Source organism: Haliotis rubra, unplaced genomic scaffold, assembly GCF_003918875.1.
Source record: "Haliotis rubra isolate DU_JTF1 unplaced genomic scaffold, ASM391887v1 Scf1095, whole genome shotgun sequence".
Taxonomy (NCBI): domain Eukaryota; kingdom Metazoa; phylum Mollusca; class Gastropoda; order Lepetellida; family Haliotidae; genus Haliotis; species Haliotis rubra.
The window spans coordinates 197,335-269,423 of record NW_025764998.1 but is presented as its reverse complement, the minus strand read 5'-3'; the positions used below and the strand labels follow the sequence as shown (position 1 = coordinate 269,423).

General features: G+C 40.4%; 1 long non-coding RNA gene across 1 annotated transcript; it reads right to left on the bottom strand.

Moving 5' to 3' along the window:
* Positions 1-46,522: 46,522 nt before the first annotated feature.
* LOC124283761 lies at positions 46,523-60,956 on the bottom strand. The gene is made up of 3 exons (XR_006900395.1): positions 60,862-60,956; positions 60,290-60,295; positions 46,523-46,534 (listed from the first exon to the last, which is right to left on the bottom strand). It is a non-coding gene; the product is annotated as an uncharacterized LOC124283761 (long non-coding RNA).
* Between the last annotated feature and the right edge of the window lie 11,133 nt (positions 60,957-72,089).

The window sequence follows — 72,089 nt, the reverse complement described above, 5'->3', positions numbered from 1 at the left end:
TCATCCTAGCAGGTTAGGTTGATTAGGTTGAAGAAATTCTGCCAAGGCGGACAGTAGCAGGGTCCCCGCGTCCGTCACGGTCGAGGGAGCAGGGGCTGACCTGTTTGCAGCTAGGTTTCGTAATTAGACTGTTAGCGGGAAACAATAATCGCTCTGGATCAGAGGCCCTTTAATGCTTTTCATAAACTAGAATCTCATAAACTATTTGTTTTTGGAATCATCTGTGATATGAACTTGTTTACTGATCTCTCTACAAATCATTCAACGTGATCTGAAGTGAATAGTGTATTAAACATTTAGTCACCTTTTATTGTAAATGACCAAATTAATTAGTTACACTATAATTTATTAAAGAAGGACTTCATTTGGGTTGTTTTTGCAGGGTGTTCCTCTTTTGCCAGTCGGGCAAGTTGTTTATTTAGGGATTAAGATGATCACCAGAACATGTTAATTAGCAAGAAAATGGTGGGGGGTGACTGAGGAGATGACCAAGCCAAGAAAGACACAAGTGGACTATCATTTGTATTTTTATGTTCAGCATACATAAATGACCCAGAAAACGAAAATACAGAGAACTTAACGATAGACTACAGAGAGAAAAAGACTATCTTCAAGCAGGAAGGAAGACCATGATAGAATATGGAGATGCCGTTTCTCATCTTGTTTGACTTTAAAGTCAATTGTGTATGAACCATAATTGTGGACATTGATGATGTATGATTGTGATTAGTACCTTATCAATTTCTTATATTAACGCAGTTACATAATGCTAAACATTGTGTACAGTTATGTATGTTAGGTGTCATGTATGATTGTGATAGTAATTTATCAATTTATGTATGCGAACATAAAAATACAAATGATAGTCCACTTGTGTCACTTGTGTAAATGGCCTGTGGTCTGTTCTCACTGTATCCTTGAGGGCGACAAAGAAATGGTCTCTGTAGCTTGTGATCAAGTCGTCCCTGGTGTTAATTGTTGCTCAACAAGAAGGATAGCAACATCTCCAATGTGTTGTATCACGCTTGCTAGTCATAACTCTAAACTTATATCCCTGATCGCTAAACTTCTACCACCTCGACCATTTGGAACAAACTGAACGTTCACCAAAGCATTTGCCATCATGGGATAAAGTGAAGACTTGCCATAACATGGCACCTAATATACCTTACAGTAAAACAGCATTGTTAGTTATTGCTGTTCTAGATACATGGAGATGTATGGGGAACATGGAGATGTATGGAGAACAGCCATGTAATAACTGAACCAAAATCATTCCCTCTACTAGTGAAGGCCGTGTGGGATTAGTTAAACAAACAAACCCAGTCGACCATGCCTTATAATCCCCTTACTCTTTAAATCCGCCCGTGTGTGGACAACATAAGCAATTATCTATTAACAAGTTCATGATATTTGGTGAATACATCAATTGCATAACACCATCTCTGACCATAAACCCAAACGGCCCATCCCTTGTGACAGGTGTTAACTAGAAGGTACCAATTAGAGAATGTATTCTACTACGATATGTCTATTATTCCCTGGCAAGGGTTCACTTTTATGACATGTAATAAACCCTGCCCAGTCAGTCAGTGAGCCCGGTAAACTTTTATTTAATCAATAATGTAACGTAGGTCTATGTAATTTGTGTTTATACAAACAGTGAAAAGGGAAACATTATTTGCGCTTCTGTGGATAACAGTAAAATAAACACTTAAAACAGTATTTTAGAAAATGCTAGCCATACTAGGGGGCAAATATGACAATCAATATCAAGTTTTGACACTTAGAACAAGAAGGATAAAGATGAGTGAAGTGAGTGATCGCATAGGGCGGCAAATAGAAAACACTTACTTTAAACTCTTCACGCGTCAGATGCAATTACATTAATATAAAGCACAAATGGATAATATCAAAATACGGCCTATTCCTGCAGTTCTCATGAATAAATATGTCACATGCAAGATGCATTATGTATATCAACAATTAGAACTCGAACAGAACAAAAGATGCGTGAAATATCTATACACTCATGGGGATCCTTGGGTTGAGGAGAAATTGAAAGAAGTGGTAGTAAAATCCTTCCTAAATTTCCAAGCCTTGGAAATATGATATTTCCAATTTTGGAAATTTTTGGAAACATGATGTTTCCAAATTGGAAATTGTTGGAAATCACCTTTTTTTTCTTGTGTTACATTTTCATACTTTCAGAGTGATTAAACAGTGTGAGCAAAAGCATGACCCATCCCAATTTTTTCACCGCACATGAAAAGAGTAAATTAGAATGCACTCCTTAAAAAATTGTGGTGGGTCACGGTTTTGCTCATATCAAAATGTTTTAAAAAGTACATTTTTCTGTTGTTTGAAATTGCCCCATACAACATCTCAAAAATAAACATTGTCGTAAAGTAATATCTCTGAAAGCTATCCGTCACATTTACACAACTATACCAGATTCATTATTTATTTGGAATGTTTAAGAGGAATAAAATGAACTTATCAAGCATGTTTATTAAAAATGTTCATTATCGTAAGGGACTCTCAAGGCTGATTACTTTGAGGTAAACAAGGGTAGTGTTTTGGAGACCCTGTTGATCCCTGCTCGAAAAGTAAGAAGACATCAGAAGATTTTTCACAATATGATCAGGCGGCATACTAAAGGTGAGAATCTTTGAAATTATGCTAGAATTTTATCATATTTGGTCTGTCATCTGTTTAGCAAACCCCTCTGTGTCAACTGGCACTGTCAAATAACACTGGCATTACACAGGATGTAACTGTGTATAAACATACACATTTTAACAAATATAATGTACCTTGGTGTTTTCTAGGGTATATCAGGCTACATTTAATATTGTTAGAATAAGAACATAGTATCAAGGTCCAGCAGATGATGAAAAGCAAGCAGACGCCAAGTGACACATTGTTGCAAGGTGTAATATATAAGCTTAAAGTGACAATTTGTAGCCTAGTGGTTACAGTAATGGCCTGTCAATGTTTTCTGTTATCAGACATGCAGGTTCAAATCCTGATGTTTTTTTTCCTTTTTCTTCAATAGTTTGGTCAGCCAATTTACAATGTTTAACTTAACTTGTACACATGAAATCCAAATTTTATTAAAATTTTTTTTTAAGGTTGGTACAAACTGTCCAGAGCTGTTAATTAGTGGTGTACTGATCAAACAAATAATTAGTTTATGGATATTTTGTGGGCTGCGAGTCAATTACCGATAATCAATTAAAGCGTTCACTATTTCTTCTTAAAAATATGTTTACAGAATAAATGACTATTGGTTTCAATTGTCATATTGAAACTGAAGACTGATTACCTTTGTTTTCATGTGCTCTAACAGTTGTTTTTATCTTATATCTTTAATTGATCAAAAGGTGGCCTCAACAATTGATTATGCTATTGGAGGTCAATTCCCTTCCTTATATAACTATACTAATGACATATTTAGCATTAGAAAAATTAGAACGCACCAATTTCTTGAACATAAAGATAATTCTTTTATGGTTTCAAATATTTGTTTTCAGATAAGAGAAATTTGCTTGGACTGATTTCAGGAGTGTAATTTCATAAAGATAACAACTTAACACTTGAGGTTGAAGGTAAGCATAATATGTGTGTTAAAAAATAATCAATATTATTTTTTTTCAATTTTCTAATATAATGTGACAGAATTTCAGAAATACTCATGCCTCAGTGGTGATTAAATCTGCATAAGCCTTCAAAGCCAGACTACTGACATTTGAAAATAAATAAGTAATGATACCCTTGAATAGATTTATAATATCAAAGTTTTTAAAACAGTATTCTCTTTTGATATAAAGTCATCTGTTTTTCAGTTGAGAGAAGATCTGGGTATGGCAGACACCAAGGCAGTATGCCTGTTTCCAGCAACTCTAGTGATACACGGTTGAATGCTGCAGTTTTTGACAGTGATTCAGAATCTGATTCAGAGATTGATGACCATGTTGATGAAGAGTAAAAGTGGATGTTTAATATATCTTTACAGTGAATGAGTTGTGAATAAGTACTTTTTGAAGATTTTTGAATACTGACTTTTAACACTAACTTGGTGTCAAAATCAAGCTGTGCCAAGAATGTAATTTCACCTGAAATGGGCCCCCTTTGAGGTCAAGACCTGATTTTTAGTGCAACATGATTAGTTATTGTAACAACATGTTGTGAATGAGATGTTTACTGTATATTTGCAAGAATGTTGTAAATACTGACTTTTAACACACACATGGTGTTAAATCAAGCTGTGCCTAGAATGTAATTTCACCTGAAATAGGCCCCTTTGAGGTTAAAACCTGTGACTTTTAGTGGGACATGATTGGTTATCATAAGTACTTGTTGTAAAATTGACCTACAGTTTATATTTGCAAAGAAAAATGTGAATAATGAGTTTTTTGTAATCAATTGGCAAGTAATTGAATTACTGTCCACAATGTTTTGCAACCCTAATTGGGCCCCTTGAAGTCAAAACCTTGTGATTGATGTTGACATGTTTCTTCATCATGAATACCTGTTGTGAAACTGATACTATTTGTATGTAAATAAACTGATAGTTGTATAGAAGTCATTATGGCACACTGATATTTCAGACTTCTTGTTATTTTTCATGGGAACTGATAAAACCCATTTTTGGCCCCCTTGAAATTTTGGCCTCAGATCATTAAAAAAAATAGTTTTTATGCAAAGCTATCTTGTCTCTAAACAAATAAACTGTTCTGCCAATTCTGTTTGTGGGCCAAAAACCACCCTTATCATACCTTGTCCTTTAAAATTTTATATGCTAAGGCACAGCGTACCTTCAAGCAACATAAACGTCAATCCTGGCGAAAATATGTATCAAAAATAAATTCACGAACGCCGATATCAAAGGTATGGAATATGATCCAGAAAATAAAAGGTAAGGGCTCTCAATCTAGCATTAAGCATCTTAAAGATGGAGACGAATTATTAACTAGTAAATCTGATATAGCAAATAAACTTGGAGAAACTTTGGCCAAACACTCTTCCTCATCGAATTATCTACCTCAATTCCATAAATATAAAAAAAAAAACAGGAAAAGAAACCTATTAATTTCAATTCAGATAATGGGAAAGATTACAATGAACTATTTTCTATTCATTAGCTTCGTACTGCTCTTGACCAGGCTCACGATACTGCTGCAGGGGCTGATAACACATATCATCAGCTTCTAAAGCACTTACCGGGATCATGTTTAGAGACCCTCTTAAACATTTTTGATAATATTTGGACATCTGGAAAATTTCCTGCTTCTTGGGGCGATGCTATTATTGTTCCCACACCTAAACCTGGACGTGACCATACTGATCCTTCGAATTATCGACCGATCTCACTAACTAGCTGTGTTTGCAAGACCATGGAACGCATGATAAATAATCGACTTTTTTGGTACTTGGAAACCAATAACCTTATAACGGATATCCAGTGGGGTTTCCGTAAAAATAGAAGTACTATCGATCATTTAGTGCGTTTAGAATCCTTTGTAAAACATGCCATTATTCAAAAACAACATGCAGTGTCTATCTTTTTCGATTTAGAAAATGCCTATGACACTACTTGGAAACATGGGATTTTACGAGATTTACACGATTTTGGATTGCGAGGTCGTTTGCCTCAATTCATATCCAAGTTTTTAACTGACAGGCAATTTCAAGTCCGGGTGGGTTCTACCCTGTCTGATCATTACAATCAGGATCAGGGTGTCCCACAAGGCAGTATTTTGTCTGTCACACTTTTTAGCATAAAGATAAATAGTTTGTCCAAGGTTTTAAATGATTCAATCGATGGGTCGCTGTTTGTTGATGATTTTAATATTTCTTGTCGTGGTAAAAATATGCATACTATTGAACGGCAACTGCAATTGTGTTTAAACAAAATAAAAAAATGGTGTCTTGAAAACGGCTTTAAATTTTCTAAGTCAAAAACTAATTGTATACACTTCTGTAGAAAATATAAGCCACATAAGGTCCCAGAACTAAATTTTAATGGCACTCCAGTCAAAGTTGTCAAAGAGACCAAGTTCTTGGGTCTACTTTTCGACTCCCATTTAACTTTTCTGCCGCATATTAAATCCCTTAAAAATAAATGCCTGATGGCACTCGATTTATTGAAAGTAGTTTCTAATTGAAAGTGGGAAGGGGATCAAACTACCCTCCTACACCTATATAGGTCACTAGTCCGCTCCAAACTTGATTATGGCTCCATCGTATATGGTGGAGTCTGCAGCAGCAACCTAAAACTATTAGATTCTATTCACCACCAAGGCCTAAGACTTTGTCTTGGGTCTTTTAGAACTTCTCCTGTTGACAGTCTCTGTGTTGAGGCCGATGAGGCATCACTTAGCCAACGTCGTATATAATTAACTTTACAGTATATAACAAAACTGTATTCCAATGAGTCAGACCCTGCATATAACTGTGTCTTTAATCCACTATATGAAGATCTGTATAACAAGAAACCTTCTCTTGTTCCGCCTCTTGGTATAAGGGTGAAACCTTTCCTTTCTGTTGCTGGCATTGAGCTAGAACATGTAGCTCCTTCTCGTCTTATTTCTTCTCCTCCTTGGCAATTGGTGAGGCCACAAGTTGACCTTACACTGACAACATTTAAAAAATCAGTAACAAGTGAATTACAATATAGACAAGAATTTAATCAATGAATAACTAAATATACTACATACAAATCCTTTTTACAGATGGGTCCAAGGATGGTGGTGCGGTTGCCTGTGCCACCGTCATTGGATCCAGAACAATCTCTTCTCGATTACCAAATAACAGCTCTATTTTTACAGCAGAAGCTAATGCCATATTAACAGCTCTTAAATATATTAATAAACACTGTAAATATAAACAATACATAATATTTTCCTATTCTCTTTCGTGTATTCAGGCTATTAACAATCTTTCTTATAAACATCCACTTTTATTAGAAATTATTGAATTGTATAATGAGCTTGCTACTGGCCAATGCGACATCGTCTTTTGTTGGTTACCCAGCCACGTTGCCATTTCTGGTAACATAATGGCTGATCTTGCTGCTAAGGCAGCACTCAACAAATCTGTGACACCACTTCTGATCCCATTCTCGGATTACAAAGCTGCTATAAGATCTTATATCCGTGATCTGATGCAAAAGAAGTGGGACACCCAAGTGGGTATCAATGAATTACATGCAATAAAACCCTATATCGGTTACACCTACTTGGGTTGTCAGTCCAGATTTGAAGATGTCATCATACGACGATGTCGTATTGGCTACACACGATATACTCATGAGTAGCTATTGAAAGGTGATGATCCTCCGTTTTGTATCCCTCGTGATGAAAGAATCACGGTCAAGCATGTCCTGCTTGACTGTGTTGAATATTCCATCACAAGGGATATCTATTTCAAATCACAAACTATGAAGGATCTTTTTAGAAATATAAGTTCTCATTTAATTATTGCATTTTTAAAAGAATCAAAGTTTTTAACTGATTTGTAAATAGATACATATTTTATTATTGGTAGTTTAGATTAGTAACTGAGATTGTTAGGGGCTGTACCCTCAAAGGGGGTTGAAGTAGTGTAAAATTATTGTCCTCCTGAGAGGGTACGTAAGTCCCAAAATGTTCAATTTAAACTTGCCAGGATTTTTAAACGTAGCATTCTTGTCATTTTAATTTTGACTAACATTTCTTACAATCGCCAGCAGCTGAAGGGATGGTGTAAATCCAACTAGGGTCCATGCAGGTAGCCAAGGTACTGTAAGTCCCCAAGGTCCCTGGTATGGTGATCAACCTTCTGGTGTTTGCGATCTATAGCTTGTTTTTATATTGTATTGTCCAAATAGTGCTATCAGGTTTAACTCTCCATACTAGTTTTAGTTGTAATTTTGATATTCTAGTTGTTTTACTGTCCTTTGTCGACAGGTTTTTATAACGTACATATATTCCATTTCATTGTCAAGTGTTCTCATTTCCCTTTTTATTGTATAAATTGTTTTCGTCACGATATGGCTGCGATATTACCGATGTGACGTTAAATATTAACTCACTCACTCACTCACAGAAGTGTTAAGAAGGGGGCACGCAGATAGATATAAGTAAGTTATGTAGCAGAATGTAAATATTGTGTATTTCAAGCCTAAGGTATATAATTTAGTTAAGCAATATAACAGCCCTTTAAATTAACACAGAACTCTAATAATCCCTAGGTGAAGTTATGTAAGCCTGTATGGGGTTCTATTTTTCTTCATACTCCTGGTGCAGCCACGGCTTGGCCAGTGATTGCATTGCTATTGTTTCTAGAGCATGTGACCAGGTCTAGGGTTTGTGTACTGAAACTTTTTCCTGGTAACTGCTACAAGTTCAACTTTGTCTGCTTTATCTCTGAGAGAGAGAGACAGAGAGATTTTCATCTGTATGACTAATCTGCAAGATAGGCTTATATTTATACTTAGATTGAGTAACCCTTGTGGTGTACAGAAAATATTAAATGTAATTATATGTTTACTATGTACTTGTTGCTGAAAACCAGTAATATGAGATGTTTATGTTTTGTTTCAAGGGTTTCATCACCTGATCCATCCAAAACAATAAATCCCTGAACCCTTTACAAGTATTCGTCTGTGTTCAATCTTGACGTAATACCGCTGTTACAGCTACATCAAATAAAACCAACAATTGGGTACACCTACTTGGGTTGTCAGTCCAGATTTGAAGAGGTCATTATGCGATGATGTCGCATTGGCCACAGCAGGTATACACATGATATTCATTGAACGGTGAGGATCCTCCGTTTTGTAGTCCCGCTAGTTGTTTTACTCTCCTTGGTTGACATATTTTCATAATTTATGATGAATCTATGACTTGCTTTAGTCACGATATGGCTGAAGTATTGCCAACGTGACTTAAAATATTAACTCACTCACGCACTCACTACAATATAAGTAGTACATAATGATACATGAATATAAGCACATGTTGATACACTTATCTATGCACACAATAATAGAAGCAAACACAGATAGAGGCATATACTCAAACACAAATGTATACAGGCCCTTACGGAGGGATAGTTGTAAAACCTCTCTCATGCTGGCATGCACTTGTAAAGTAATGCAGACATGCTCTTACGGAGACATATACTCTGAGCACATATTCCAACACTGTTGCACTTAGATACTCATACCTATGTACCCACTGACATGAAAGTTCAAATATCGAAGCTGGGCGATGGGGTCAGTGATGGCTGGGAATCTTATACCAATGATTTCCTGTGTAGGAAGGGAGGGAGGAGCCGTACCTGTACCTCTGACAACAGTCTTCAAGCACAGTCTCTAGTTCCAAAGTACCAAGCCGATTTTTGACGCTTAAAGGGTTCGACATCAAGCCATCCTTCCTTATTGATTTGACACGTGTTCACCATGGGCCAGTATTGGAAACTGCGGCAGGTAAATGCGGCCAAAGAAAAGCATTTGTGAGAACAGCTTGACATGGAGATATGGAAGAAAGATTTCTTGTCATTTAACACCATTACAAATCCTTTGTACATGGTTGCTCGTTTTCCATACTTTTTACAACCTTAAAATAGAAAGTAAAGTAATTAATGTAATCATTACCAAATATAACATCTAGAACGTCATTTCTAGCACAATATAAAATAGAACACCTCTGCCGTGATTAAGCAAGAAGGAACAAATCACCTTGGTGAATGAGTGAGGTGAGTTGGGTTTAGTTGCATTCACTCCGTGTCAGCTTGGGTATGATGCAGGTCGTATATCACTTTTATTTATCCAGAATAATTGCCCTGTTGCTAATAAACCCAGAAACTAAATGAAACTAATATAAACCCATGATCACAGCTCCTGAACCGCAACCCCTGTCCTCTCCATGGTGAGTGAATTGTGTTGGTGCGATGTTTGAACGGTACATCGTTTATATTACGGAGTGAAAAGAACACATTGCATTCGCTATCTAGTCAACTTAAACTCGACCAGTTTGCACCTGTGAAGAGCAGCCTCCTGGTCAGTGCTGGGTAACGCTAATAGCTCTTCAACCGTGTGGACCCGGGGCAGAATGTGTGCACAGCACCCAATTGCTGGTCGTAAGAGGCGATTGAACTGGGCTGGTCGCTCATGGGCCAGTCTAGTAAAAATTTGTTTTAAAATATTTCTGTTGGAGTATATCATCTGGGTATCCCCGGTGCTGCAAGTCGGAGATCCACTTGTTATTAGCACTGTGTTTATGATACTCCGTGGTGGGTGGGGAGATCGGAGGAGGAACCATTATACGCTAACCATGGATTACCAAAGTCCATTTGACATTGATCGTGATGATAATGAACACAGACCCACCACATCAATTGGCTACTGGCCACGCTTTATGAGTGAGTGAGTTTAGTTTTACGCCGCACTCAGCAACATTGCGCTCTAGAGTGATTGAGACTCGCAATTGAAATTGAACCATTTTCTGTGGTATCTAACGGTATTGCAGACGAAGTTAAAAACATAAGACGCCGGCGTTCATGTGCTCTACGCGTTGAGTGTAGTGAAAGGCAGCAAGCTACAAACTGAGTCGTTTCTTAACATATCTGTGTCGTTCTCAGCACCAGTTAAGGAATAGTGCGAGAGCATGATCACTTATTTGCTGTCATGACAGAAATTTATATTGTGTCAGAGATGAAGGATCAAGGTGTCACTAATGTAGTAGTAGTAGTAGTAGTAGAATGGGGATACTGCCACACAGGCAGTCTATAGGTTTATTGATGTCAGAATCCCGTCCCATCGTATGGTAAAAATTGGTGGATTGGTTGTGTGAACATCGTAGGATGCGTCCTTGTTTTGAAGTATTTTCTAAAAAAAATAATAAAAGAAATGTTTTCTTCAACAAAGGGAGGGATTCGAAAGCCAAAACTCAGTGTCCGAAGTCCAGCGTGTTCCCTTTACACCGGTAGACTGGATCTACTGTTGACAAAGCATTAAAGCTATAAATAGCTGATGAAAGCCGATTTTAAAATCATGGATTGCGGCTTCTAAAAAATAAGTAAGTGAGCGAGTTAGAATTTAACGTCACCTCGGCAATATTTCAGCCATATAGTGACGAGAAATGTTTTACATAAACAATAAATTAAAGTTGCTAAATAATCAGTCATCGAAGGACTGTAAAATAACTAGAGTATCACAGATGGAGTCTAAAACTAGCATGAACATGTAAAACTATTATATTTACGAAGACAATACAATATAAAAACGGGCCATAGATCGCCAACAACTGAAGGTAGATCACCATACTAGGAACCATGGGGACTTACAATACTTTCGCTACCTGCATGGACCCTAGCCGGATTTACACCACCCCCTCAGCTGTTGGCGATTGTAGGAAAATTTAGCCACAAATTAAAATGACAAGAATACTACGTTTAAAAACACAGGACGTGAAAATTTTACTTTGAAAGTTTTTGGGACTTACGTTTCCTTTCAGGAGGACAATAGTTTTACGCTACTTCAACCCCCTTTGAGGATACAGCCACTAACAATCTAAGCTGATAATCTACACTACCAATCATTAAAACACATCTATCTACAGAACATATTTCTCAAAATTCATTAATTAAATCAATTTCTTTTAAAAAAGCAAGAATTAAATGAAGATGAACAGAATTAAAAAGATCCTTCACAGTTTTAACATTGAAATATTTATCCCTTATGATGGAGAATTCAACACAGTCACGCAGGAGATGCTTGACTGTGACTCGCTCATCACAAGGGATACAAAACGGAGGGTCCTCACCTTTTAACAAATATTTGTGAGTGAACCTTGTATGGCCAATACGACATCGTCGCATGATGACCTCTTAAAATCTGGATTGACAACCCAAGTAGGTGTAACCAATATAGGGTTTTATTTCATGTAATTTATTAATACCTACTTGGGTGTCCCACTTCTTCTGCATCAGATCGCGGATGTAAGTTCTAATGCTAGCTTTGTAATCAGAGTATGGAATAAGAAGTGGTGTCACAGATTTGTTGAGTGCTGCCTTAGCAGCAAGATCGGCCATTGTATTCCCAGAAATGCCAACGTGGCTGGGTAACCAACAAAAGACGATGTCGTATTGGCCAATTGCAAGCTCATTATACAATTCAATGATTTCTATTAAAAGTGGATGTTTAGAAGGAAGATTTTTAATAGCCTGAAGGCAAGAAAGAGAGTCAGGAAAGATGATATATTGTTGATATTTAGGGTGTTTTTTAATATATTTTAAGGCTGTTAATATGGCGTTTGCTTCTGCTGTAACAATAGAGCTGTTATCTGGTAAACGAGAAGAGATTGTTCTGGATCCAATGACAGTAACACAAGCCACCGCGCCACCATCCTTGGATCCATCTGTAAATAAGGATTTATATGTATTATATTTACTTTTTTTATATTCTTGTTTATATTGTAATTCATTAGTTTCTGCTTTTTTAAATGCTGTTAATGTTAGGTCAACTTGTGGCCTAACCAACTGCCAAGGAGGAGAAGAAAGAAGACGGGAAGGAGCTATATTTTCCAGCTCAATGCCAGCAGCAGAAATGAATGGTTTAATTCTTAAACCAAGAGGTGGAACAAGAGAAGGCTTTTTGTTGTACAAATCCACATAAAGAGGATTAAAGACACAGTTGAATGCAGGGTTAGACTCGTTAGAATAAAGGTTTGTTATATACTGCAAGGATAATTTGATACGGCGTTGTGTAAGAGATGGTTCATCTGCCTCGACGTAGAGACTGTCAACAGGAGAAGTTCTAAAGGATCCAAGACAAAGTCTTAGACCTTGGTGATGGACAGAATCTAATAGTTTTAAGTTGCTTTTGCAGGCTTCACCAAATACGATGGAGCCATAATCAAGTTTCGAGCGGACCAATGATCGATATAGATGTAGGAGAGTGGTTTGATCCCCTCCCCACTTAGAATTTGAGACACCTTTCAACAAGTCAAGTGACTTCATGCATTTAGTTTTAAGGGATTTAATATGCGGCAAAAACGTTAAATGAGAATCAAACAATAAACACAAGAACTTGGCCTCCTTAACAACTTTGATGGGAGTGCCAATTAGAAACAGTTCTGGGTCTTTATGTGGTTTATATTTTCTACAAAAATGTATACAATTTGTTTTGGATTTAGAAAATTTAAAGCCATTATCAAGACACCATTTATTTATTTTATTTAAACACAGCTGCATTTGCCGTTCAATAGTATGCATATTCTTACCGCGACAAGAAATATTAAAATCATCAACAAAAGTGATCCATCAATTGAATCATTTAAAACCTTTGATAAACTGTTAATCTTGATACTAAACAATGTGACAGACAAAATACTGCCTTGAGGGACACCCTGATCCTGATTGTAATGATCAGACAGGGTTGAACCCACTCGGACTTGAAATTGCCTGTCATTTAAAAAGTTGGATATAAATTGAGGCAAACGGCCTCGTAATCCAAAGTCATGTAAATCTTTTGAAATCCCATGTTTCCATGTTGTGTCGTATGCTTTTTCTAAATCGAAAAAGATCGACACTGCATGTTGTTTATTAATTATGGCATTTTTCACAAAAGACTCTAAACGTACTAAATGATCGATGGTACTACGGTTTTTACGGAAACCACATTGTATATTAGTTATAAGGTTATTGGTTTCCAAGTACCAAACAAGTCGATTCTTGATCATACGTTCCATGGTTTTGCAAACGCAGCTAGTCAGTGAAATTGATCTATAATTAGAGGGATCAGTATGATCACGTCCAGGTTTAGGTATGGGAACAATAATAGCATCCCGCCACGACGAAGGAAAATTTCCAGATGTCCAAATGTCATCAAAAATATGTAAGAGCGTCTCTAAACATGATTCAGGTAAGTGCTTCAGGAGTTGATAATGTATGTTATCAGCCCCTGAAGCAGTATCATGATCCTGATCAAGAGCAGTATGTAGCTCATGTATCGAAAAGGTTTCATTGTAGTCTTCCCCATTATCTGAATTGAAATTAAGAGATTTCTTTTCTTGCTGTTTTTGATATTTTTGGAATTCAGGTACATAATTAGATGAAGAAGAATGTTTGGCCAACGTCTCACCAAGTTTATTTGCAATATCTGATTTATCAGTCAATAACTGATTCCCATCTGTCAGATGGTGAATGCTAGATTTACAGCCCTTACCCTTGATTTTCTGGATCATATTCCACACCTTTGATATAGGTGTGCGCGAATTGATTTTTGAGACATCGTTTCGCCAAGAGTGGCGTTTATTTTGCTTGAAAGTACGTCGTGCTTTAGCGTTTAAAATTCTAAATTTGTCTAAATTGTGGACCATAGGATGGCGACGGAAATAATGTTCAGCTTTCTTCCTTGCCTTCCTTGCCTGTTTGCATTCGTCGTTAAACCATGGTTTTCGTATGTGTGGAATTGCAGAGGACTTTGGGATACACTCGTCAGCTATGTTATTTAGTTCATCTGAAAAACTTTGTATGGCATCAGGAATATTAATAAAAAGTTCAGGCTTGAGTCTGTCAGCACAGAAAAATTCAAATAAAGGCCAGTTAGCCTTTTTAAAATTCCATCTTGATGATGGAGGAACGTCAGATGGATTCACAGGTTTTAGTATTGTTGGGAAATGGTCACTTCCACAAAGGTCGTCGTGGACTGACCATTCGAATTCGCTCAATAGGTTGGAGTCAGTAATAGATAAATCAAGAGCTGAATATGTTCCTGTGCCAGGATGTAAATAAGTATTGTCACCGTCATTATAAATGCATAAGTCATTATTTGAAATGAAATCCTCCAGTAATTTACCCTTGGCGTTTGTATTAGTTCCACCCCAGAGTGGGTTGTGGCCATTTAAATCGCCCATGATTAAACAGGGTTTAGGTAGTTGATCATAGAGAGCTTGCAGATCCGTAAGGTGAACAGTTGATGAAGGCGGAATATACAAAGAGCATTAAGTAAAAGCAACCTGTAATGTAAGTCGAACTGCAACGACTTGAAGATTTGTTTTAAGTGGAAGTAAGCTATGGATAATATTGTTCCTCACCAGGATTGATGATCCACCAGAAGCTCTATCACCTGGAGGAGAAAAACTGTGATATGCATTTGAATCATATGCTCATATACTCGGACTTCAATCTTCTGAAGACGACGAATCGTCAGATTTGTGTGTACGTTTTTTTAGTGGGGGTGCCATGGTTGAAATATATACGATTCACCCTCCTAGCTCCCCATCCACCATGGAGTGTCAACAAGGACGATGTCTCATGTCTGTGGATCTCCAACAGACGACACCAAGGATACTAGGAGGGTATACTCAAGCAGGAAAAATCTTGAAAAGATAAGTCCTACCGGATTGGCCCATGAGCCACCGCCTTCTGGCATAGGACTCTAGGCAAAGTAACAATTCAATAATTATGTTTTCAACAAAAGTTTATCGCCAAGACTATACGGTATATTTTGGAATAAATCAAAATTTGTGCAAAATATTTACCATGCACAGGGTTTGGCATGACCAGCCGATTGGTTGAACCGGGCCGATTCAACCACCCGTCTAGGTGAAGTCAGGGGCGAAGTGGTGTGTTGGGCAAGGAACATTGTTCCTGGAACCAGTGCCCTCAACCACCAGACTCCCTTCCTCCACCGACACAGGGGCGCAACCCACGGGAAACGGGTTGGTGGACCAAATATCCCCCCGGGTCCACAACGGGGGGTCGAAGGGCACTTAGCGTAACCCAGCACCCACCACGAGGAGGTGGCATAAAAGCATCTCTAAACATGATTCAGGTAAGTACTTCAGGAGTTGATAATGTATACCATCAGCTCCTGAAGCAGTATCATGAGCCTGGTCAAGAGCAGTATGAAGCTCATGTATCGAAAATGTTTCATTGTAATCTTCCCCATTATCTGAATTAAAATTAAGAGGTTTCTTTTCTTGCTGTTTTTGATATTTGTGGAATTCGGGTACATAATTAGATGAGGAAGAATGTTTAGCCAACGTCTCACCTAATTTATTAGCAATATCTGATTTAGTGGTCAATAAATGATTCCCATCTGTCAGATGGTGAATGCTAGATTTACAGCCCTTACCTTTGATTGTCTGGATCATATTCCATACTTTTGATATCGGCGTGCGCGAATTAATTTTTGATACATAGTTGTGCCAAGAGTGGCGTTTATTTTGCTTGAAAGTACGTCGTGCTTTGGAATTTAAAATTCTAAATTTGTCTAAATTGTGGACCATAGGATGGCAACGGAAATAATGTTCAGCTTTCGGGACACCTGCAGTTTACGGGTCCTCAGACCCGGAAGTAGAAATGCATTTGCTGCCTTCGGCAGTAAGTGACGCGCGCAGCGCGTCATATATATAGAGAAGCACGCGAGAGCGGGCTGATCTCCGTTAGGAGACATTTTAGAAGAAATTAGAGGTCATTTTCGTGTTCACTGGCAAAAGTTTAATTTAAAACATCGTCTGAAAGACGATAGTTTTAAACACGAATTTTAGTAATGCTCCAAAACATCAATCCAATCGTTAGTAATCAAGGGGAAATCCCGATGACGTTCCTTTTATTTGATTGGTCAATTGTGGACGCACGTGTCGAATGTTCCAAATAAGGTAGTGGGTTACTACGACTGCCACAACCTTAACGCGCACGGTTGGTGAGTTGTATTTTGCTTGTCGCTTGATTTCAATCTTGTTTATTTGACTTGCTTAGCTATGGCTGTAAGGAGAATGGTGTATGATGATTTGTATGAGCTGTGTAGAGATGAGAGAAAGTTGATGGATTGGTTGGAAGCGTTTGGTTTGATTGGAAATTTCAGTGTGAAGTGTGTGAAGTGTGACAGTGGGAGTATAGGAAAGCGAAAGGATTCGAGTCGGAGTGAGGGTTATGTGTGGCGTTGTTCAAATAAAATATGCAATCATAAAATTGTAGCAAGGCGTGATTCTTGGTTTTTTAAGTCTCATTTGTGCGTTAGTGAAATTATGAAATTGACATTTTATTGGGTTTATCAAGTGAGAGAGAATTTTGTGAGAGTGCAGTTGCGTCTGGGGTCTGACCACACTTTGGTTGATTGGTTTAATTATTGTAGAGATGTGTGTTTGTTTGTGATGGAAGAGGAGAATGAGATGATAGGTGGGCCAGGGATTGAAGTTGAGATTGATGAGAGTAAGTTTGGGAAGCGTAAGTTTCACCGAGGAAGGCGAGTGGATGGTGTGTGGGTGTTTGGGGGTATCGAGAAAGAAAGTAACCGGATGTTTTTGGAAGTTGTGGAGAAGCGTGATGCAGATACCCTTTTGAGTGTGCTGAGAAAGTGGGTGCGACCGGGAACGATAATTCATTCTGATTGTTGGAAGGCGTATGCTAGGCTGAATGAGATGGGATACGAGCATGTGACAGTGAATCATAGTAAGGAATTTGTGAATGCAGAGAATGGTGAGTGCACTAATAAAATTGAGAGTACGTGGAGAGCGGTGAAAGCGTCCGTTCCCAGGTATGGAACTACGAAAGGATTGTATGATAGTTATTTTGTGGAGTACATTGTGAGGAAGAAATATTTACGTTGTTCTGATGATCCTTTCGTTACATTTCTTACATTTATCCGCCGTGTATTTGACCCCAAAAAAACCCATCAATATTTTAAAATAGTTGAAACTGAAAATAAAGAAAATGAAAGCGCAGATGATGTATTTAATTCAAGTGCGGATTTGTTCTTGTGAGGTAAGTCAATTCAATTGAGGCGCAGATTTGTTCTTGTAATATAAGGTAAGTGAAGCGTTTCGATATTTGTTATGTTATTTGTTATCACGCTGTGCTACATCATGTTAACTTACCTGTTTTTGTTTATTGTATCGATTAGTATCCAAGGGTAATTGAATGGACCAAAACAGCGATGTTGTTATTCGCTGGAGCAAACAAAAAATGGCGTGAGCGTTAGTGCTCGCTTCGATGTAAATATGGCTTCTGCGCATGTCTGTAGCTAAACTTCCGGGGACCCGTAAAGTGCAGTCTACCCCAGCTTTCTTCCGTGCCTTCCTTGCCTGTTTGCAGTCATTATTAAACCATGGTTTTCGCACATGAGGAATTGCAGAGGACTTAGGGATACACTCGTCTGCTATCTTATGTAGTTCATCTGAAAAACATTGTATGGCATCAGGTATTTCATGAAAAAGTTCAGGTTTGAGTTTGGTAGCACTTTCGTATAAAGGCCAGTTTGACTTTTTAAAATTCCATTTTGATATTGGAGGAACATCAGAAGGGTTGGAAAATGATCACTGCCACACAGGTCATTGTGGACTGACCATTCAAACTGATTCAGCAGATCAGGGTCTGTCATGGACAGATCAAGGGAAGAATAAGTACCTGTACCAGGATGTAAATACGTGCTGGAAGTATCATTAAAGAGACATATGTCATTGTTGGAAAGAAATTCTTCCAGTACTTTTCCCTTATTACTGGTATGTGTACTTCCGCAAAGAGGGTTGTGCCCATTCAAATCACCCATGATGATACATGGCTTGGGAAGTTGATCATACAACTCCTGTAGATCAACATGCTGAAGAGATGAAGATGGAGGAACATAGATTGAACACAAAGTAAAAACAATGTGCAAAGTTATACGGACAGCAACAGCTTGGGGGTATTCAGACAAACAGGGCTATGAATAACACCTTGCTTCACCAGAATCGATGAACCTCCAGTTGCTCTAACACCCGGAGGTGAGAAGAAATTGTAAGTATTGTAGTGTCTGAAGTCAAGTTTCTCAGTAGTTGTTAAGTATGTCTCCTGTAAACAGAAAGCTGAAGGTTTAAAATCCTGTATCAGTAATTGTAAATCATTAAAATTATTCCGTAGTCGCCTGCAATTCCACTGAATGATATTATGTGAGCCATTCATGGGGGCTCAACTTGAGATCGGGATTGAGGTCTACTATCCTTCACAAACTGCGAAGGACTGACCTCCATGTCAAGAGGTTCAAATGAATTATGAACCTCAACAGCGTTTGGAAGTGAAGAAGGTTCCTCCAAGTGTTGGAGGGACCTGGCTTTTCTTCCCATTTTTTTCTTTTCTTTTCCGGATAAATGGTCTTTGCCCTGAATTGAATTGCTTTTGGTTTTAGTCACAGATGTAATTGCTGGTAAAGGCTGTAAGGGCATAACATCAGTTTGAGATGCTGATGTTGTTGAAGTTTTAGTGATAACTTGAGGATTTGGAGCAACTGTGTCCAGTGTAACTTGTTGGTCGACCCATGATAGTGTCGTTTGACAAGCTACAGATACTTTCACCGGAGCTGGAGTAGGCTGTTGAGATGATACAACGGCTGAAAAAGTTTTAGCTGACAAAGAAGACGATGATGATTGTGACATCAATAACTTTTAGCCTCATGATACAAAACGTTGTTTTTGCACTTAAGTTGGAGAATTTTGGATTCATGTTCGAAAGCCGGACACGATTTGGAGGAGGCCAGATGGTTTCAGTTGCAATTTGGACATTTTAAAGTGTCTGTAGTGCAAGTGGAACTCTCATGAGTATCACTGCAACGGGAGCATAGGATGGCGACGGAAATAATGTTCAGCTTTCTTCCGTACAGTGTCACGATTGCAGTTCTTAGCTCCGTGACCAAACTTTTGACACCTGTAACACCGGAGAGGGTTGGGAACGTAAACCTCAACTCCGATATTAAAATAACTGGCTTTAATATTTGTTGGCAGTTTTGGGAGGGAAAACGTGAACAGATAGGTGTTAGTCATAATAATATTGTCATTTTGCTTTTTAGTGAAACGTTTGACATCACTCACTCCTTGAGTCTTCATTTCAGCGAAGATGTCATTTTCACTCATGTCAGATAGACATCGAGCACGATCTCGTACAATTCCTTTACATGAGTTTAATGTTTTATGTGCTGAAACAGAAACCTCAACATTGGCAAATTGTTTGATAGATAAAAGGTTCAATGACTGCTGTTTTTGCAAACACTCCACCAACAAAGAGTCAGAACAGAGGCGAGTGACATTTTTCACTTCTCCACAATATCCATTGACAGCCTTTGAAATCGCAAAAGGACTGAGTTTAATTGAACTGTGATCTAAATCCTCGATTACAATGAATCGAGCCCAGGAATCTACAGTAATGTCATCATCATCATCATCAGACGAACTTGCGTCAAGATGTCGTCTTTTGGAACCAAAGTGTATTTGAGACGTAATGAAAAAAGATGGTTCGACAACCCTGCTCCCCACCCACCACAGAGTGTCAACAAGGACGGTGTCTAATTGCATCGGATCTCCAGCATGCATACACCAGGGATACAGGAATGTTATACTCCAGTGAGTGTGACACAAATAGCAATATTTGTATACCAAAGTAAATGCCAGGGAGGTTCTGCCCAATGAGTTGAGTTGAGTTGGGCTTTGCGTCACATCGGCATTATTCCAGCCATATAGTGACGAGAACAAGTTTGCATTAGTAAACATGGTAATTACATACTCGGAATGAGTTTTATTTCAAGGACATATATTGATTACATTGTCATTTAAAAGCAAAGAAAGTCATAGCATCAAATTTATAGTCAGGCAATTTGTTAGTCACGTTTCATAGTTACAATTTATGGTTGTTACATTTCGCAATTACAATTTGTGATACAGTTCAACTTCCCTCAGGTAGTTCACTATGAGATGAGCGCTCACGCGGGAGAACAGATCTTTTAGTTTTGTTGCACCATAATGTGAGTCCCTTGCAGACGACAAGTCCACGCATTCAAGCAGAATATGCTTGATGGTGAAAACCTCACCGCAAGAGACACACATGGGAGGTCCATCCCCATCCGCTTTCAGCAGATAGTCATGTGTAAATCGACTGTGGCCAATACGACATCGTCGTAAAATTACCTCATCACGTCTTGACTGACAAGGCACCTATGAAGGGCCACCTCCTCGTGGTGGGTGCTGGGTCACGCTAAGCGCCCTTCAACCCCCCGTTGTGGACCCGGGGGGATATTGGGTCCACCAACCCGTTTGCCGTGGGTTGTGCCCCTGTGTCGGTGGAGGACGGGAGGCTGGTGGTTGAGGGCATTGGTTCCTGGAACAGTGTTCCTTTGCCCAACACACCACTTCGCCCCTTACTTCACCTAGACGGGTGGTAGAACTGGCCCGGTTCTATCAATCGGCTGGTCACGCCAAGCCCTGTGTATAGACTATATCTATCTATGTCTTTGCACACATTTGATTTGGAATTGTTTTAATTTCGGGCTTACTTGTTTATCTAAAACGTTTGTGATTTTGAAATATGATGTTATGAACTTTGCCTAGAGTCTTATGCCCAGAAGGCGGTGGCTCATGGGCCAATCTGGTGGAATTATTAATCTTTTAATTCTTCTGCTTGAGTATATCATCCGGGTATCCTTGGTGCTGCAAGTTGGAAATCCACTTGTTTTTAGCATTGGCCTTTGTGATACTCCGTGGTGGGTTGGGATCTCGGATGATGAAATCTAACAAAATAACCATGGCTTATCAAACTCCAAACAAAAAAACCAAACGTCCTCTTGACAATGACCCTGTTGACAACGACCTTAGACTGCCCAAACCAACTGATTACTGGCCACGTTTTGTTGTAATTCAGACAAAAGATGATACACCATTAAAATTAAATCCTTTTGCTGTGTCGAAAGGTATCCAAGGCATTGCTGGCGATGTGAAGAACGTTAAAAAATTACGTTCTGGTGCGTTGTTAATTGAGTGTGGCAAGAGGCACCAATCAAACAACCTACTGAACACTGAAACTTTTGTCGGCATTCCTGTCACCGTCACGGCTCACAAGACCCTTAACACGAGCAAGGGAATCGTTAGAGATCGTGAGCAATTGCTGGCTGACATGTCGGAACTAGATATCGTTTCCGAAATGAAGGATCAGGGTGTACTCTACGTTAAACGCTTTTCTACACGTAAAAACGATACAACCATCAAAACCAATACTTATCTGTTTTCTTTTCTTTACCCATTGCTCCAAAATCTCTCAAGGCAGGTTATTGTAACCTCAATGTGGAGACGTACATTCCAAACCCTCTGAGGTGCTTTAAATGTCAGAAGTTTGGCCACGGCGTAAATACTTAGTACATTGTCTGTTGTGTGTGCTCACTGTGGTGAAAAGACACACACAACAGAAGATTGTAACAGTACTGTCAAAAGTGCATCAACTGCGCGGGAACCACCCAGCTTACTCTAAGGACTGTCCCGTATGGAAACAGCAAATGGCAATCAATCAAATAAAATTCACGCAAAACATTAGTTTTGCAGATGCCAAGAAACTAGTCCACGGCTCAGAACAGACAGACAGTTATGCTTCCATTGCCAGAACAACGGCTGAGGCAACATCTAGAGTAACTAAAGTATCTGCTAGTTGTCAGACAGATTTAACCTGGGTCAAAACAGAATCTCCTAAACCTGTCTCGCCTGCTACATCTACACAAACTGTAAACTCACTTCCCGGTACATCTCGTATCCAATCAGAGACATCCCCTGATCATGAACCATCTTCTCAGTTGTCCACAAAGTCTCAGCAAAGTCTCGTTAAAACCAAAACTAAAAAGCCAGATGTTTCCAAAAAAACTCAGTGGCAGAGCCCCAAAGGGGTCAGAAAATCAAATTCAATTATTCAACAAATATGGATCTCTTGAGGATATGGACGTGTCTGAAAACGTCCGTAGTAGGGCACATAGCTTGTCGCCCACCAAACAAGTGCGGGGGTAGATCCCCAATAAATCCCCCTAAAAGATAGGTTATCAGCATAATATCCTACAGTGGAATTGCAGAGGACTAAGGACTAATTTCAATGAATTGCAGCTTTTAGTCCAGGATTTAACACCATCAGCGTTCTGTCTGCAGGAGACCTATTTAAAACAGACAGATGATTTTGTCCTGCGTTCTTTCAATGCATATCATTGTTTTTCACCTCCGGGTGACAGGGCCACTGGCGGATCTTCCATCTTAGTCAAACAGAATGTTATCCATTGCCCAGTTTCACTAACTACTAATCTGCAGGCTGTTGCAGTACGAATTACTTTACATGTTGCGTTTACATTGTGTTCTGTATATATCTCTCCGTCTTCAACGTTTCACAAAACTGATCTTCAAGCTCTATATGACCAACTCCCGAAGCCCTGTATTATTATGGGAGATTTAAATGGGCACAACCCACTCTGGGGTAGTGTCAATACAAACGCTAAAGGTAAACTACTGGAGGAGTTTTGTTCAGACAATGATTTATGTATTTATAATGATGGTTCCAACACGTATTTACACCCTGGTACAGGAACCTATTCTGCTCTCGACTTATCAATCACGAATTCAGAATTATTAAATGAATTTGAATGGTCAGTCCATGATGACCTATGTGGAAGTGACCATTTTCCTACTATACTAAAACCTGTAAACCCAACTGATGTTACTCCATATTCGAGATGGAACTTTAAAAAAGCTAACTGGCCGTTGTATCAAGCTCTGTGTTGTAGCAGACTTAAACCCGAACTCTTTATAGAATGTACTGATCCTATAAAGGATTTCTCTGATGAACTAATTAATATTGCTGATGAGTGTATCCCCAAATCCTCTGCAATTTCACACATACGAAAACCATGGTTCAACAATGAGTGCAAACAGGCTAGGAAGGCACGGAAGAAAGCTGAGAATTATTTCCGTCGCCATCCTATGGTCCATAATTTGAATACATTTAAAATTTTAAATGCTAAGGCACGGCGTACCTTCAAGCAAAATAAACGTCAATCCTGGCGAAAGTATGTATCACAAATAAATTCACGAACGCCGATATCAAAAGTATGGAATATGATCCAGAAAATTAAAGGTAAGGGTTCTAAATCTAGCATTAAGCATCTTAAAGATGGAGAAGAATTATTAACTAGTCAATCTGATATTGCAAATAAACTTGGAGAAACTTTGGCCAAACACTCTTCCTCATCGAATTATTTACCCCAATTCCAAAATTATAAAAAACAACAGGAAAAGAAAACTATTAATTTCATTTCAGATAATGGGGAAGATTACAATGAACTATTTTCTATTCATGAGCTTCATACTGCTCTTGATCAGGCTCATGATACGGCTACAGGTGCTGATAACATACATTATCAGCTCCTGAAACACTTACCGGATTCATGCTTAGAAACCCTTTTAAACATTTTTGATGATATTTGGACTTCTGGACAATTTCCTTCTTCATGGCACGATGCTATTATTGTACCCATCCCTAAACCTGACGTGATCATACTGATCCTTCGAATTATCGACCAATCTCATTAACTAGCTGCGTTTGCAAGACCATGGAGCGCATGATAAATAATCGACTTGTGTGGTACTTGGAAACTAATAACCTTATAACAGACATTCAATGTGGTTTCCGTAAAACAGAAGTACTATCGATCATTTAGTGCGTTTAGAATCCTTTATTAAAAATGCCATTATTAAAAACAACATGCAGTGTCGATCTTTTCGATTTAGAAAAGCATATGACACCACATGGAAACATGGTATTTTAAGAGATTTACACGATTTTGGATTGAGAGGCCGTTTGCCTCTTTTTATATCACAGTTTTTAACGGACAGGCAATTTCAAGTTCGCGTGGGTTCTACCCTGTCTGATCATTACAATCAGGATCAGGGTGTCCCACAAGGCAGTATTTTATCTGTCACACTCTTTAGTATTAAAATAAATAGTCTGTCAAAGGTTTTAAGTGATTCAATCGATGGATCTCTTTTTGTGGATGATTTTAATATTTCTTGCCGTGGTAAAAACATGCGAACTATTGAGAGACAATTACAAATTTGTCTCAACAAAATTCATAAATGGTGTCTTGAAAACGGGTTTAAATTTTCGAAATCCAAAACCAACTGTCTACATTTTTGTAGGAAATACAAACCTCAAAAAGATCCTGAATTATCATTAAATGGCACACCCATCAAAGTTGTCAAGGAAGCTAAATTCCTTGGTCTCATCTTTGATTCGCATTTAACCTTTCTGCCACATATCAAAAATCTAAAAGCCAAATGCCTGAAGGCACTCGACTTGTTGAAAGTCGTTTCCAGTTCAAAGTGGGAGGGGACCAAACCACTCTCCCTTCATTTGTATAGATCACTGGTCCGATCGAAACTTGATTACGGCTCTATCGTATATGGTGGGGCCTGTAAAAGCAACCTCAAACTACTTGATTCTATCCATCACCAGGGTCTAAGACTTTGTCTTGGATCTTTCAGAACCTCTCCCATTGACAGTCTCTACGTTGAGGCCGATGAGCCATCTTTAAAACTTCGCCGTATCAAATTGTCCCTACAATATATCACAAAGTTATATTCTAATGAATCCAATCCTGCTCACACTTGCGTTTTTAATCCTCTTTATGAGGACTTGTATAATAAAAAAACCTTCACTTGTTCCACCTCTTGGGATAAGAATCCAACAATATATTTCTGCTGCTGGCATTGAGTTGGAGAATATATCTCCTTCCCGTCTTCTTTCTTCTCCTCCTTGGCAATTAGTGAGGCCACAAGTTGACCTAACACTGACAAAGTTTAAAAAATCCGAAACTAACGAATTACAGTATAAACAAGAATATAATCAATTAAAAAATAACTATAATACATACAAATCCTTATTTACAGATGGGTCCAAGGATGGTGGCGCAGTGGCTTGTGCCACTGTCATTGGGATCCAGAACAATATCTTCTAGAATACCTGATAACAGCTCTATATTTACAGCAGAAGCAAACGCCATCTTAACAGCTCTTAAATATATTGAAAGACATCCCAAACATAAACAATATATAATATTTTCTGACTCTCTTTCTTGCCTTCAGGCGATTAAAAATCTCTCTTGCAAACATCCACTTTTAATTGAAATAATCGAATTATATAATGAGCTTGCTACTGGCCAATGCGACATCGTCTTTTGTTGGTTACCCAGCCACGTTGGCATTTCTGGGAACACAATGGCTGATCTTGCTGCCAAGGCAGCACTCAACAAATCTGTGACACCACTTCTTATTCCATATTCTGATTATAAAGCTGGCATTAGAACTTACATCCGTGATCTGATGCAGAAGAAGTGGGACAACCAAGTAGGTATCAATAAATTACATGAAATAAAACCCTATATCGGTTATACCTACTTGGGTTGTCAGTCCAGATTTGAAGAGGTCATCATGCGACGATGTCGTATTGGCCACACTAGATACACTCATGCATACCTATTGAAAGGTGAGGATCCTCCGTTTTGTATCCCTTGTGATGAGAGAACCACGGTCAAGCATGTCCTGCTTGACTGTGTTGAATTCTCCATCATAAGGGGTAAATACTTCAATGTGAAAACAGTTAAGGATCTTTTAACACTGTTAATTTTCATTTAATTATTGGCTTTTAAAAGAAATTGATTTAATGAATGAATTTTGATTAATATGTTCTGTACATATATGTATTTTAATTATTGGTAGATTTGATTAGTAACTTAGATTGTGAGTGGCAGTGCCCTCAAAGGGGGTTGAAGTAGCGTAAAATTATTGTCCTCCTGAGAGGGTACGTAAGTCCCAAAACATTCAAAGTAAATTTAAACCTACTACTCTTTTAATCGTAGAATATATGTTCGTTTAATTTATGGCTAGATTATCTAACATTGCTAATAGCTGAGGGGATGGTGTAAATCCAGCTAGGGTCCATGCAGGAAGCCAATGTACTGTAAGTCCCCATGGTCCCTAGTATGGTGATCTACCTTCAGTTGTTGGCAATATATAGCTGGTTTTTACCTTGTATTGTCCTATAGTTAGACAGTTTTAGCTTTGATTGCTAGTTTTAAATTCGAATCTGTGATAATCTAGTTATTTTACTGTCCTTCGTTGACAGGTTTTTATAGTTTGCCATTGCTTATTATGCATAAAATTAATTGTTCTCGTCACGATATGGCTGAAATATTGCCGATGTGACGTTAAATTTTAACTCACTCACTCACTTGACTGACAACCCAAGTAGGTATAACCGATTGTTGGCTCCAATTCATGGGGTTTGTTTCTTCCTGCTTGAGTGTCCCACCTTTTTTGCATCAGGTCCCGAGTATAGCTTTTGATAGTGGGTTTGAAATCACTGTACGGGATTAGCAGTGGAGATAGGGGCTTGTCAAGAGCTGCTTTTGCTGCAGCATCGGCCTTGGTGTTACCTGCTATGCCGATGTGACCGGCAACCAGCAGAGGAAGTAGTATATACAATGGGGGTACTGGACCAAGTCCAACAAAAGCCTCTGCAAAGCCTTATTTCCCAAATAAGGCTTTTGTTCAGGCCCCCCATTCCCCCTACTATAAAAAAGTTTGAGACGCTAGCGGGATACGAACTCCACATGTACACCTCACAACCCGCACTACTCAACCGACAGTTTAATGTGAATCGCCTATGATCTCTTTGGTGTTCGTAATAAAGGCTTGCCAGGCTTTTTGTTCTCCCTGTTCTATGTACGTTTTTTTCTCGTCCTCGCTGATAGCAGACTTACGAGACTTGGATCGAATCTCTTGTTTCATTTTGTTATATTGTGTGAGTTCAGAGAGGATTGAACGAAACTCCTCCTCGGAGATCTTATTGTCAGTGAGTGCCGTGGAAATACGCTCACTTACTGTGTTCAGCTTTGCTTCAGCCAGAACCCTGATCTCGTCGTGTTTCAATGCCTTACGATGCAGTCTGCGGGATGCAAACTTAAGCACCAACCCTAACACCCCTGCCACCCCAGCTGTTATTTCAATGCCTAGCACTACGGGGGTAGCCACGATGGTAGCTAACAACCCAACACCTGCCGCCCCTAGCCCCATGCTGGTTGCCATAAGGGCAGTATCAGCCCCGTCTACGATATTGAAAGCTCTATGGTACTTTTTACATAGTGCTTTTCGCATGTCGCGGTCTTAGTCTAGTTGGCGTTTTACATCACATAACTGTCTCAAGCGGAACCCGTCTATGGTTTCCAGTGTCTTAGCGACTTCCTCCATGACTGGGTAAAAACCCATACTGTTCTTTTATATTTGGTGAAATATTTTTTAATTGAGCTTCAGTTAATAGCTTATCAATGTACTTGAGACCTACAAAGTTTAGATAACTGTTTAGGAAGATACGGGAAAAGTCAATAGGTGCCATCTGGTGCTAACATCTGACCCTCCTATTAAGGGGGTCATTAATCTCTGTTGGTAATCTAATCGTATGACGATGCAGCAACACAGTGATGAGTATAAACGACTGTGTCGATGTAGTGTCACCCCGGGTAAAAGTTGTATGCTTGATGATTCATGAATATTGAAATTAAGCGAGATGTCTATGATAAGTGTGGAGCCTGGTTCCATAGTCATGGTATCGGGGGAGTCGGCCCTTAGCTCTGACTCCACCATTGAAACTAACTTGTTGCCTTTCCCATGTACTCGAGAAACTGTCATTTTATCATAACTTGGAATGAAAGACTTGAGCATGAAGCCGTTGTTCCTTATTCCGGTGACATATCCACGTTCGTTTAAAGAGATGTAAGGTGCGGCGAGGGTCAAGTTGACAAACCATTCAGGTTCCTTTAAGTCTACCATATGCATCGGTCTATACAAGCCGTCATAGTACAGGACGTATGCGGCGTTGGGTAGGATGGGAAGATGGAACCCTTCTAAGTCTCCTATGTCGTTAAGCTCGATGTTGGGGTGACGCCAAGACATTGCTATAATACTATTATGATATAGTTTCCAACTGGTTTTCTGATAATAGTTCAGGGGTTAACTTCACCCCCATGAAGTGTATGTTGTCAGGTAAGAAGATCTTGGTTAGTGATATTGTGTTTTCCACGATCACGGTGACACCCTGCAGACTGGTTTTGGAGTCGACACCCACCCGCACGTAAACTGTGCAAACGTGATACTGGTGTCGTTTCACCCACCCGAGTTTGATCCCCTTCACGATTTCAACATCATCCTGCGATGGTTCCCCTAGGTAGACTTGGATGACCAGTGTTGAGTTCACCAGTAGACTCTCCAGGATGTTGACCACGCCTTCGAATTCAGACGCCAACTGCAACGTCACGTTTTGCATTCCCGGTTTACTCGATAGCATGTGGGCTGCCATACTGGCGACTGGGCTGATGATTACGCTACGTCTCTGAGTCGGGACGTAAGCCACTAGCAGGGTTCCGTTGTTCACGATTTTGTTTAGGTAGTTGTCTTTGTTATCCGTGAACACTTAGGGGGAGCAGAGACTAATATTGAGAAACCAGTCGTCTTTATCGGGTAACAACACCCACTTGTCATCTTCGGTGAAGACGAGCGTATATGGCTTGTTTCGGGCGACGGTAGTGCTCTCAACATCGTCTAAGTCGAACAGTTTGCCCCCGAACGATGGGTGTATTATCCATTTATCATCACCGGTGTTGACTAGGGTGTACCGAGTGTTGACGACCGCTCTTGAGGTATCTACTATATCACCTAGGGCTCCACCGGAGGGGACTTCAACGCGTTTGTAAATACTGTTTTTAAGCTGCAAGGCGTACAATTTACCATCTACTCTGGGAGCGTCGAAACCGCGTGTGTCCCCGAGGTCGGAGATCCCCACATTGATGCATTTTTTCAACCCGGGCCCTTGTGCGCTGGTCATTTTATGTGCAGCGTTATGCTGAGGTATCCTATATTCACGGGATTATGATTTATATCTAACACCGATATTATCAGCTCAGGGATGTTGCCCTGAGTTAACCTCTTATACTGCCGCGGTGAAAACGACTCGGTTCTACCGTCGTTGTATTTCTCCGTTTTAACCGGCACTGCTCTCAGTATAGTGGAAGGGTGACCCCCTTGAATGTTGTACGTTGTGCTCACCTGACTGAGATGAATGTACAGCTCTCGGTACGGTACTAGGTCGGTTAACTTCATGCCTGTGACGGTTGTTGTTGGTTTTATCTCGTCAGGCGACATACCGAGTGTCCTCGCCAATGGCCGGCCGAGCCTCAAGGAGTTTCTTCCGTTGTTGATTAACACCACTGTACCGTTTGAGTCGTTCATCTTGAGTTCGGCTCCAAGGGGCTTGAAGACCTCGTCGCTTAGCGAGCACACGCTGTAGTAGCCGTCAGTTATCTGACTGCGAGCTCCACTGACGAACAGCTTATTGTTGCTGGCGTTGCGTTAGGTGGGTGATATCGCAGAGTGCGACTTCGAGTTGACCTGACATATTATCGATCGCATGCGTCAGCTGAACGGCCTCACCGCTCGTTATTCCTGGAAGTGTTATGTACATGTTAGAGTATATATGCTCATTATATAATAGTTTTAAAATGTACTCACCTGGAGTGTTTTACCCTAAACTGGACGTAGATTTCTCACCCATGAAGATCGTAGTCGCTGATGGGATGCATTTCGACTCCCAGATTTTAGATGTGTTCATCCTGTATAAGCTTTCGGTGACTAACGTCAAGGCAGTCCACGCTTGGTTCAACAATCCGATGCAGTTCTGGCAGAATCAACTCAACTTCGCTGTGTGGTGCGCTACAACGGGTGTGGTGTGGCATTGACCGACACTCGGCGTGGACCGCTGAGTCAGTCTGTGTTCATGTTCCACGTGTACTACTAGGTCAGGCGTATCCTTAAAGAGATCAGCGCCCCGCTCCCACAGGACAACGCATGGAACGCAGTAAACAACCAGTACGATAGACGGGCCTACGAACGTATTTGCAACGAATTCGAACTAAACCCGAAGACGGATTGGCGTTTGCCGGGGCCGAACCACGGGTTGGGTATTCCATATGATGGGGGGCGACCCGTGAAAGAAGTCAGTGATGATTTACTGAAACGAGATGTACTACGCAAGGACTTTGCTTTGTCGAGTAATGAATGGAGGGATGACCGTATGAACTTTAAAGGTGGTGTTGCTTTCACCGTCCAGAAAGTGGAGCAGTCAACCGCAGACGGTTGGGAAAAGTTTATGTTGGACACGTCGAAAGGGTTTACTCGTGCCGGGGTTATCAGGTTCAACGACTCGATTCGAACGTACGTGTGGGCGCTGCTGGGTGCGCAGATGCAAACGCGTTCCAACATCCTCGGTAAGGGGACTGCTTACGACGCTCAGAAACAGTTCATTGTTAACATTGAGGATGCTATCAATTCTCCAGTTGATCTCCCGAGTGCCATCAAACGCTACCAAGACGTGTTTGAATACGCCAGGTCGAAAGTCGACTACGTGTTCGATGTAGGACTGTACATGGCCCCGAGTGATAACTGAGAGTAAAAAAAGTAGTGGGTTACAACTACGAAATAGTCATAGCCATGGCGGACCAAAAGTTGGGTGTCAACCCCGATGTTAACACCCCCCATGTCCCACCACCCACGACCGGTGAAACGGGTACCACCCACGACCGGGTGAAACGGGTATAGTGGCAGCCACCCCGGTTAACCTAGGGTTCAACCAGACACCCGATGGCTGCCCACAGGTGTGGGGTCACAGCGCCACGAGTCATACTCAGGATGCTGGGCAGGGCTTCGGCGGCCTTACCAGCCAGTTTAGCCAGGGCCTCCCCTAGGGATTTCAGGCGTTTTTTTTATCCAGTTACCACCACTTGGTGGTGTGCCACTGCCGCCAGCAGTGCCCCCTGTCAGTGACACGACCAGGGTTGATATGATGAAGCCCAATGCAGTCAGAATGCTGGCGATGGTGATCCCTTGCTCCCGGAACAGGATTCGGATCCTGTCACCTAACGTGGTGTCCTGGCAGAGGACTCGATCAACGGTTTCCCGCACACGGCTGATCTGAGATCGAAGCTGTTCTCGGAAGGAGGATGCCGTTTCAAGCCGGGTCTTCCTTTCCTCTTCCAAATTACGTATTCGTTCCTCGATGGTGACTTTCAGAGACTCGTCCTCAGTTTCACCGAGTTTGGCCTTTTCATGGGCGATGTGGTCGTCTATCGCGTCCAGTTTGGCCGTGTTGTTCACGAGATGTCCGCGAATGGTTTGCATGGCCTTGTCCAGCACCCGTAGTTCCCGAACGGTAAATTCGAACCCGGGTAAGGGTTTGTTATGGTAGGTGGCCAACAGCTTTTCAATGTTATCAGTCATGTCTTGATCCGATGTGGCGCCCCTGACGTCTGGCAGATCTTGAACGGCCTCCTGGGGAAGGGCTTTAGGACGTGCGCCACTGTAATCTATGAAACCTAGTTCATCGCGGATAAAGTCACCCCCATGCCAACTGCCGAGTGCTGATAAGGCAAGCGGTTCTCTCGTGCGCTTATTCATGAGATCGATCTCAGGGTGACCCCTCAGTCGCAGCATGCCATTGCCATCGACAAAAAACTTGGAATAGTCTCGCCCCCACGGCTCTATGTAATTTTTTATCCCCTTTTAAACCATCGTAAAACCCGTTGACGGCCTGCTTCACGAGTTCGTTGCCTTGCGAGAATGAGGCTTCATCCCCCTCGAATGCCTGGGCACTATCATCCCACATATCATCCATAGGTATGTATTCAGCCATTATTTAGTATTAAAACTAATATATTTCATTTATATAACAATGTATGGTAGAAAACTAGATCCTTTTCGAAGAGCAAGAGAGCCTCTAGGCGTCTGAGCCGTGCGCCAGTCGGTGACCATCACCAACAATCCCAGCAAGATAGACCAAAACCAAACGCTGCTGGTTAGATTCCCAAACCTTGGCGAGAATGACCTCATTGTACCAGGCACGGTTCGACTGGCGTTCAACCTCACGTTGACCTCCACCAACGACAAACGCGAGCTAGTGCGGAACGTAGGTCGAGCCATCATCAAGAAAACCACCATCAAGATCAGCGGTAACGAGGTGCTGAGCATCGACGACAGCGACGTGTTTCACTGCTACGGGGACCTCTGGAAAAGCAAGGGAGAACGCGTCAATGACGTGTACCAAGGTATCAGCAAATCGACTTCGCGTGGGATATGGCTTCACGCAAGACCAGTTAGACAAGATCACGGACGGCGAAAAGGCCATCGCCCAAGCGTACGGGAACAGGTTCTGCGTGCCGCTCGACTTCGAGTTGCTCACGGAACACGCGTATGCCGAACGGCGATGAAGCCAGTTACGCCATAGACAACATCTCTGTGGAGTTCGACATGGTCACTAGCCCGGAGCTGGCCAGGCAGGTTCGAAGCCAGTACTCTGGGAAGGTGGCCATCCTGTACGATTGCATACTGAGGCATAGATCAGTCGTGTGGGATAAGAGCGACACTGTGTGGAATATCAACCTGAACGTGCCGGCGCGATCGATGAAAGGTATCCTGGTCGTCCCCGCGGGAATATTACGAGCCGTTCCGGAGGGACAGCGAGAAGTTTTTCAACCCCGAGATTGAAAAGGTGGAAGTGACCATCGAGGGCGTGCCCAACCAGCTGTTCAGTCATGGTATGAGGGCATACCAGCCGTGGGATGAGATAAATAAGCTACCGGCCATCAAACAACACCCATACATAACCAAAGACCTGGACCTATCCTCCGTGAAGATCGGCGAGTACCTGACCACCAAGTACGCGCTGTGGTTGGACATGCGATCCACGGATGATGATAAACTGTACGGTAGCGGCCGCCGCATCGACAACGGCAGCGAGGGGATAACAATCCAGATTACCAAGAAAGCTCCACCCGCGGGCAAGTTGAAATTATATCTGTACGTGATTATGGACGCGCAACTTAATATAGAGAATGGGAGATTCGTGCAAGCAATCTACTGATGGCGGCAAGCCATTTATTGATTTGCCCCGCGACCCGCACTGCGCCATAGTGTGTGGGCAGACTGGTTGTGGGAAGACCGTTTTTGTGCTGGATATGTTGGAGGGTTACTACAAGGATGTGTTTGACAACATTGTTATCATGTGCCCTACTCTGAGCATGAATAGAACGTACACGGAAAGACCTTGGTTGATGACGGACCCGGACGTACACAGAGTCGACCCGGGAACACGTCTGCACGACTGGTTGAAAGCTCTTCACGGGAAATTTAAAGGGGAGTCGATGCTGTTCATACTGGACGACTGCAGCGCTAATCGCGAGATAACAAAAAAGAGAGACATGCTATCGTACCTGGCCTTCTCCGGCCGGCACGCCAAATCACAGCGTCTGGGTGCTAACGCAGAAGTTCAACACGGTGTTGAAAGACCTCAGGGAGCAGACGCGATGGGTGGCCTTATTCCACTGCAAGGACAGGGATTCGTTCGAGGAGTGTTTGAGAGAGAACGATGTGATGAGCAAACATGATAGGGAACGTGTGAAGAAACAGCTCGCTGAAACTAAACATGCTAAGCTTGTGCTCAAGACCGACCAACCAGTGGCCTATAGGGTGTTTTAGCTTAGCAAAGCTTAGTAAATGCTTAGCGTTTAGCACTTATCAGTTATAGTTATAGTTATGGTTGTTTTTGAAGTGTTCTTCGTGTGCAACTTAACCTTCATTTCTCTGTGTTTCGCCTATACCGTATATTATATTGTTAAAACTAAAACTTACTTATCACATTATAAGATGGAGTGTGATGAACTGCTCGAACAACTGTTGGTGCCAGTGGGTGATGATAAGAGTGATGATAAGCGAGAGAAACTGGTCGCGTTGGCTGTTGGTGGCAAAGCCAAACATTACTTTGGGGAATACACTCCCGATAAAATTCACAAAATGTCAGCCGAAGAAATCGATAAGCTGCACGCTAGATACGAGTCTAGACTCGGGGCAGAAATGACGAAAACTATAGGATCCGCTATCACCCAGATATACACTGGTATTGCGTCATACTTTCTTCCCATCCCCCCGGAGCGCCGACTTTACTTGTGGGAAGACCTTGAGAAAGACCCTTTTATTGAACATGCCTTGAGCTCTATCAGCTGCGAGCTGTACCACAAATATGGTATGTTGTTAGCCCCGGTGACAGCGGCGATTATCACGGCAAAGCATTGTCAATTTGAGAGGAAAAATAATGCCGTGGCTATCTCATGGTTATATACACGACACAGGGATCCCGGGGAGTCCCCGCAATTAGAGGTCAACCCACATATCATGTTATAATTTAATATTTTATATCATATACATAATGTCTGAGGGGAAAACGTTTGTCAACGATGCATACCACGCCACCGTGGTCTCCAGTCTAGCCGTAGGGTACGCTCGGTTGACCAAAATGGTGCTTAAACAACCAACTATCAAGCTAGATTTCAACCTGCAGGATATGGGTATGCTCATAATGAACCTTGGTATGGCGATGGCCACAAAGGACATCGTAGTAAAACAAGGGATACTACCTGAAAATATTATGAAGTAAATATAGGATGGCTACGATTGCCATGATGGTCGGTGGGGCGTTAGTAAATGCCTTAGCATTTTCCGGGAGTATTTTCCTCTTCTCGAAACTACGAGAGTCACATTCGGCTGAGATACAGGCAGAGAGGAAGCGACACGACCTTGCTATTGAAAAATTACAATCGGCACAATCCGAGTACGCTAAAAAACGTGTTCAGAGGATCGATTACATTAACGAACAACTCAGGTGTGAGAGCCATGCCGTTAAAACATTCCAAGATGTTGACGACGCAGCGAGAGAATACTACCTACTAACAGGTAAACAGCTGGAACCCCTACATAAGCCCACACTCGCTCAGTACTACACACCATCCAAGGGGCAAATGGACCGTGAACTGGTCTTCATCGCGGTGGGTATAGCAGCGACTGCGTTGGTTGCAAAACAATTAGACTAAATACTCATATAAGTATGCTAAAGATGAGACCTGCTCCGTACAGATGCCAATACATACTTATGGGGAAGAAAGAAGCCTGTGGTAGGAGATGCAGGACTGAGGGGTACTGTTGTTTCCACATGGGAAGTCCTAACTACACGTGTTCTGTGTGTGGCATAGGGGTTAAAGGGCACTACTGCCTATGCAAAGCTCACGGGGCGAACGTAGTCAGACATCATCTCATCTACGAGAATAAAAAGGCCTACATAAAAGAACGTAGGCGCCTTCTCAGGATAAGTCCCCAATTAGAGACTGTGAACACCTAGGTATAACTATGTTTGTGGAAACTGAGCCCAGGGAAAGTTGCCTGAGAAGCTGGCAGATGTATGTGGGGGAAAGTATAGATATCAGTGTTCTCAAACCCATGATTGTTAGCGAACTATATAAGGGGTGTTCGTTTACAATCATGGTAAAAGTAGGGTTTGATGTGCCGTGGGCTGGGCACACTTGGAATTACTTTGATGGGGGGCGAGTAGATGTGCATGGGGAGATAGATATACTTGTTGACAACTCGTTGCAAGTAATACAAAACACCCTACTATGCTGCACATATTCCGGGTGGGTCGAGGGATGAAAATCGATAAGGTTCATCTAGATATTTACTAATTTTTTACCTTTACGGTGGTCCAATTAGAGATTGATATTCTTAGGTGTGTACGCAACTATGACTACTATTCGCGAGCTCAAGCAGATCGCGAACCAGAGGGGGGTGATTGGTTACTCTAGAATGAGGAAGCCAGCCTTGTTGAGATTACTAGGTTTAGAAGCCCCTCCCACGGTAAAACGGTTAAAAGCCCAAGCAAAACAGCTTGGATTCACGGGTTATTCAAACCTGTGGAGAGCCGGGTTAGTCGCATTGTTATCACATGACCCCGTAGCAAAACCTCCTACTGTAAAACGATTAAAAGCCGAAGTACGCAATTTGGGTTTAGGCGGATATTCCCGTATGAGGAAACCACAGCTTGTAGAACTATTACGGCAGAATAGAGCTATTGACCTACAGTTCATACCCACTGAGCACGCTGTAGGCAACTATTTGAGAGGCTGGCGCATGCATGTTGATAGGAACATAGACATTACAGATATCAAGCCTCTGATAGCTGATAAAGTAAACCAGGAACTAAACAATCTGGGAAGTATCAAGTTTCAGATCACAGTGAAAATGTCACTCGATAAGAACGTGGGGGCTGGGGTCACTGAGTACGTTCAGCCTTACTTCCGAGGTAGGCAAGAAGACGTCACGCATACAGAGACCATAGACGCATCAATCGATACCAGTTTTCAGCAGATACGAGAATACCTAGAACGCTACACACACTTGGGGTCTGGGTGGGCTGTAGATAAAATCGATAATGTCTATCTAGACATAGCTAACTACGTGCCGTTCAGAGGCGGGTCATACCTAGACTTGCCCCCCTACTATAAGAAAAAACATGCCATGGTCAACGTCAAGAATAGAGGAGATGATTGCCTGAGGGTAGCTACCAGGTCAGCCTTGTTTCCAGCTGACACTCATTCGGACAGGTTTTCTAGCTATCCCCAAGACGATGGGCTCAACTGGGATGGTATAGATGAACCCACCCCCATATCTCAGTAGAAAAACAGAATAATATAGCTTTAAACGTCTTTGGGCACGAAGGTAACACAACAATAGTGCACAGGGTCAGTCCGTTGGGGGACCCCCACGCCGCGTTATCAATATATTCATGATCCAGCGAGGTGACAAGTACCACTACGCGTGGATAAAACACTTTAGGGCCAGAGGGCCAAAGGAGTTATGGACCTCGATGGGGACCTCTGAGGGAGAGGTGGCCTTTGGTTTTGTGTTTGGCGGTTGTTCGAGTTGCTTTAGTCTCTCTAGCCTCTTTTTTTCCCTTTTTCTGCGCGCAGTTTCTGTCTCTAGTTTTGGCATTTCCTCTGGTGTTTGTGATTCAGAGGTTTTGACTTTTGGCGTTGGAGATGGAGTTGCTGAGATGGGCTCAGTTGTGTTGAGTTCAGTTGGCTGAGAAGACATGATCCATGTCAGGTCGGTCTGACATGAGATGGTTGCAGTAGTGATAGTAGGACGGGAGACAGTAGAAGAGTAGGTGATGGTTGAAGGGGCTTCAGTTAAACTTGCAACCCTCTTCTTTGCTTCGTGAAAGGAGATAGTTTCTTTGTGCTTGATCTTTAGTATCTCGGATTCGCGTTTCCACACTGGACAGAACTTGGAAGAGGCCATATGGTTACCACCGCAGTTTGTGCACTTCACTTCCTTAGTACAGTCGTTGCCCTCATGCTTGTCACCACAGCGGTAACAAACAGCAGAGGAACGACAGGACTTGGATCCATGTCCAAACTTTTGGCAGTTGTAGCACCAGAGTGGATTGGGGACATAAACCTCCACAGTTTTACGGCTGTGACGGATTGCTGAGAGAGTTCCTTGACAATTTGTTCTTCAGTCATGTCAGACAGGCACCGAGCTCTGTCCCGTACAATGCCTCTACACGAATAAAGGGTTTTGTGTGCTGAGACAGCGACCTTGATATTGACAAATTCTTTCATTTTGAGGAGATTCAAGGATTGGTGTTTCCGGGTACATTCTATCAGGAGAGAGCCAGATCGGAGCTTTGTAACATTGGCAACCTCTCCGCAGATACCAGCGATACCTTTGGAGATTGCAAAAGGATTCAATTGCAAAGGCTGCTTGTCACAAGCCTCAATGATCAGGAAGCGTGACCAGTAGTCAGGTCGGAGGGGCGTACTCTCGTCAGACGAGGAATTGTCAGTATCCATGTGTCTTCGTTTTGAACCGGGGTATTGGGAAGCCATGTCGTGAGTAATGTGATTCAGCATCCCCTCTCCCCACCCACCGTTGAGTGTCCACAAGGACGATCTTATATTGCAGCGGATCTCCAAGCTGCAAAGACCAGGGATAAGGGGGTGTTATACTCCAGCGAATTTGACATGAAATGCTGTAGCTGCCTACCAGATTAAAGGTCAGGATGGTTCTGTCCATGACAATCAATTGGAGACGTACAGAAATCGGAGGTCAGCATCACCAGATTGGCCCATGAGCCACCGCCTTCTGTGCATGGGTCTGCGGGCATACTGAATTTGGAGGTCAAAATCACCAGATTGGCCCATGAGCCACCGCCTTCTGGCATAGGACTCTAGGCAAATATAAACAAGTACCACATAATTTTAAATGACAACATTCAATATAAACATTATAGAAATGTAAAGAAATTTAAATTGGAATGTTTCCATGCGCAGGGCATGACGTGACCAGCCGATTGATAGAACCGGGCCAGTTCTACCACCCGTCTAGGTGAAGTAAGGGGCGAAGTGGTGTGTTGGGCAAAAGGAACACGGTTCAAGGCTCCCAGTGCCCTCAACCACCAGACTCCCGTCCTCCACCGACACAGGAGCGCAACCCACGGCAAACGGGTTGGTGGACCAAATATACCCCCGGGTCCACAACGGAGGGTCGAAGAGCGCTTAGCGTTACCCAGCACCCACCACGAGGAGGTGGCTCTTCACGGGTGCCGCTTCTAAAAAAAAAGATTTTAGCGTCCATTGATGTATTTATCTTGTTCAGCGTTGTTAAAACTCCCTGGGAGCATCGTGTTTGTAGTTTATTAGACCTTTATTCGAGGTAAAAAGCCTCCCTAGTATAGACGGAGCTCAGCTTAGGCATGCAATTCAATAATGGATTGTGGTTTCTAAAAAATAATTCAGTGTCCATTGACCCGTTTATCGTGTTCAGCGTGTTTAAAACTCTTTTGGAGCATCGTGTTTGTATTATATTGGAGGTTAAAAAGCCACCAAACTGTGAAGTGGAAGTGGAATTTGCGATAAACTGGTTCCAGACTTCCTTTGCACTTATAAAACTGGTTCTAGACTCTCTTTGCGCTACTATAGACGGAGCCCAGCTTAGGAGGATGATGCAATCTCAAGATAGACCAATTAAACCGAGCACTTGGTTATCAGTTCTAGTTGAAGTCCGATCTCGCTGATTTGACGCAAACGAAATCCGTCTACGGTTTCGAGCATTTAAGCCACTTCGTCCATGGCTTGATACAATCCCATCTTGAGGGAGTGAGTGAATGAATGAGTGAGTGAGTGAGTTATTATTTAACGTCACATCGGCAATATTTCAGCCATATCGTGACGAGAATATATGTAACATTGAAATGGAAGATATGTGTATTATAAAAACCTGTCGTCGAAAGACAGTAAAACAAGTAGAATATCACAATTACAACTAAAACTAGTGTGGAAAGTTAAAACTGATAGCACTATTTGGACAATACAATATAAAAACAGGCTATAGATCGCCAACAACTGAAGGTAGATCACCATACCAGGGACCGTGGGGACTTACAGTACCTTGGCTACCTGCATGGACCCTAGTTGGATTTACACCATCCCTTCAGCTGCTGGCGATTGTAAGAAATGTTAGCCAAAATTAAAATGACAAGAAGACAAAGTCATCAATATCCCCCGCGAGGGCAAAATACTCTTCATGATTATGTCTACGAGTTATGATTATGTCAAATATTTAGGTGTGTATATAGAAAAGTGGAAGGAGAGTATTGAAAGGTTTTGAAAGTTCTGCTCCAGAAAGGAGCACTATCACCAATTTCAGTCTATGTCAAACATGTTGCCATGGAAATGACAAAAATATTTTATTCAGAATTTCAAAACTACCATAAGGCACCAGTACACCACCAGATCTATCTATGTGCCAAGTTTGGTGAAGAAATTTTGAACGGTTTTAAAGTTCTGCTCCGGAAAAGAGCACTACCACCAATTTCAGTCAAAGTCGAACTTGTTGCCATGGAAATGCCAAAAATATTTTATTCAGACTTCTAAAACTACCAAAAAGGAACCAGTACATCACCAGATCTATCTATGTGCCAAGTTTGGTGAAGAAATTTTGAACGGTTTTAAAGTTCTGCTCCGGAAAAGAGCACTACCACCAATTTCAGTCAAAGTCGAACTTGTTGCCATGGAAAAGCCAAAAATATTTTATTCAGAATTCCAAAACTACTAAAAGGCACCAGTACACCACCAGATTTATCTATGTGCCAAGTTTGGTGAAGAAATAGTGAACGGACGGACGCACGCACGGACGGAGTCCATTTTAATACCCTCCGCAAAACGCGTTGCGGGGGATAACAAGCTATAGATCGCCAACACCAGAAGGTAGATCACCATACCAAGGACCGTGGGGACTTACAGTACCTTGGCTCCCTGCATGGACCCTAGTTGGATTTACACCATCCCTTCAGCTGCTGGCGATTGTAAGAAATGTTAGCCAAAATTAAAATGACAAGAATGCTACGTTTAAAAATCCTGGCAAGTTTAAATTGACTTTGAAAGTTTTGGGACCTACGTACCCTCTCAGGAGGACAATACTTTTACGCTACGTCAACCCCCTTTGAGGTGACAGCCACTAACAATCTCAGTTACTAATAGAAACTACCAACAGTAAAATATTTAGCTATTTACAGATCAGTCAACAAATCTAATTCTTTTAAAAATTCAGCTATTAAATGATAATTAACATTATAAAAAAGATCCTTCAATGTTTTGACATTAAAATACTTATCCCTTGTGATGGAATATTCCACAAAAATAGAATTTGTACTTTACTAAGAAAGTGTAATCCCAAAAATAACATATGTTACATTTGACCTCTTTCTAAATGGCATTGTGTAATCATAGCTTTCGGTCGTGGGAACCGTGCCAATTAACACCTATCAGAGGGGTACACAAAGCCCAGCAGTCTAGACTACCAGTTGTCCGACTTCCATTTTTGTGGAAGTCGCGGTAGCTGAATAGGTTAGGCGGCTGACTTTGTGTGCTGGTGATTAGGTACCTGACTCTGAGGGTGTGAGTTCGAATCCAGGATGGGGCTCAACTCAAAAAAAGTACTAGAATTTGTTCTTTACTAAGAAAGTGTAATCCCAAATATAACATATGTTACATTTGACCTCTTTCCAAATGGCATTGTGTAATCATTTGATGGGTGTGCCATTTAGAGATAGTTCAGGGTCCTTATGCGGTTTGTATTTACGGCAGAAATGTATACAATTAGTTTTGGATTTAGAAAATTTAAAGCCGTTTTCCAGACACCATTTATTTATCTTGTTTAAACACAACTGCAGTTGTCGTTCAATAGTATGCATATATTTACCACGACAAGAAATATTAAAATCATCAACAAAAAGTGATCCATCGATTGAATCATTTAAAACCTTGGATAAACTGTTGATCTTAATACTAAACAATGTGACAGACAAAATACTGCCTTGTGGGACACCCTGATCCTGATTGTAATGATCAGACAGGGTAGATCCCATGCGGACTTGAAATTGTCTGTCAGTTAAAAAGTTCGCTATAAATTGAGGCAAACGGCCTTGCAATCCGAAGCCATGCAAATCTTTTAAAATGCCATATTTCCACGTAGTGTCATATGCTTTTCCAAGATCAAAAAAGATAGACACAGCGTGTTGTTTATTAATTAGAGCTTTTTAACAAATGATTCCAAACGCACTAGGTGATCGACAGTACTTCTGTTTTTACGGAAACCACATTGTATATTTGTTATTTGTTTCCAAGTACCAAACAAGTCGATTATTTATCATGCGTTCCATTGTCTTGCAAACACAGCTAGTTAGTGAAATTGGCCTATAATTGGAAGGATCAGTATGATCACGTCCAGGTTTAGGGATGGGAACAATAATAGCATCGTGCCACCACGACGGAAATTGTCCAAATGTCCAAATGACATCAAAAATAGATAAGAGCGTCTCTAAACATGATTCAGGTAAGTGTTTCAGGAGTTGATAATGTATACCATCAGCTCCTGAAGCAGTATCGTGAGCTTGGTCAAGAGCAGTATGAAGCTCATGTATCGAAAAGGTTTCATTGTAGTCTTCCCCATTGTCTGAATTGAAATTAATAGATTTCTTTTCCTGCTGCCTTTCATATTTCTGGAATTCAGGTACATAGTTAGATGAGGAAGAATGTTTGGCCAAAGTTTATTTGCTATGTCAGATTTATCAGTTAATAATTCATCTCCATTTTTGAGATGCTTAATGCTAGATTTAGAGCCCTTACCTTTTATTTTCTGAATCATGTTCCACACCTTTGATATCGGCGTGCGCGAATTGCTGTTGAGACATAGTTTCGCCAAGATTGGCGTTTATTTTGTTTAAAAGTACGCCGTGCTTTGGCGTTTAAAATTCTAAATTTATTTAAATTGTGGACTATAGGATGGCAACGGAAATAATGTTCAGCTTTCTTCCGTGCCTCGCCACCTTGTTTGCATTCAGCGTTAAACCATTGTTTACGTACATGAGGAACTGCAGAGGATTTGGGGATACACTTGTCAGCTATGTGTCTGAGCTCATCTGAAATAAACATTTGATGGCATCAGGAAGATCATGAAACAGTTCAGGTTGGAGTTTGTCAGCACAGAAAGTTTCATATAAAGGCCAGTTAGCCTTCTTAAAATTCCTCAGATGGAGGAACATCAGATGGATTCACGGGTTTTAGTATTGTTGGGAAATGGTCACTTCCACACAGGTCGTCGTGGACTGACCACTCAAATTCACTCAATAAGTCTGAATCTGTAATTGATAAATCAAGGGCTGAATAAGTTCCTGTGCCAGGATGTAAATATGTGTTAGAACCGTCATTATATATGCATAAATCATTATCTATACAAAAGACTTCTAATAGTTTACCTTTAGCATTAGTAGTTGTACCACCCCAGAGCGGGTTGTGGCCATTTAACTCTCCCATAATGATACAAGGTTTCGGGAGTTGGTCATATAAATTTTGAAGGTCAGTCTTCTGAAGAGTTGAAGACGGTGAGATGTACAAAGAGCATAATGTGAACGCAACATGTAACGTCAGTCGTACGGCAACCGCCTGGAGACCAGTATTAAGTTTAACAGGGCTATGGATAATATTCTGTTTGATAAGGATCGAAGATCCTCCATTGGCCCGATCACCCGGAGGTGAAAAAGAATGGTATGCATTGAAATGGCGTAGGTCAAATGTATCCGTCTGTTTTAAATATGTCTCCTGAAGACAAATGGCTGATGGTGTGAAGTCCTGGACTAATAGCTGCAAATCACTGAAATTATTCCTTAGCCCTCTGCAGTTCCACTGTACAATATTATTAGAAGACATTATCTTTTGGGGGGATTTATTGGGGATCTACCCCGCACTTGTTTGGAAGGCGACAAGCTTTGTGCCCTAGAATGGACGTTTTCAGATACGTCCATGGCCTCAAGAGATCCATATTTGTTGTATAATTGAATTTTAATTTGCGACCCTTTTGGGGCTCTGTCACTTAGCTTTTTAGATAAATCTGGCTTGTTACTTTTGGGTTTAGTGATATCTTGTTGGGACTTTGTTGACGACGTCTCTGACTGGATTCGAGATGTACCAGGAGGTGAGTTTCCAGTTTGTGTAGATGTAGCAGGCGAGAAAGGTTTAGGAGATTCTGTATTTACCCAAGTTAAGTTTGTCTGACAACTTGCAGACACTTTAGTTACTCTAGATGGTACCTCAGCCGTTGGTCTAGCAATAGAAATATAACTTTCTGTTTGTTCTGAGCTGTGGACTAGTTTCTTGGCATCTGCAAAACTAATGTTTTGTGTGAATTTTATTTTATTAATTGCCATTTGTTCTTTCCATACGGGACAGTCCTTAGAGTAAGATGGGTGATTCCCTGCGCAGTTGGTGCATTTTATGACATTACTGACACAGTCTTCAGTTGTGTGTGTCTTTTCACTACAGTGAGCACACACAACTGACAATGTGCAAGTATTTACGCCGTGGCCAAACTTTTGACACTTGAAGCACCTAAGAGGGTTTGGAATATATGTCTCAACATTGAGGTTACAATAACCTGCCTTCAGTGATTTTGGAGCATTTGGTAGAGAAAAGGAAAACAGATATGTGTTGGTTTTAATGGTTGTATCATTTTTATGTGTTGAGAAACGTTTGACATACAGTACACCCTGATCCTCCATCTCGGAGACGATATCAAGTTCCGACATGTCAGCCAGCAATCTATCGCGGTCTCGCACAATTCCCTTGCTTGTGTTAAGTGTTTTGTGGGCCGTGACGGTAACACCGGAATGCCAACAAAAGTGTCAGTGTTCAAACAGGTTGGTAGACTGCTGTTTTTTGCTGCACTCAATCAACAGCGCACCAGAACGTAATCTTTTAATGTTCTTTACCTTGCCAGCAATGCCTTGAATACCCTTAGACACAGCAAAAGGGTTTAACTTTAATGGTGTGCTATCTTTGGTGTCAATGACAACAAAACGGGACCAGTAATCAATTTGTTTCGATAGTCTGAGGTCGTTGTCATCAGGATCAGTTTCAAGAGGAGGTTTGATTTTTTTGTTTGGGTTTTATAAGCCATGGTAAGTGTTTAGATTTCATCATCCGAGCTCCCCACCCACCACGGAGTATCACAAAGGACAATGCTAAAAAAAAGCTGGTCTCCGACTAGCAGCACCAAGGATACTCGGATGATATACTCAAGCAGAAAAACCAAAAAGTAATTTTTCCACCAGATTGGCCCATTAGACCACCGCCTTCTGGCACCAGCATCTAGGCAAATTTTCACAATTTGAAAATCCATACATCACATAGTAGATATACAAAAACAAAACATGTCAATATTGTTTCCAAATAAAACCAAGCTAAATAATATTAGAGCAATGAAATTTAGTGCTCAGGGCTCGGCATGGCCAGCCGATTGGTTGAACCGGGCCCATTCAACCACCCGACTAGGTGAAGTCAGGGCCGAATTGGTGTGTTGGGCAAAGGAACACTGTTCCTGGAACCAGTGCCCTCAACCACCAGAATCCCTTCCTCCACCGACACAGGGGCGCAACCCACGGCAAACGGGTTGGTGGACCAAATATACCCCCGGGTCCACAAAGGGGGGTCGAAGAGCGCTTAGCGTTACCCAGCACTCACCACGAGGAGGTGGCTCTTCACGGGTGCCTATTTTCTACCAGATTGGCCCATGAGCCATCATCGCCTTCTGGCACCAGCATCTAGGCAAATTTCTACTTTTCAGACGTTTCAAAAAGCAATGTACAACAATAAACAAGCACAATAAGTTTAACAATATGTATAAAAAAACAAGCCAAAAAGTGAGTGAGCAATGAACATAGAGTGCTCAGGGCTCAGCATGACCAGCCGATTGGTTGAACCGGGCCCATTCAACCACCCATGATAAAAAATCGACTTGTGTGGTTCTTGGAAACTAATAACCTTATAACAGACATTCAATGTGGTTTCCGTAAAAACAGAAGTACCATTGATCATTTAGAGCGTTTAGAATCCTTTGTAAAAATGCCATTATTCAAAAACAACATGCAGTGTCGATCTTTTTCGATTTAGAAAAAGCATATCACACTACATGGAAACATGGTATTTTAAGAGATTTACACGATTTTGGATTGAGACGCCGTTTGCCTCAATTTATATCCAAAGTTTTGACGGACAGGCAATTTCAAGTTCGCATGGGTTCTACCCTGTCTGATCATTACAATCAGGATCACAAGGCAGTATTTTGTCTGTCACGCTCTTTAGTATTAAAATAAATAGTCTTTTAAAGGTTTTAAGTGATTCAATCCCTTATCGTGGATGATTTTAATATTTCTTGCCGTGGTAAAAACATGCGAACTATTGAGAGACAATTACAAATTGGTCTCAACAAAATTCATAGATGGTTTCTGGAAAACGGGTTTAAATTTTCGAAATCCAAAACCAATTGTCTACATTTTTGTGGGAAATACAAACCCCATAAAGATCCTGAATTATCATTAAATGGCACACCCATCAAACTTGTCAAGGAAGTTAATTTCCTTGGTCTCATCTTTGACTCGCATTTAACCTTTCTGCCACATATCAAACATCTAAAAGCCAAATGCCTGAAGGCACTCGACTTCTTGAAAGTCATTTCAAATTCAAAGTGGGGAGGGGACCAACCACCCTCCTTCATTTGTATAGATCACTGGTCCGATCTAAACTTGATTACGCCTCTATCGTATATGGTGGGGCCTGTAAAAGCAACCTCAAACTACTTGATTCTATCCATCACCAGGGTCTAAGACTTTGTCTTGGGTCTTTCAGAACCTCTCCCATTGATAGTCTCTACATTGAGGCTGATGCGCCATCTTTAAAACTTCGCCGTATCAAATTGTCTTTACAATATATCACAAAGTTATATTCTAATGAATCCAATCCTGCCCACAACTGCGTTTTTAATCCTCTTTATGAGGATTTGTATAACAAACACTTCACTTGTTCCACCTCTTGGGATAAGAATCCAACAATATATTTCTGCTGCTGGCATTGAGTTGGAGAATATATCTCCTTCCCGTCTTCTTTCTTCTCCTCCTTGGCAAATAGTGAGGCCACAAGTTGATCTAACACTGACAAAGTTTAAACAATCAGAAACTAACGAATTACAATATAGACAAGAATATAATCAATTAAAAGTAAACATAATACATACAAGTCCTTATTTACAGATGGACCCAAGGATAGTGGCGCATAGGCTTGTACCACTGTCGTTGGACCCAGAACAATATCTTCTCGATTACCGGATAATAGCTCTATTTTCAAAGCAGAAGCTAACGCCATATTAACAACTCTTCAATATATTTATAAACACCGTAAATATAAACAATACATAATCTTTTCCGATTCTCTTTCGTGACGTTAGGCTATTAAAAATCTTTCTTATAAACATCCACTTTTATTAGAAATTATTGAATTGTATAATGAGCTTGCTACTGGTCAATGCGACATTGTCTTTTGTTTGTTACCCAGCCATGTTGGCATTTCTTGGAACACAGTGGCTGATCTGGCTGCCAAGGCAGCACTCAACAAATCTGCGACACCACTTCTTATCCCATACTCTGATTACAAAGCTAGCATTAGAACCTACATCCGTGATCTGATGCGAAAGAAGTGGGACACCCAAGTAGGTATTAACAAATTACATGAAATAAAACCCTTTATTGGTTACACCTACTTTGGTTGTCAGTCCAGATTTGAAGAGGTCATCATGCGACTGTGTCGCAGTGGCCATACAGGCTTCCTGCAGGCTTCTTGCAGGCTTCCTGCAAGTATTTGTAAGTCCCCATGGTCTCTAGTATGGTGATCTACCTTCAGCTGTTGGCGATATATAGCCTATTTTTACATTGTGTTGTCACCTATAGTTACAAAATTTGAGATTTAATTACTAGTTTTACATGTCTAACTGTGATATTCTAGTTGTTTTACTGTCCTTCGTCGGCAGGTTTTTATGATATAGATATATTTCGTTTCAATATCGTCACGATATGGCTAAAATATTGCCGATGTGACGTAAAATATTGACTCACTCACTCACTCACATTCAAGCATCTCCTGCTTGACTGTGTTGAATTCTCCATCATAATGGATAAATATTTCAATGTTAAAACTGTTAAAGATGTTTCTAATACTGTTCATCTTCATTTAATTCTTGCTTTTTTAAAAGAAATTGATTTAATTAATGAATTTTGATAAATATGTTCTGTAGAGAGATTGGTAGTTTGATTAGTAACTTAGATTGATAGAGGCTGTACCCTCAAGAGGGGTTGAAGTATCGTAAAATTATTGTCCCCCTGAGAGGGTACGCAAGTCCCAAAACTTTGAAAGTCAATGTAAACTTACCAGGATTTTTAAAATTAGTATTCTTGTTATTTTAATTTTGGCTAACATTTCTTATAATCGCCAACGGCTGAAGGGATGGTGTAAATCCAACTAGGGTCCATGCAGGTAGCAAATGTACTGTAAGTCCCCATGGTCCCTAGTATGGTGATCCACATTCAGTTGTTGGCGATCTATAGCCAGTTTTTATATTGTATTGTCCAAATAGTGCTATTAGTTTTAAAATTTCCATACTAGTTTTTGTTGTAATTGTGATATTCTAGTTGTTTTAGTGTCCTTTGCAGACAGGTTTTTATAATATACATATAATCCATTTCGATGTCACGTATGTTCTCGTAACGATATGGCTGAAATATTGCCGATGTGACGTTAAATAAGAACTCACTCACTCTTGACTGAATTACTGCAGATTTGACAAAAGTTTTAAACTCACTTACTCACTTAATCGGAGAATATGTGTTCCATGCCTAAAATTGTGAAAATCGCGAACATCCGAAGGTATGGCATAAGGCCTGTAAGTCCCCATGGTCTCTAAAATCTTGAGAATACCTACAGTTGTTGGCGACTTATAGTTCCTTTTCATATTATATTGTAGCGTAGAGAACTATTGGGTTATGGTTACATAGTTTTGAATAAAGGCTTGTGACTGGACCGGCATGTTTATCACTTGTTTCTACAGTAAGTGAGTGAGTTAAAATGTAAAGTCATACCGGCAGTATTTTAGCCAAATCGTGACTTAGAAAGTTGTAAATCTCTAAATGAATAAAAACAAAGTTGGAAAATATACTTTCCTGTCTGCAAAGGACAATAAAACGACTAGATTATTACAGAAATATATTTAAAACTAGTCATTAAAAGATTACTTAATGCCATTTAGAAAGTGGTCAAATGCAACATGTTATATTTGGGATTACATGTAATTAGAAACTGAATCTGTGAGTGGCTGTACCTTTGAAGGGGGTTGACGTGGCGTAAAAATATTGTCCTCCTGAGAGGGTACGTAAGTCCCAAAACATTCAAGTAAATTTAAGTCTACTAGGCTTTTAGCCGTAGTACTTTTGTCTTTTTAATGTATGGCTAAATCTCAGCATAAACGCCAATGGCTGAAGGGATGGTGTAAATCCAGCTAGGGTCCATGCAGGTAGGAAAAGTAATGTAAGTCCCCATGGTCCCTACTATGGCGATCTACCTTCAGTTGTTGGCGATCAATAGCCCATTTTTACATTGTATTGTCCAAAAATAATTTTCTACTTTTAAAGCTAGCTAGTTTTAACTCATTTTGTGATAACCTAGTAATTTTACCGTCCTTCGTTGATAGGGTTTTATATATTATTATGAATTTAGAACTGGTCACGATATGGCTGAAATATTGCCGATGTGACTTTAAATCTTAACTCACTCACTCACTATATTTGGGATTACACTTTCTCACTTAAAAGTACAGATTCTAGTACTTTTTGGGTTGAGTCGGGATTCGAACCCACACCCTCTGAGTCAGGCACCAAATCGCCAGCACACAAAGTCAGCCACCGCGACTTCCACTTGTGGGACTCATCCCCAAAAAGTACTAGAATTTGTACTTTACTAAGATAGAGAATTCCCAAATATAACATATGCTGTAGTAATCAAATCTAAAATATTGTAACTATAAATGACAAGACAATACAAAAAACAGGCTCTATATTGCCAACAACTGAAGGTAGATCAGTTTCTACAATAAACTCGAAGATGACCCAAGCACAGTCTGGTTCATGGGTAAATTAGACAGTGGTGTTTGTCATTATTCTTGAAGGCCTTACCATTATTAAAACTGTGCAGTATTGACAAAGAAATATTGCGTCATAACTTGAAGAGACGTCAACCTTGTGATAAAGAGATGTTCTTTTATATCAGTGTTGACTTACCTCTAACACAGGTGTTGTCAGCAGGATTGAAACTTAATCCCATGGGACACTTGCATCTTCCCTCGAAGCATTGAAAGTTGCTGGATGGACAGTCCTGGTTCCTCTTGCAGCCTTTGTTTAGTATGTTTGCATGTTTACCTGTGATCATTCAAGATTGCATTCTGCATACATGTGTATACATATCAAGAAGTATAGAATGGTGACGATCTGGCATTGCGTAACGCCGAATTAAATATATTCTGCCAAATCAAGACGATCGTTTGCTCTGTCAAGTTGGTGACTGAAAGCATGACTGAGTGAGTGAGTTAAGATTTTTAGTCATGTCGGCAGTATTTCAGCCATATCGTGACCATAAAAAGGTTATACATTGACACGTTTTATTGACAGTAAAACAACTAGACTATCAGAGAAAGTGAAAGCATGAGACACAATGCCATGACAGACTATCTTCATCAAAGTCATGGGCTAAACACCCGACCATGGGTTGTAACCAGTGATTAAAACCGTTATCACTACAAATCGAATAGTTAGGCAACATATAGTCGTTACACTTACATCTACTCTGCCATGACACTGCTAATTGTCAAACACGTGTCTTAACTCATTTTTATCCTACCTGGTGAGTCAGTTGATGCCTTGAATGCCTTCGTGAGGTCATCGTAATCTGTGTATACAAATTGAACGAAATGTAAAATGTATCGTGTCTTCGAGGTTCCAAGTTGTCCCAGTATAATATTTCCAGGAAGCTAACGAATCAATGTTCACTGAATGAAACACATATTTATTGTTATTCTGTCACAATCAGATTTGATTGCTGGAACAAAACACATGAGATTGGACATATAAGTCAAGTTGAAAGGTTAAAGCTCTGTCCCAAGTATCTCAGTACAAATGATGATTTTCCTGCAAATAGGAAATGGCATGTTGACAGTGTCAGGTTTGTTTGTTTTTCTTTAGAATATGTGAGAGTGATCACTTGTTAACAAGCTGTCATTTATACCCCCAAGCTTTCTTCAGTTAATTCGTTTTATATAAAATAGGTTACCATGGACACAGATTACACTGCCTTGATGTGTTTCCAGACATCGGGTGTTGGAATCGCAGGTCTTCAGTGAGCAAGCACCTGTTGAAGGCTATAAAAGGGCCATGCGGTAGTAAAAGCAATATACTGTATATTATTATGGGATCTTTTATTTGGAACATAACGATACAATATTTACCTTAACAATTTCAGCGATGCAACCGTGTACTTTGCACGAGACTGGTTATTCTCTGACTTTCAAATGAATATGATTATCCCGAAGACAACTTTTCGTTGTCTTTCTTTAAATATACGAAAATAAGATTTCCTCATAGCAAGCTTTGAAAACAACATTTTGAAACAAAGGCAGCAAACTTACCATGTCTTTTCCCTTTTGAAAAGTTATGTAACCCTTCAACTGTCGTTTTGCGGCTCCTTTGAGGAGCTGGTACGCCAGAGTCATGATGTCATAAGCAACACTCTCACAGTGACTGCTTTTCATACACTTGAGCTGGCACAACTGGAAACCAATTTTGTGGTTCACTGTTTGGGTGTGGGAAACACATACCATGAACAGAGGCACAAGGAGTTGTCGATGCATCCTCTGAGGTAAGCGTGGGTTGTCGATAAAAGGACAGAGACCTGTGAACACTTCTGCAAATAATGTCAACATTCACATGTGCCTGCTATATTTAGTCACTTGCTGTGCAAGATAGTGACATGATATAACTTTAAACCACGAAGAGGTCACATGATCGTGTCTTTGAAATGAGGAAATAGACATGATTTATTTAAACTTTAAATTTTCTGATTGCTTGCCTTTAAACATTATGTAACATTATTGTGATAATGAGCAATTATAAAGGCTGGTGATGAATACTTCAATCATGAAAAAATTACTGATAATGTAGATGGTTCACATTTATTTGTACAGAAATATATTTAAGTAAAATATTGAAATGTAATGTAGCTTTGTTGACAATAAATATATCCTTGAAATGGATAATATGCGTAAAACGAATCTCAATGTGTTCAATAAATATGGTCATTTACATTTTGATTGTGCTATCAGCAATAAGTATTACTGTTTGTGGGATCTTAAGTGTTTTCGGGAAACTATTATTGTTTGTGAGACGTTGATCAAGGATGTGTGTGTGTGAAAGGGCGATATACATTAAAAGTTGATTAATTGATGGTATTCTGTATCCGGGGAAATGTTGATTATTACCTGTTTATTGGACCAGACCACAGTATTATTGCTATCAGCTGACATTAATATGTTGTACATATGACGAGGCAAAGTATTGCAGTATTGCATTGAACCCATGATTACACAGAAGACATACTAATAAGAGATTTCTAAGGTTTAAAGTGTTGAGTGAGTGAGTTATAGTGAGTATTTCAGCCATATCACGACTATGAGTTAGTGAGTTAAAATCCAACGTCACCTCGGAAGCACTTCAGTCATATAGTGAGCGAGTGACGGAGTTAAAATTTAACGTCAACTCGGCAATATTTTAGTCATATAGTGATGAGAAAGTTTTTGCATACACAATAAGGGGACTTACAGTGCTTTTGCTACCTGCATGGACTATAGTTGGATTTATATAATCCCATCAGCCGTTGGCAATTGTAGGCAAGTTTACCTGTGATTTTAAAAAGACAAAAATACTTTGTTATGAAATGGTGCCCTTGAAGAGAAACTTCCCCGTGGTGGGTGCTGGTTAACGCTAATAGCTCTTCATCCCGTGTGTACCCGGGGGCATATAGGTCCACAGCACCCCATTGCCGGTCGTAAGACCGAATTGGGCAACCTGTTTGCCGTTTGTTGCGCTCCTGTGTCGGTGGAGGACGGTATTCTAGTGGTGGAGGGCAAAAGGAGCTTTGAATCGTGTTCCTTAGACCCAACACAACACTTGGGCCCTGACTTCACCTAGACGGGTGGTAGAATTGGCCCGTCACGCCATGCCCTGTGCATGGACAACATTCTTATGCAATTATTGTACATTTCTGACACTGAATGTTTATATTTAAACTTATATTATACATGTTTGCCTTGAGTCATATGTCAGAAAGCGGTGGCTTATGGGCCAGACTGGTGATAATGACCTATACATTTCTTGTCTTGGGCCGGACCAGTTGGGCATGAAATTGATAGACAAATGCAGCTCTATATGAGTCGTTTTCTCTGGAGTATAACACCCCTGTATCCCTGGTGTCGGCATCTTGGATGTCCAGTGCTGTTTGACACTGTCCTTGTTGACAGTCCATGGTGGGTTGATGGCAGGGGTGCTGAATCAATTATTCCTACCATGGATCCTAAACATTCTGGTTCATATCGTTATGAAAAGAAGAGACGTCAAGATGAAATTGAGCAATCTAGTATAAATATCTGTCACAATGCTGGGCTAGATTCTTCACATGCCAATAAAGCTCAATCCATTTGTCATCAGTAAATCTATGTCTGGAATTTGTGTGGAAGTTACGAATGTAACCCGTCTTCGTGGTGGCTACTTTCTGATCGAGTGTATACGGAGACAGCAATCTCTGAATCCTTTGTCAATCAAAACATTTACAAATATCGAGGTTGCTGTGTCTGTGCACAGAACTTTAAATTCATGTCGGAGCTCGATGTCTTTCTGAAATGACTGAAGAGGAAATTGCTACAGAGTTAAAAGAACAGTTGTGAGTTGGGTTGGGCTTTGCGTCACACCGGCGATATTTCAGCCATATAGTGACGAGAACAAGTCAGCATTCATGAACATTTCAAGTGCAGGGTGTTAATAAGTTTTAGTTTAAAAACACATATATTCATTACATTCTTATTTATAAGCAGAAGATGTCAAAGCACCAAATACAAAAAGCAAGCTATTCGTTATTGACATTACATAGTTAAATGTATGATACACGTCAACTTCCCTCAGGTAGTTAACAATGAGATGCCCGCTCACATGGGAAAACAGATCTTTCAAATTTCTCGCATCGTAATGTGAATCCCTTGCAGTCGAAAAGTCCACACAGTCAAGCAGAATATGCGTGATTATGAATACTTCATCGCCAGAGTTTTCTGGGTTAAAAACAAGACGATGACAACTTGATACCTTAATATTTATACCATCCAACCACTTCCATTTAGGAGCCACTTAACCAAATCTTATCACATGAGCGTAATTTACCGCCGTTACGGAAGACCGCAGCTTTACATTTAGCAATATTGTTTGTTAATTTCCATTTATCACAATATTCTGGTAATAAATTTAACCTTTTCTGCAAACCAACAACACTTATATCCACAACTGCAATGTTGTCAGCAAACAGAAGAATGAACATTATCCAAGAATGCCAAAGTCATACCATTGTGTCCCTCACAAGAAATATGCTCGACAAGATCATTGATGAAAAGAGAAAACAGCATCGGGGACATCTGACAGCCCTGTGGAGTAACCACCAGGATGAGTAAACATGACTGTACACTTTGATAGATGTTTCTAATAATTCTAATTTTCCTTTAACACCTGTTTTGCTTGACTGTATAGATTTTTCCACCACAAGGGATAACTATTTCAATTTCAGAATATTGAAGGATACTGTTTTCTAATGTTAATTATCATTTAATTATTGCATTTAAAAAACAATAGAATTACTAGAAAATTTTGATGAATGGTTTGTAAATAGATAAATATTATATTATTGGTAGTTTAGATTAGTAACTGAGATTGTTAGTGGCTGTATCCTCAAAGGGGTTGAAGTATTGTAAAATTATTGTTCTCCGGAGAGGGTACGTAAGTCCCAAAACATTCCAACTAAACTTAAACCTACTACTATTTTAATTGTAGTATATCTGTTATTTAAATTTATGGCTAGATTATGTGAAATTGCTAATAGCTGAAGAGATGATGTAAATCCAGCTAGGGTCTATGAAAATGTACTGTAAATCCCTGTGGATCCTAGTATGGTGATCTACCTTCAGTTGTTGGCAATCTATAGCCTGTGTTTAAATTGCATTGGTATCCCCAGCCGCGCGTTTAACGCGAAACAGGGGATATAGTATCAGGCTCCGTCCGTTCGTCCATCCATCTGTGCGTACGTACGTACAAATTGGAATATCTTAATAACGTTGATTAGATTCTTTTCATATTTAGTACCTAGGTTCATCGCAGTATCCAAAAGGTCCCAGTCAGGTTTATTGACCTTGACTTTCATTTCAATTTCACAAGGGGATATCTGAAGAACCAATAACTGGATTTTTTACATATTCAACACCAAGATTCATCTTGGGAAGTCGCAGGGCCCAGTCAGTTTTGGTGACCTTCACATAGTTTCCAAGGTCATAGCGACACTTTGAAGATTTCAGCATGTTAAGCTTGTCAGCGAGATATCCCAAGAACCATTCTCGGGATTTTCTTCATATTTAACACCAAGATTCATCTGGGGAAGGCGCAAGGCCCAGTCGATTTTGGTGACTTTCATGTATTCTTCATGGTCAAAGGACACATTGAATATTTCAGTTTCTTAACCAACGTATTCACCTTGTCAGCGAGACATCTCACAAACGATTTTATTTTCTTCATAATTGACACCAAGCTTCATCTTGGGAAGGTGCAGGTTGCCTTGTCATGTTTTTGTTGATATGTAGCTTCATCTTGAACTACAACCTTTACTTTCATTACTTTTTAAGTTTGATTTGATAAATTGTGGCCGGGGGTCACTTTAGTGGCATTGCATGTTCTCTTTGAAAATGCCGTTTAATGACAACATGCTAATTTTACTTTAATATCTGATACACTGGTACGTTTACTACTCTTCGTCAACAGGCTTTGCATTTCTAATTTTATTATTCTATAATACAATAATAATTTGTTCTCGTCACGATATGCCTGAAATATTGCCGATGTGACGATAAATATTAACTCACTCACTTCTTTAATACCACCATTTATATGGTGTTGAATATGACATGCCTATTGGAATAAACAACAGTATTACTGTTATCAGTTGTCAATTATTGTGTTATCTATTGGCTTGGATCGACTTGTTCCGAGAATTGTCTTTCAATGTCCTCACAAAGGAACAAACCCCGATACGTAGGCGTTTGGGGATATTATAAATCTCTCACTTCAAGTTTCTTGAGGTGTTTGATATTGGTGCCTTGTCTCATTGGTTAGCGAAATTTCCACAGTGCATTAACAACATCCATATATTTACATAACGAGCAATTTATCATCGTATTATGGGCGAGTTCATTGAAGGCAATTTTAAAGAACATCTTCCTCGTGGAGCGCTTGGTCAACAATCGATTAATCTGGTACTTGGAGGCCAATAACCCCCTTAGTTACCTCCAATGTGGTTTCAGAAAGAACCGAAGTACCATTGACCAACGTGACCAATGATACAACGTGGAAACATGGTATCTTAAACGATTAACATGAATTTGGATTGAGGGGCAGATTACCTCAGTTCATATCCCAGTTTCTAAACAACAGACAATTTCAAGTACGAGTAGGTTCCACATTGTCTGATTATTTCCACCAAGATCAGGGCGTCCCCCAAGGCAGCATCCTGTCTGTCACACTTTATAGCATCAAAATTAATAGCCTCACTAACGTTTTGAACAGTTGTGTTGATGGGTCCCTTTTCGTGGATGATTTCAATAATTTATGTCGTGGCAAGAATATGCATGCAATAGAAAGGCAGCTACAACTCTGCCTTAACAAAATCCAAAAATGGGCCAATGAAAATGGCTTTAAGATTTCAAAATCCAAAAGAAATGTATTCATTTTTGCCCTAAATACAAACCACACAAGGATCCAGACCTATCCTTAGATGGTACGCCTATCAAGGTTGTAGAAGAGGCCATATTCCTGGGGCTCATATTCGACAGTCTCTTGACATTCTAGCCACACATAAAATATATGAAAACCAAGTGCTTGAAGGCCCTTGACTTGCTTAAAGTCATTTCAAATACAGAGTGGGAGGGGATAAGACTACCCTCCTTCACCTGTACAGATCATTAGTTCGCTCTAAACTAGATTAAGGCTCCATTGTCTATTGCGGAGCATGCAAAGGCAATTTAGAACAATTAGATTCTATCCACCACCAAGGCCTGAGGCTCTGTTTTGGAGCATTTAGGACCCCTCCGGTACACAGTCTATACGTAGAGGCTAACGAACCTCCCCTTGAACAACACCGCATTAAACTTTCACTGCAGTAGATCACTAAGTTACGTTCAAATGAGTCCAATCCATCATACAGTTGTGGTTTCAATGACAATGTAATGAATATATGCTTTTGAAATAAAACGCATTCCGAGCATGTACTTACAAAGCTTATTAACGCAAACCTGTTTTCGTCACTATATGGCTGGAATAATGCCGATGTGACGTAAAACCCAACTTAACTCAACTTTCAACCCTCTCTATGAAAACCTGTATCCGAATCTACCAAGCCTGGTTCCAACCACACATATCAGCAGCTAACATAGATCTCAATATCATAGCACCTAACCGGCTTCTGTCTTCCCCACCCTGGCAGATGGTGAAACCACAAGTGGATCTTCCCTCACTAAACTCAAAAAAGTCCGAAACAAATCCTTTGGTGTTCCAACAGGAATACAACCAGTTACGTTCAAAGTATAACATCCATAGATCCATTTTCACAGACGGATCCAAGGATGATGGTCACGTTGCCAGTGTTACAGTCATTGGATCCAAGACTGTCTCCTCTAGAATTCCCGACAATTCACTGCTGTGACCTATATCAAACAACAGAACCATTCCAAAAACTTCATGTTTTTTACAGATTCACTGTCTTGCCTTTAAGCACTTCAAAATGTTACTTCAAGTCACCCAAGTCAATGGTTCATCCTGGACATTTTAGAACTTTACAACGATCTTTCTACTGGCCAATGTGACATCGTCCTCTGCTGGTTGCCGGGTCACGTCGGCATAGCAGGTAACATAAAGGCCGATGCTGCAGCTAAAGCCGCTCTTTACAAGCCCCTATCTCCACTGCTGATCCCGTACAGTGACTTCAAACCCACTATCAAAAGTTATACTCGGGACCTTATGCAAAAAAGGTGGGGCACCCAAGTTGGACGAAATAAACTTCATGAATTGAAGCCAACAATCGGTTATACCTACTTGGGTTGTCAGCCAAGACGTGATGAGATTATTTTACGACGATGTCGTATTGGCCACAGTCGGTTTACTTATGACTATCTGCTGAAAACGGATTGGGATGAACCTCCCATGTGTGTCTCTTGCGATGAAGTGTTCACCATCAACCATATTCTGCTTGACTGTGTGGACTTTTCGACTGCAAGGGATACACAATATGATGCGAGAAATCTGAAAGATCTGTTTCCCCGCGTGAGCGGTCATCTGATTGTTAACTACCTGAGGGAAGTTGACCTGTATCATAAATTGTAACTTTGTAAAGAGGATAACAAATTGCTTGCTTTTGTATTTGGTGCTATGACATTTTCTGTTTTGAAATAGAAATGTAATGCATATATATGTTTTTAACATATAACTCTTTTGGACCTTGGCCTGAATGGAAACTTGATCTCGTCACTATATGGCTGGAATAATACCGATGTGACGTAAAGCCCAACTCAACTCAACTCTTCGTCTTGGTGAGTGCTTGGTAACGCTAATGGCTCTTCCCCTGTCTGTACCCGGATAAAATTTTCCAGACTCCACCAAAAAAGGTTGTTTAAGAAACTATCATCATTGAAAACGCAAAAGTTGTTATCTGTCGCGGCGGGGTGAATCCACAGAAACGGAACAGCCACTATCTCGTCGTGCACGGGATACACATGCTGATTTTTCTTTGACGTGAAACTGTTGATGATTAAAGCGTACGATTTTTTCCGTGCTGAAGCCGAAAGGGGCAAACCATTTTATGCCTTTAATAAATTCCGTAAGCGGGCAGCAACAGCTTTAGGAGTATCAGCAAGGGTACTGACAAATGTTCTGGAACACAAACATTGTGAGGGTGATGCGAAGCAGGTAGGGGTCATGTCAAAATCACACAAATTAAAACATTTGGACAACTTTCAAAAGAACCTTTTAAGGCAATCTATCAACAAGCTCTATTCTGAAAACAAATACATGTCACTGAAAATTTTAAAAAAGCATTTGAAGCAAGAACACAACCTAAGAGTATCAAAGTACACACTCTGGCGACTCTTACACTCTTTCGGGTATCGTTATAAGAAAATTTTGGGGGAGAATAAGTCAGTACTCTGTGAACGCCCTGATATCGTTTGCATGAGAAATAATTTTCTCAGGGTTATAAAGAAGAAGCGCAAGGAAGGGTTCGAGCCAGTGGGTCAATGCCTCGCACACTGCCAGCAGTCAGTGGGTACCCGATGGGGGTGATAAGGGGTCACGTAGAAAGCTGCCTCTAGGGAAAGGAGAGAGACTAATCATTCTCCATGCTGGTTGCTCCAGCAAAGGCTTTCTCCCAGGCTGCAACTTGGTATTCAGGGCAAAGTCCACAGATAACAGAGACTACCATTCCGAGATGAATGGTGCGGTTTTCCTCGATTGGGTTAAAAACAAGTTGGTACCAGCTCTACCAGAGAAGTCTTTTATCGTTATGGACAATGCCCCATACCACAGCGTGCAGGACCCCGACAGTAAAGCCCCGACATCGAACAGTCGAAAAGGTGATATGATATCATGGCTTGACAAATTTCAGATCGCACGGCCTTCAAAGGCAACGAAGCCTCAGCTATATGAGATCATAAAAACCCACAAAGGTGAACCTTTCAACAAAGTTGACAGTTACATAAACAGTAAGGGTCACGATATTCTGCGACTTCCACCCTATCACTGTAACAAAATCACGACTGAAATGATATGGGGTATTGTCAAAGACTGAAACAAACACAACTTTTAGATTACGTGACGTAGAGGTTTTGGTTAAGTCCCTCAACAAAATCACGAGAAACTTGGCAAAACTGTGTCAACAAGGTAGCTAACGTCATTGAACAAGGTTACTGGTCTCGGGATGGCTTACAACAGGCAACTGTGGCACCACTTGTCATCCCTTTAAGTCGTTACTATGACACTACGACGGACGAGGAACCGACAGGTCTCCCGGAATAGATTTTGAGATGTCCCCCGCCATGACTGGCTGTTCCGTTTCTGCGGTTTCACCCCGCCGCGACAGATAACAACTTTTGCGTTTTCAATGATGATAGTTTTTTAAACAACTTTTTTGGGTGGAGTCCGGAAAATTTTCAAATATAAGAAAGCTGTTGGGTATTAGTAAATGATAAACGTGTACTATTTATATTTATGTGGCAATTTTGTACAATGATAAAATTTGCAATTCATCGGTCCGTTTCTGACTCAAACGGACTGTAACTCACTAACTAAAACTAATATCACTATTTTGGCAATAGATAATATAAAAGCAGGCTATAGATCTCCAACAGCTGAAGGTAGATCACCATACTAGGGACCATGGAGACTTATAGTACTTTTGCTACCTGCATGGACCCCTAGTTGGATTTACACAACCCCTTCAGCCATTGGCGATATAGACATCACATAAAAATGTCATTAATACCACGATTAAAAAGGTTGACAGATAAAAATGTACTTTGAAATTATTGGGACTCACGTACCCTCTCGGGAGGACAATAATTGTCAACACTTTAACCCCGTTTGAGGATATAGCCACTACAATCTCAGTTACTAGTTTAATCTACCAATTTTAAAATAGTGAGGAGTTAAGTCTACCAAATATTCCAGCTATATGGCGGCGGTCTGTAAATAATCGAGTCTGGACCAGACAATCCAGTGATCAACAGCATGAGCATCGATATGCGCAATGGGGAACCGATGACATGTGTCAACCAAGTCAGCGAGCCTGACCAACCGATCCCGTTAGTCGCCTTTTACGACAAGCATAGTCGCCTCAATTTTAAAATAACATTGATTTATTTACAAAAGATGAGATTAAGCCATTTAGCTTTCCATAAACGTTTATGGGTGTGCCATTTAATGGGGTTTTTATTGGGTTTGTATTTTCTGCAGAAGTGTTTACAATTGGTTTTGGATTTAGAAACTTTAAACCCGTTCTCAAGGCACCATCTATGAATACTGTTGAGGCAGATTTGTAACTGTCTCTCAATGGTTCGCATATTTTTAGCACAATAACTATTGAAATCATCCACGAAAAGGGATCCATGTATTGAATCAGTTAAAACCCTAGAAATGATAAATATTGTAATACTAAATAATGTGACAGACACAATTCCGCCTTGTGGAACACCCTGATCCTGACTATAATGACCAGACAGGGTGGACTGACTGACTGACTGACTGAGTTTAGTTTTACGCCGCTTTTGGCAATATTCCAGCAATACCACGGCGGGGGACACCAGAAATGGGCTTCACACATTGTGCCCATGTGGGGAATCGAACCCGGGTCTTCGACGTGACGAGCCAACGCTTTAACCACTAGGCTACCCCACCGGCACAGACAGGGTGGACCCCACTAGGACTTGAAATTGTCTGTCTGTAAAAAACTGTGATATGAAAAGAGGTAAACGACCTCTCAAACCAATATCATGTAAATCTTTTAACATGCTGTGTTTCCAAGTAGTATTATAGGCTTTCTTTAGATCAAGAAAAATTGATATTGCATGTTGCTTAGATACAATAGCAAGGGATTTTAATGTAAATAGGTTATTGATTTCCAGATTCCAAATGAATCAGTTAATTACCATTCGCTCCATGGTTTCACATACACAGTTAGCGAGAGACATGGTCTGTAATTTGATGGATCTGTATAATTCCGGCCAGGTTTGGGTATAGTGAGTACGCTAGCCTTACGCCATGAAGGGGAAACATTTCCAGACATCCATATTTGGTCAGATATATCTAGAGTTATCGCCAGACATGGTGTAGGCAAGTGAGTGAGTGAGTGAGTTAAAATTTATCATCACATCGGCAGTATTTCAGCCATTTTGTGACGAGAACAATTAATTGTTATACATAGTAATTATGGTAAATTATAAAAACCTGTCAACGAAGGACAATAAAATGCCTACATTATCACAGATATGAATTTAAGACTGGTAATTAAATCTAAAACCAGTTTAACTAGAGATGACAAGACAATATAAAAACAGGCTATAGATTGCCAACGACTGAAGGTAGATGACCATACTAGGGACCATGGAGACTTACAGAACATTTGCTTCCTGCATGGACCCTAGCTGGATTTACACCATACCTTCAGCTATTAGCAATGTTAGAGAATCTAGCCACAAATTAAAAGAACATATATTCTACGATTAAAATAGCAGTTGGTTTAAATTTATTTTGAATGTTTTGGGACTTACGTACCCTCTCAGGAGGACAATACTTTAACCCCCTTTGTGGGTACAGCCACTAACAATCAAAGATACTAATCTAAACTACCACTCATTACAATACATCTGTCTACAGAACATATTTATCAAAATCCATTAATTAAAATCAATTTCTTTTAAAAAAAACATAATTAAATGAAAATGAACAGTGGTAAAAAGATTCTTAACTGTTTTCACATTGAAATATTTATCCCTTATGATGGAGAATTCAACACAGTCAAGCAGGACATGCTTGACTGTGACTCTCTCATCACAAGGGATACACAACGGAGGATCTTCATCTTTTAACAGGTACTTGTGAGTATAACGCGTATGACCAATGCTCAAATCTGGACTGACAACCCCAGTAGGTGTAATAAGGCTTTATTCATGTAATTTATTGATACTTACTTGGGTGTCCCACTTCTTCTGCATCAGATCACGGATGTACGTTCTAATGCTAGCTTTGTAATCAGACTATGGGATAAGAAGTGGTGTCACAGACTTGTTGAGTGCTGCCTTGGCAGCAGGATCAGCCATTGTATTCCCAGAAATGCCAACGTGGCTGGGTAACCAACAAAAGACGATGTCGCATTGGCCATGAGCAAGTTCATTGTACAATTCAATGATTTCTATTAAAAGTGGATGTTTACAAAATAGATTTTTAATAGCCTGAAGGCAGGAAAGAGAATATATTATGTATTGTTTATATTTACGGTGTTTATTAATATATTTAAGAGATGTTAATATGGCGTTAGCTTCTGCTGTGAAAATGGAGCTGTTATTTGGTTGTCAAGAAGATATTCTTTTGGATCCAATGACAGTGGCCACCATCGTTGGACCTAACTGTAAATATGGATTTATATGTATTATATTTACGTTGTAATTGATTATATTCATTATTATTATAAGTCATTAGTTTCTGATTTGATGATGTTTATCTGAAATGATGTTAATGTTAGGTTGACTTGTGGCCTAACCAACTGCCAAGGAGGAGAAGAAAGAAGTCGGGAAGGAGATATATTAAACAGCTCAATGCCAGCAGCAGAAATGAATGGCCTAATTCTTGGCCATAGAGGCGGAACAAGATCAGGTTTCTTGTTATACAAATCTTCATAGAGAGGGTTAAAGACACACTTATAAGCAGGATCAGACTCGTTAGCATGTAGTTTTGTAATATATTGTAAAGCTAATTTGATACGGCGTTGATTGAGTGATAGCTCAGCGGACTCGACGTAGAGAACGTGAACAGGAGAAGTTCTGAATGATCCAAGACAAAGTCTTAGGCTTTGGTTGTGGACAGAATCAAGTAATTTTAGGTTGCTTTTGCAGGCTCCACCACATACAATGGAGCCGTAATCAAGTTTCGACCGGACCAAAGATTGGTATAGATGAAGGAGGGTAGCTTGATCCCCTCCCCAGTTTGTTGGAAACAACTTTATAGGCAAGTGTGTCTGTAGCTGATAGTAGATATATTCATGAGCTTGTTCAAGAGTTATATGAAGCTCATCCAATGAAAACACTTCGTTATAGACTTCAGAGTTATTTGATTCAAAATTAACTTCTGTCTTATCCTGCAGTGTCTAATATCCCTGAAATTCAGGGGCACCCGTGAAGAGCCACCTCCTCGTGGTGGGTGCTGGGTAACGCTAAGCGCTCTTCAACCCCCCCGAGTGGACCCGCAGGCATAGTTGTCCACAGCACCCCATTGCTGGTCTTTAGACCGAATTGGACAACCTGTTTGCCGTGGGTTGCGCCCCTGTGTCGGTGGAGGAAGGGATTCTGGTGGTTGAGGGCAATAGGAGCCTGGAACCGTGTTCCTACTGCCCAACACACCACTTCGGCACCTACGGGTGGTAGAATTGGCCCGGTTCTACTAATCGGCAGGTCATGACAGGCCCTGTGCATAGTGGGTATTATTGCACAAATTTAATACATTATGTGGTCTTGGCTGTTTAAATTTACAATTATTCATGATATTATATTGCCTAGAGTCCTATGCCAGAAGGCGGTGGCTCATGTGCCAATCTGGTGATGTTGACCGCTGTATTCTATATATTTCTAAGTTAATGTTATGGGCAGAACCAGCCTCACGATAAACTTAGTAAACAGGTATAGCTATTCATGTCAAATTTGCTGGAGTATAGCACCCCTGTATCCCTGGTGTTTGCATGTTGGAACCCCGATGCAGTTAGACACCGTCCTTGTTGCCACTCCATGGTGGGTGGGGAGCAGGGTTGTCGAATCTCTTTCGCATAATCATGGCTCACATTCATTCTGGTTGTAACCGAAATGAAAAAAGAGACGTTTGGAGGCTGAGATATTGTCATCTGATGATGGTATTTCTCTACCTCAAAATTCAAATTCTTGGGCAAGATATATTGTTGTAGAGTATAACAAGAAAAAATTGTGTCCAGGGACACGGATGCCCCCGCTGACATTCATAAGACATATAAACATCAATAATTGAACAAAATTCACGAACAAGTTCAATAAACATCTATGCAACTATGACATGCACACCTTTCGAGTCTCAATGAAACACATGTATAAGCTTAATCAATTCTGTTGAGCAGTTTTTGTGGAGAAGTGGATAGACTTAATCCCCTATTCACTATCATCAGAGAGAAATTCAGGAAAATTTATCTAAGTTCAAAATTCTCTAAACATACAAAAAATTATAAAATACGAAAAAACAACATACGAGATGCACACCTTTAGAGTCTCTATAAAAGACATATGTAAGCTAAATGAGTTTTTGGTGGTGGATAAAGTACACCCCCTGTTGTATGGGACGAACTGGATGAATAGAACCAAATTCAAGTAAGTTCAAACATCTGTAGAAGTGATAAAATTAAGAAATTGGATGAACAAGGTATGAGATGCACACCTTTAGAGTTCCAATGAAACACACATAGAAGCTCAATCAATTCTGTTGAGCAGCTTTTGTGGAGAAGTGGATAGACTTCACCCCTACAACACTATATTCAGAGAGAAATTCTACAAAATTTATGTAAGTTCAAACGGCATTAAAATTGGAAAAATAAATAAAATACAAAATCAAAGTATGAGATGCACGCCTTTAGAGTCCCTATAAAGCACATGTGTGAATTCCATAAAGTAGTTTTTGAGGAGAAGTGGATAACGTACACCCCCTGTTGGATGGAACGAACACTGGCTGAATAGAACAAAATTCAACTAAGCCCAAACATCTGTAAAAGTGACAAAATTAAGAAATTGCATAACAAATTATGAAATGCACACCTTTAGAGTCCCTACAAAAGACATGTAGAAGTTCATTCAATTCTGTTGAGCAGTTTTTGTGGAGAAGTGGATAGACTTCATCCCCTATTACACTATCATCATAGAGAAATTCAGCAAAATGTACCTAAGTTCAAATGTCTCTAAACTTACACCAAAAAAACACAATAAAATTTTAAAAAAATATGAGATGCACACCACTAGAGTCCCAAGAAAGCCCAGGTATAACTTCATTGAATTCCACAGAGCGGTTATGGTGGAGAAGTGGATAGAATACATTCCCTGTGACAGACGGACGGACACCGAGGGTAACCTTATATCCCCGGCCATATATGGCGGGGGCATAAAAATGGACTTCCCTTGAAAATAAACCCTTTTGCGATATCCAAAGCAGTTGAAGGTATTTGTGGCGAGGTATCAAATGTTTCACGGCTCCGGAGTGGTGCTCTTTTAGTAGAGTGTGCACGACAGCAACAAGCAATCTCTTGAAATGTTCAATTTTTGCAAACATTGAAGTTACTGTCTCTGTGCACAGGACCTTAAATTCCAGTCGAGGGATCATCCGTGACAGAGCGCGTTGCTTAGCAGAAATGACAGAGGAGGAAATACTAACAGAACTTAAAGGACAGCATGTGACATCAGTGAAACGCTTTACGAGAAGAGATGGAGAAGTCACTATCCCAACAAATACATATTTGTTTACATTTTCTTTGACGTCTATACCTAGATCAATAACAACAGGCTATTTTAACATCGGAGCGGAGGTGTACATCCCACATCCACTCCGGGGTTACGACTGTCAGAAATTTGGACGTGGTTCCAAATCATGCAATCGTCCGTCTGTGTGTCATCGTTGTGGAGGGAGTCCTGAAAGCTCTGGTTGTAGAGCGGACCTCCACTGCGTAAATTGTGAGGGTCAACATGAAGCGTCGTCCAAAACGTGCCGTGCCCTTCCTGGATATTTGAAAAGGATGTGTTGACAGTCAAAAGTCAAAACAACATTTCCTTTCAAGAAGCGAAAAAGGTTGTTGCTGGGCGCTTACCTCCCTCAACTATAAATTTCAAAAATATCAACAGCAACAAGAAAAGAAACCTATTAATATCCACACGGATAATGGTGAAGACTATAATGAATTATTTTGTATTCATGAGCTCCATAAAGCTCCTGACCAAGCTCACGATACTGCTACAGGAGCTGATAGCATACATTATCAACTCCTGAAGCACTTACCAGAATCCTGTTTAGAGACACTTTTACATATCTTTGATAGTATTTGGAATTTCCTTCTTCATGGGGGGCGGTGGGGTAGCCTAATGGTTAAAGCGTTGGCTCGTCACGCCGAAGACCCGGGTTCGAATCCCCACATGGGCACAATGTGTGAAGCCCATTTCTGGTGTCCCCCCCCCCGTGATGTTGCTGGAATATTGCTAAAAGCGGCGTAAAACCAAACTCAGTCAGTCAGTCCTTCTTCATGGCGTGATGCTATAACTGTTCCAGTTCCTAAACCTGGACGTGATCATACCGATCCTTCTAATTATCGACCAATTTCACTAACTAGCTGTGTTTGCAAAACCACGGAACGCATGATCAATAATAGATTAGTTTGGTACTTGGAAGCCAGTAATCTAATAACTGATATACAATGTGGTTTCCGTAAAAACAGAAGTACAATTGATCATTTAGTGCGTTTGGAATCTTTTGTTAAAAATGCCATAATTAATAAACAACATGCAGTGTCGATCATTTTCGATCTAGAAAAAGCATACGATACCACGTGGAAATATAGTATTTTAAGAGATTTACGTGATTTTGGATTACGGGGCCGTTTGCCTCAATTTATATCCAACTTTTAAATGACAGACAATTTCAAGTCCGAGTGGGTTCAACCCTGTCTGACAATCATAATCAGGATCAGAGTGTCCCTCAAGGCAGTATTTTGTCTGTCACACTGTTTAGAATTAAGATCAACAGTTTATCCAAGTTTTTAAATGATTCAATAGATAGATCACTTTTCATGGATGATTTTAATATTTCTTGTCGTAGTAAGAATATGCATACTATTGAACGACAACTACAGTTGTGTTTTAACCAAATGGATAAATGGTGTCTCGAAAATGGCTTTAAATTTTCTAAGTCAAAAACTAATTGTCTACACTTCCTTAGAAAATATAAGCCGCATAATGACCCAGAACTGTTTTTAAATAGCACTCCCATTAAAGTTGTCAAGGAGGCCAAATTCTTGGGTATAACTTTTGACTCACATTTAACTTTTCTTCCGCATATCAAATCCTTAAAAACTAAATGCCTGAAATTTACTGAAAGTTGTTTCCAACTCAAAATGGGTTGGGGGTCGAGCTACCCGCCTACACCTATATAGATCACTGGTCCGCTCGAAGCTTGATTATGGGTCCATCGTATATGGCGGAGCCTGCAAAAGCAACTTATAACTATTAGATTCTGTCCACCACCAAGGTCTAAGACTTTGTCTTGGGTCTTTTAGAATCTCTCCTGTTGACAGTCTCTACATCGAGGCCGATGAGCCATCTCTTACACAACGTCGTATAGAATTGTCCTTGCAGTATATAACAAAACTTTATTCTAACGAGTCTAACCCTGCATTTAATTGTGTCTTTAATCCTCTTTATGAGGACGTGTACAACAAAAACCCTTCTCTTGTTCCGCCTCTTGGTTTAAGAATTAAACCATTCATGTCTGCTGCCGGCATTGAGGTGGAGAATATATCTCCTTCCCGTCTTCTTTCTTCTCCTCCTTGGCAACTGGTCAGGCCTGAAGTTGACCTAACTCTGACAAAGTTTAAGAAATCTGAAACGAATGAATTACAATATAAACAAGAATATAATCAATTAAAAAATAAATATAATACCTACAAATCCTTATTTACAGATGGGTCCAAGGATGGTGGCATAATCTTTTCCGATTCTCTTTCGTGCCTTCAGGCTATTAAAACCTTTCTTGTAAACATCCACTTTTATTAAAAATTATTGAATTGTATAATGAGCTTGCTACTGGCCAATGCGACATCGTCTTTTGTTGGTTACCCAGCCACGTTGGCATTTCTGGGAACACAATGGCCGATCTTGCTGCCAAGGCAGCACTCAACAAATCTGTGTCACCACTTCTTATTCCATACTCTGATTATAAAGCTAGCATTAGAACGTACATCCGTGATCTGATGCAGAAGAAGTGGGACACCCAAGTGGGTATCAATAAATTACATGAAATAACACCCTATATTGGTTACACCTACTTGGGTTGTCAGTCCAGACTTGAGGAGGTCATTTTGCGACGATGTCGCATTGGCCATACGCGTTATACTCACAAATACCTGTTAAAAGGTTTTGTATCCGTTGTGATGAGAGAGTCACAGTCAAGCATATCCTGCTTGACTGTTGAAGTCTCCATCATAAGGGATAAATATTTTATTGTAAAAACATTGAAGGATCTTTTTACAAGACACATTTACAAAAACATTGAATCATCTTTTTACAAATGTTAATAATCATTTAATTATTGTTTTTTTTAAAAGAAATTGATTTGTTTGATGGGTTCTGATTAATGTGTTTTGTAAATAGATATATTTTAAAGATTGGTAATTTAGATTAGATTGTTAGTGGCTGTACCCTCAAAGGGGGTTAAAGTACCGTAAAATTATTGTCCTCCTGAGTGGGTACGTAAGTCCCAAAACTTTCAAAGTAAAATGTAAATTCACCATATTTTAAACGTAGTATCTTTGTTCTTTTAACTGCCGCCTAAATTTTCCTACAGTCGCTAGCGGCTGAGGGGATGGTGTAAATCCAGCTAGGGTCCATGCAGGTAGCAAAAGTAATGTAAGTCCCCATGGTTTCTAGTATGGTGATCTACCTTCAGTTGTTGGCGATCTATAGCCAGTCTTTTATACTGTATTATCTTCTTTAATTGGAATGTTTTAGCTTTGCTCGCTAGTTTTACATTCATAGCTATGATTCTCTAGCATTTTTACTGTCCATCGTTGACAGGTTTTAATCTTCAAAGTATTTTCACTATTTATTGTATAAATTGTTTTCGTCACGATATGGTTGAGATATTGCCGATGTGACGTTAAATATTAACTCACTCACTCATTGAAACTCAGGGAAAATTTGCCGATGAATCTTAGGCAAGAGTTTCGTTAGTTTTGTTTGTTATTTTAGATTTGTCAGTTGTTAAATTAATACCATTTGTAAGATGTTGAACAGCAGATTAGAACCTTTGCCTTTTATTTTCTTAACCATGTTCCATAGACACTGGCGAGTGTGAATTAATTTTGGAGACAAAGTTCCTCCAAGATTGCCGTTTGTTTCGTTTGAAGGTACGACGTGCCTTCACATTGAGTATTTTATATTTATTCTAGTTATGGACAGTTGGATGGTGGCAGAAATAACGTTCTGCCTTTGTCCTCACTTTTCTGGCTTGCCTTCAATCTGTATTAAACCATGGTTTCTGTACATGAGGAGTCGTAGAGGACTTTGGTAGTCACTCATCAGCTATTTCATTTTAAACGTCAGCAAAAGTGGAGAAAACATTGCACAAATGACTGAAGATACATTGTCCGTGTCTATAGACCAAAATGGAATGAAGTATGTGGTGAAAACAAAAGTTGAACAGACCAAAAATCGCAGAGAAAAGGAAAAGGAAAGCTATTCCAGACTAATGCCTGAAAATAAGAACTCACCTTTCTGTCCTGTTGCGTCCTTCGAGAAGTACATATTCAAGCTTAAACCAAGTCTAGACAGGCTTGGACAATGTCTTAAGGATTCGTATTGCCATACAAAGTCAGTCTGGTATTGCAAGCCCCCCGCGGGCAGAGATACTCTCTCCAAGTTCATGAGCAAATGGACTGTACCTTCAGTTGTTGGCACTTTATAGCATGTTTGTTTCAATATTGTATTGTCATTTATAGTTAAACTATTTTAGATTTAATTACTAGTTTAAAATTTATATCTGTGATAATCTAGTTGTTTTACTGTCCTTCGTTGACAGTTTTTATTACAAATCTACTTTCAGTTACTATAAATCTATAATCTGATTTAGTCCCGATATGGCTGAAATATTGCCGATGTGGCTTAAAATCATAACTTACTCACTCCAAGTTCATGACAAATACAAGCAAATCATGTGGATTGCCGCAGCCCACTCCCCGAGTTTCAGATGAAGAAAAGTTCCACATGGACAAACAATCACAAATGCAGTCCATGGAAAATCCGGATCCGTGTCAGCCTTGTGTGCACCAACAACGTCGAAACAACTCGCCATTGCAAATGCCGAGATGCCAATTGAGAGTGATACCCCTTTGCAAAGGGAGGAAACTGAGCTTTGACAGTTGGATGGGTTCAGCCTGGAAGACTTGTTTATCGAGGCGCCCGTGAAGAGCCACCTCCTCGTGGTGGGTGATGGATAACGCTAAGCGCTCTTCGACCCCCTGTTGTGGACCCGGGGGTATATTTGGTCCACCAACCCATTTGCCGTGGGTTGCGCCCCTGTGTTGGTGGAGGACGGGAGTCTGGTGGTTGAAGGCACTGGGAGCCTGGAACCGTGTTCCTTTTGCCCAACACACCACTTCGGCCCTTACTTCACCTAGACGGGTGGTAGAACTGGCCCGGTTCTATCAATCGGCTGGTCACGCCATGCCCTGTGCATGGACAACATTCTTATGCAATTTCTGTACGTTTTTGTACATTTTTGACACTGAATGTTTGTATTTCAAATTATATTTTATATCTTTGCCTAGAGTCCTATGCCAGAAGGCGGTGGCTCATGGGCCAATCTGGTGATAATGACCTCCAAACGATGTATGTCTCTAATTTCTTGTCTTGGACCGAACCAGTCGGGCATGAAATTGGTAGATAAATGCAGCTATTTGTGTCGTTTTCTCTGGAGTGTAACACCCCTGTATCCCTGGTGTCAGCATCTTGGGGATCCGGTGCATCTTGACACTGTCC